The sequence below is a fragment of the Typha angustifolia genome, chromosome 13, assembly GCF_048772165.1.
Source record: "Typha angustifolia cultivar Huaian chromosome 13, ASM4877216v1, whole genome shotgun sequence".
NCBI classification, from domain to species: domain Eukaryota; kingdom Viridiplantae; phylum Streptophyta; class Magnoliopsida; order Poales; family Typhaceae; genus Typha; species Typha angustifolia.
Window position 1 is genome coordinate 8,723,568 of NC_133251.1, and position 72,089 is coordinate 8,795,656.

At 37.7% G+C, this 72,089-nt stretch overlaps 2 protein-coding genes and 1 long non-coding RNA gene across 5 annotated transcripts in view; 1 reads left to right on the forward strand and 2 right to left on the reverse strand.

The window, feature by feature from the left end:
- Positions 1-12,790: 12,790 nt before the first annotated feature.
- On the forward strand, positions 12,791-48,535 carry LOC140774230 (uncharacterized). 3 transcript variants are annotated; one of them, XM_073117135.1, is made up of 14 exons: positions 12,791-12,937; positions 13,018-13,093; positions 13,181-13,481; positions 15,716-15,905; positions 15,993-16,042; positions 23,591-23,683; positions 23,764-23,852; positions 24,010-24,088; positions 37,217-37,299; positions 44,287-44,365; positions 44,448-45,168; positions 46,302-46,394; positions 47,422-48,010; positions 48,166-48,535. In XM_073117135.1, the coding sequence occupies exons 2-14, from the start codon at positions 13,062-13,064 to the stop codon at positions 48,305-48,307; spliced, it is 2,541 nt and encodes an 846-aa protein (XP_072973236.1). In that variant the 5' UTR covers positions 12,791-12,937; positions 13,018-13,061; the 3' UTR covers positions 48,308-48,535. The 3 variants fall into 3 exon arrangements, with proteins under 3 accessions (XP_072973236.1, XP_072973237.1, XP_072973238.1); XM_073117136.1 differs by having other exon boundaries at positions 12,811-12,883; XM_073117137.1 differs by lacking the exons at positions 12,791-12,937; positions 13,018-13,093 and having other exon boundaries at positions 13,248-13,481; positions 15,682-15,905.
- Positions 48,536-58,229: 9,694 nt separating this feature from the next.
- LOC140773958 (uncharacterized) lies at positions 58,230-59,180 on the reverse strand. Its single transcript, XR_012106544.1, has 2 exons — positions 58,829-59,180; positions 58,230-58,531 (listed from the first exon to the last, which is right to left on the reverse strand). It is a non-coding gene; the product is annotated as an uncharacterized lncRNA (long non-coding RNA).
- Positions 59,181-70,290: 11,110 nt separating this feature from the next.
- LOC140772973 (cation/H(+) antiporter 28) overlaps positions 70,291-72,089 on the reverse strand; it is a 2,867-nt gene continuing 1,068 nt past the window's right edge. The window contains exons 2-4 of the mRNA XM_073115254.1: positions 71,833-72,089; positions 71,111-71,707; positions 70,291-70,917 (exon numbers count right to left, since the gene is read on the reverse strand). The exon at positions 71,833-72,089 is cut by the window's right edge and continues 766 nt beyond it. Coding sequence (XP_072971355.1) covers positions 70,291-70,917; positions 71,111-71,707; positions 71,833-72,089 — 1,481 coding nt within the window. The remainder of the gene's footprint in view (positions 70,918-71,110; positions 71,708-71,832) is intronic.

Genomic DNA, 72,089 nt, shown 5'->3' on the forward strand with positions numbered 1-72,089 from the left:
GGCTCGTCCAGTTCTATTTCAGACGTAACTTCATGGCTCGATGTTTGTCTTCCATGAGCCCGCATCTTCGAATGCCTCCTTTAAGGTTCTAGGCCTTAAAGCCCTCACGTCGGCTTGTATGTCTCCTCGTAGCCTGGAGATGAAGGTGCTGCGAAGTTGCTGATCCGTCCATGAGGGTTGGCATCAGCTACATATCTTCTTAAATTCTTCTTGGTATGCCCCAATCGTGGTCCTTTGCACCGTCTTTGAGATGAGAGCATCAAAGTCTTCATACCCCGACGCTCCAAATCACCGCGTGATATCGGCGCAAAAGTTAGCCCAAGTTTTAATAGCCTCATGGGCATTAGCTGCTCAAAACCAATGAAGCACCGCATGTTCAAGGTGGAAACTCGCAAGCGTCACCTTATATTCTTCCACTATACCCTAGTATGCGAAGAATTGCTCTGCCCTATACAACCAATCGATCGGATCACCACCTTTGAACTTGGGAAATTCGAGATGCACGATTTGCCCACGGATGTCGTTGTCTCGATCCGGATCATATCCAAGTCCTTGTCTAACTAGAGGAGGATGCACCATGAATGGTTGATGCTCCCTCCTTCGATTTTGATTAACTCGACACGGTTCTGGTTCGTATTGCCCCGCCCACGGGTCTAGATCTCCAAGACGATCTCCATAGTGGTTCGCTCGTCGAATGGGCTCACCTGCAACTAGGCCTGGTGGAACCATCCTTGCTTGTCTCTGCCTATAGGGTGGTGGCAGCAACAGCTCTTGTGGTTGCAAATTCTGAACCGGTGGCGGCGGGTTCATGGAGGTGGACTCGGGTCATGGGGTCGATGGTGCATTCCCGTTCCATGGCTTCCCTTGTCGTCCGTAATTCCTGCATCATCTCCATCATCATTTAGTTGTTGATGGCCATTTGTTCGGAAAGAGACCCCAACATGGCTTAACCGCTAAGCTCTTCCGTATTTCAATTTGACCGGGCAGTTCCACGGGTGGAAGTCCCCGTAACCGTTTTTCCCTCCTCTATTGGGAGAATCTCTTTTTTCTCATTTTGCCGCATAGCCATGGCTCTGGTTGTCGTCATAGGAAGCACGTGTCCGAGGAACGGTGGCTCTAATACCAACTTGATACGATCTCCCCTTTTGGCCGATGCTCAATCTATTCCGATTTTTAGATCTAGACAAGATCTGACATAAAACTTTGAAAATAGATCTCAAAAGATGCCACCATCGGATCGATGTAATATTTTGATATGTCGTCTCACCGGAAAAGAGCTTTCCAACAAATTAATTTTCAGGCGAATCAGATGTTGAGATCTTTAGATATCGTCCGATTAGTGGACGAACATCGGGGGGTCTGTCTTAGGATCTGTGGATGGAGGTACGAAATCCTTGATGATGGTGGAGCTTAGTGGACCAGCATTAATGAGGTGGCACCAGTGAATAAGTGGTGGTGGAAGGGTTATGAGTGATGGAAGGGTTAGGGCAAAGTGATGGATATATTGGAAGAAGGGGGAGGAGATTAGGGTGATTAGTCGATCGAGGGAGGCTAGAAGCGGCGACGCCGGGGCACGAGAGAACGGGAGAGAAGAAGACTAAAGAGGCAAGGCAAAACTCAATTCATTCCATAATCATTCCATAGTTTCCATCCACACCTTTAGAGGCTAACCAAACAATTCAAAAATAGTAATTATTAACCTTAAAATAGTAGATTTTCGTCGACCGCGTTTGAACGAACCCGATCGCGTTCAAACGCACATATTTCGCACTCTCTGGATGTGCGAACGTGATACAGGCGTTTGCAGGTGCATTCGAACACAGTGTTCGAATGCACATTTCGCACTCTCTGGATGTGCGAACCTGATGCAGGCGTTCACAAGCGTGTTTGAACGCTCTCCACCCGCATTCGAACGCGACATACAGAAAACTTATTATTTTAAGAATTAAACACTCAAATAAGAAACAAAGACACCTCCAAAGTGTACCCTTGCTCGAGATGACATCGGTGAAGTCTGAATCGTATCATTTTGTTGCGCCATCGTTTGACTAAAGGTTCTGATAATTTGGGCAATGATGGTGGAGAAGGTTTGTCCCAATGTTTCAATAGACCTTGATAGCATCTCTATGTTTAGGTCGACAATGGTAAATGTATGAGGAAATGTTGTATGCGCATGGTCCTCTTGCCCTTCATTGCCCAATGTAGGATTTGTGGAATTCTGCTCTCTTGTGCGTGGATGTCTCCCCTTCTTCTTCTCTTCTTTGTGCTGCTATAGATTTAGTTGTTGATGTCATTGCGGATGCGTGCCAAGAAAAGCTCGCTCTAATACCAACTTGCGAAGGTAACTAAGATTGAGCTAATTGTTGGATTGTTCTCATATTTGAATATGTTGTTCTTCTATGAGTTAGCCAACGCAACTAGAATCATGATGATTGGATTAGTAGATTGAAAGTTACATATAAAATAGTGATGAAAGGTTAGGATATAGTGGGATGGACATAGAATGTGTGGTTAGAGTTATAGAAGATGATTATGGTATCATAGATGGATTAGTGCTTAGAACTAGATGAGGGGAGAGAAGAGAGCTTCTAGGTATGGCTAGTTGCTAGAGAGAGAGGAAGGAGAAGCAATGGAGGATTAACCTCGGCCATAGACAAGAACTTGGGTTGGATACCAAGAGGAAGCAAAAATGAAGAAGGGAGAAAATGGCTCAAGCATAGATGAAAACCAATTTCAATAATCAATAATCAATAATCAATAGAGGCTGCTCTTCCACATATATAGAGGCTAGTGAAACATCCAAAATCCCTACACAAATCCTATTATAACCCTAAACAAGTCTTATTATAACTCAACTTTCTCGTTGTGCATTTGAATGCACCCCAATCGTGTTCGAACGGCCAAAACGCGTTCTCTGCATATGCAAAAGCAAGATCAAGCGTTAGAACAGCCAAAATACGTCCTCTGTATGTGTGAACGCGAATAAGGCGTCCGAATGACCGCATTTAAATGCCATCCATTTGCATTTTAAGCACCTACTAGAAACTATTTTATTTACCTAAAATATAAATAGAAATTGATACAAATTGAAGCAGTTTCACTATGCCCCTAAATCAAGAACTGCAACAGAGGATGAAATTGAGAGCTAGAGCTGGAGGCAATGTAATGAATCTCGATTCATTCATTCATTACTCAATTAGGGTTGCACTCTACATATGTATAAAGGCTAACCCTAAACTAAATAATAAACAAACTAACAAACTTAGCCAAACCACTCTTATCTTCCTCGAAATAGTTGTTTATTTTGATGCAGATATAGTCTGAATTTGAAGAAACTTTGAATGCGAAAGTTCTATATCATGATGACATTGATTGTAATAACATATCTTAAAAAAATATTTGGTGCATGGCACGACGTGGCCGGCCATGTTAGGCCGACCATAACGTGGCCGGCCTTGTGCCAAGCAGCTACGGGCGGGCTGAGGGTGCCATAGACCCCCAGCTGTCGGCCCGACCAACCTGGCCGAGCTAGCTAGCATGGTGGGCCTCGACGCCGCCACAGCCACCGTCATTCCCCCTCTTCCCCACCGCCTCTCTCTCTCTCTCTCTTTCGGTCTCTCTCACTTTCGGTCTCTCTCACTCTCCTCTAACCCTCAAACACTCCTCTCTCTCTCTCTCTCTCTCACTCACTCACTGCTACCACCGCCAACCCACCGTCACTGTCGCCGTGTTACCGTTGGTGATACTCCTCATTCCTCCTCTTCCTTCTCTCTCTCTCTCTCTCTATCTCTCTCTATCTCTCTCTATTTCTCTATTTCTCTCACTTGAACCAAGTCGTTGGCGAGAGGCCAGTCGCTGGCTGGCCAGCAGCAACCGAGCCCCTTCCCGCTGGCCCGGAGCCCCTCCTTCCGTTCTTATTCTTCTCTCTTCATCTTCTTCCTCTTCATCTTCTTCTTCTTCTTCTTCTTCTTCTTTTCCCTTAGCTTCTTCTCCTTCTTCTCATTCTCTTTCTATAGCAGTGTTGTTGTTTTTATTTTATTTATGTTATTTATTTAGATATTTCTTTTCTTAATTAGTGCAAATAGATTATTTAGATATTAATTATTTTAATAGTGATATATATTCTTCAATATCATTATCATTAATTATAATTAGTATAGTAAATGATTAATTAGGTTACAAACTATTACACATAGATATTGGTAATATTTATATTTATTTATTTAATTATTTATATTTCTATTAGATTAATAGATAGTTTTATAAATTATAATTATTAGATTTATGTATTAATATTCATAATATATACATTTTAAGTAGTTTTAACAATTTATTATATACTATTGTGTGCAGAATAAGATACTAGTCTAATTAATTAATTTATTTATTTATTTATTATTCTGTATAATTAAGTAAAGACTATATAATTTTTTGATTAATCAAGAAAGGGTAAGAATTATAAAATTTATTATAAAATAGATCTTGTCTATACTTATATGTTATTTATAATTATTTAGCTTTTATTTTATAATTATATATTTAGAATATTTTATATAAAAAGAAACAAATCTTTCTCCTTATATTATAACTAGCATTTTATAATAATAGTATAATTATAGTATTTTAATTATACGTATGATATGGATCTAGTTATGTACAAAATAAAAGAAGTGATTCTAAGCCTAATAAACATTTATATTCTATTTGAACTAATTCTAATTGGATAAACGACTAAATAATGTTACTTAAATATTTTCAGACCCCGAACCTCTTATTTGAGACCCTACAGACTTTGCTAGTGATGAGTTGACACTCTATTGATAGATGTGATGGATATGTGGTTTATGTCTACTGATCATATATGAGTAGTCTTATCCCTTAAACGCCTATCTCAAATTAGGATATATTATATAATGTTTATGTATATTTTGGCTTTCAGCATGTTTATATGATCTTATCTAAAACTAATTTCAGTCAAGCATATTTTATCATGTACTTGATTAGGCTGATCTTAGATATGAGTATGCTGGTGATATATAGAGATGATTGGAGATGACTATACCGTTATGACTTTATGTTAAGATGATCTTTAGCATGAGTATGCATATGATAGATTAGCATGAATATGCATGTAACAAATGTATGATTTGAGATTATATCGCATTATATCTCTTTGACTCCTCTTTCACCTAAATTTCTAATATGCATGATTTATTATAGTACTGGATAAAATGCATATAATCCGTCATTTAGAAGGAAAACATGAAATTTGATTAATAGGATAATTCATAGAAATTATGAGAATACCCGAGTGAGCGTGAGGGTTAGGGCGTGCTTGGAGATGATTGATCGCTCGACACAGTCGCGATCCTATTGGCCTTATGTTCAAGGTCAGTAGTTTGTGTGCGTAGTAGACATTCGAACACATGTCGTTCGCCAAGGCATATGTGGCAAGTTATTCTCATATAGTTTCTATGAGCTAGTTGGGTACTCGAGTCTAGATAATGATGATACCCTTAACGGTTAGCAGGGTATGATTATATGATTAAGATATCCTTAACAGTTGGCAGGATGCTCTGAGCCTTCGGGCTGGATTATGAGACCGAATACCAGGTGTTGACTATACACAGTAATCTAGTATGATGATGACATTCAGGGATTATATTGATAATTGATATAACGCACCCACCTAACACAGGCACATGCACTCCCACGCGCCCACACGGCATGCGCGACGCATGCGACAGGTCGGGCGAGAACCGTCACGCACAAATATACTCCTGTGTACATATAATCATATCATTAAATAAAACCTACTAATATATTCATGCTCACATAATCTATCACCAAATAAATTATACTATCAATTAGATAAACATGTAATATATCCATATCTATATCCACAACAACCATATAGATAGTTACATAATCTGACAAGGCCCACACAGGCCATGACAAACCATCAAAATACAATTTATAATCACTGACACACGAGTATAGTATAATTTGACATGTATTATACAAAACATCGTCTAATACAATAGAGTGCAAATATCAAATAATTGTACAACTCAATTTCTATATAAACTATCATCTATACCGACTTGCATCTATAGGTCACATCATCATCGCTCTCCTCAGGATACCATAATATCTAGGGGGTTAGAAAAAAAATAAAGAGAGTCATGAGCTAAAGACTCAGTGAATAGACCTTACCCCGAATCAGTAATGCCAAACAAAGAGTAAATCATGTACTTAATAATATGAATCAGAAAAAATCATGATGCCATGTATGAGCATGTATATATGTATCCTCAATGACATATATATAAATAAAATCAATTCTCATGAATGAGCATATTATATTCTCAACCAAAAATATATCTAATGATAAAATTACAATATAACATCACCCAATATAATACATATGGAGTATAACAATTATGATCCAGTGATACTAGTCACATCAATGATGAAGCATGATACATGTCAACCACTAGATAATTATATATGTCAAAGCTAGATATAATCCACATATCTCTTATTATCATAATCATCCGTCTCAACCCTGAATATCATCCATTATGCTGGACTACGGTACCTTGCCCCAAACTCGATACACATCATGCCACAAGCTCAGAGTATACATTGCCATACGCTAAGGGTATCTCAGAAGAAAATATATCCTGCCATATATTAAGGGTATATCAATGATAGTTGTACCCTGTCATACGCTAAGAGTATGTCGCAATACCCACCAGCCATCATCCATCATCATATTCTGCCATATGCTAAAGAGTATGTCGAGTATCAGTCCGGACCAAATACCATTCCATCCATCACATCACATACATAAGTATTTTTATGATTTCCTATACATGACAGATCATATACATATATATTCAATACTGTAATAGATCATACAACTCAAGAATTTAGGTGGTAAAGAAGCCAATGTACTCATATCTCAGATCAGCTTAATCAAATGAATGATAAAATATGCTCGACTGAAATCATCTCTAAATAAAGTCATCTAATCATGCTGGAGGCCAAAACATACATATACATAATTATATAATATATCCTAATTTGAGAAAGGCGTCTAAGGGATAAGACTACTCACTATCTAATCAGAAAATCCAATACACGTATCCCTCCCGTCCATCGATCAATCGTTAAAAATCACTAGCAAGGTTCACAAGGTCTCAAATATGGGGATTGAGAACTGAAAACGTTTAAGTAATATAAAGTTAGTTATTTATCCAATTGGAATCCGTCGTGTAACATATGATGATTTATTAGGTTTAGAATTTCTTCTTTTATTTTTATTAAATGATTTGATCTATATCATATATTTAATTATAATAACATTAATATGTTATTATTCTAATTGTAGATTTATTTATAAAACCATAATTTGCCAATTATATATTAAGTATATAATAGTCAATCTCTTTTGATTAAAGAAAACGTAAAAGTGCTACATGTACAATAATATAATTTAAAATACAAGCACCTATATTATAAATATTATATAATTATACTTTAATTATTATACTACTACCCTTACTAAACAAATTAAGAGTTGCATATAAAATAATCTTTACTTAATCATGTAATATAAATATTAAGTAAGCCTACTATTTTGTTACATGCATAATAATGTATAATAAGTTGTACATATATATATATACACTTAATTATAAAGACATGTATTAATCTAATAAAATATATAAAGTTAAAAATATATTTATGTACAGATATTTATAATTATAATTAACTAAAATTACACTAATTATCTAATAACCATGTTACTAAATATATCTATTCTTGAAAAATTAAACTAAAAATCTAATTTAGATTAACTAAATAAAACAAGTGATTTAGATAGGTTCCTTATTGTCAGAGAAGAAGTTAGATCGACGAGAGGAAGAAGTAGAGGAGAAGAAGAAGAAGAGAAAGGAAGGGAGCGAGGCTCACCTTGGCGGTGGTGGTGGCGGCGGCAGTGATGGCGATGGCGACGGCGGTAAGCCGGCGTCGGTAAGAGAAGGAGAGAAAGAGAGAGCTCGAGAGAGAGAGAGGTGATTGAGAGAGAGAGAGAGAGAGGAGGGTGAGAGAGTGTGAGAGAGAGCTATAGGGAGAGAGAGGCGGTGAGGAGGGTGCGACAGCGGCGGTAGCGATGGTGACGGCGACAGCAGCAGGCCGGTATCGGTAAAAGAAGGAGAGAAAGAAAGAGGTCAAGAGAGAAAGAGAGGTGATTCAAAAAGAGAGAGGATTGAGAGAGAGAGAGAGGAGGGTAAGAGAGAGAGTGAGAGAAAGTTAGAGAGTTAGAGAGAGTTGGAGAGAGAGGGAGAGAGAGAGGCGGTGAGGAGGGGTGCGACGGTGGTGGTAGCAACAGCGGCGGTAGGCCGGCGTCGAAGAGAGAGAGAGAGAAAATAAGTGAGAGAGACCGAAAGTGGGAGAGAGATTTAGAAGGAAAGAGAGAGAGGCGGTGAAGGAAGGGAAGGGCGGCAGCTGCGGTGATGGCGGGGCCCGCTCCAGCCAGCTGGCCCGGCTCGATTAGCCAGGCCAACGGTTGTGGGCGCACGTGGCACCCTCAATGTGCGCCCACAGTCTGCATGGCACGAGCTCGTGCCATGTAACACTAAATTTTTCTTTCTTTCTTTCTTTCTTTTTGTCTCTTTTTTAAAATTTAATTTATATATTATTATTATTTTATTTTATTTTATTTTTTTGTTATTACAATTGAGATGTTGAGAAATGCATATGATTTCATTATCATCTAATTCCTGATTATCGAATGGTCAATATGCATCATATGTGGTTGTATTTGATATCATAGCATGGTCATGGTTGACATGCATCATATGTATCATATTTGAAAGTGAGTTATGATGATGGTATGACATGGAGATCGTTTTTATATTGTCGAGAATTGTATACTTTAATCAGTTATGACATGATATCTATATTTTATTTATATATTATTGAGGATACATTTATATATTCATTCATGACATAATATACCTATGTGATTTATATTATCTAGTAAATGTTTACCTTTTGTTTGGCATCACTGCTTCGGGATAAAATCTATTCACTGAGCCTTTTGCTCATGACTCTTTCTTTATTTCTTTTCTAACCTCTTAAGATATGTGGTACGTGATAGCGACTTGAGATATTCTAAAAAGATATTTTAGAATGATGAGGTGAGCTATAGACATGAGATGGTATAGAAGATAGTTTACCTAAATATTGAGTTGTATCATTATTTAATATTTGTAATCCTTTGTATAGATGATGATTTGTATAATACAGATCAGATTATAGTATACTTGTGTGTTAGTGGTTATAAGTTGTGTCTTGATGTTTTGTCGTGGCCTGTGTGGGCCCTGCCAAATCATGTAGCTGTCTAGTATGATTGTTGTTGATATAGATATGGATTTGTTAACATGTTTAACTTGATGGTATCATAATTTATTTTATAGTTTAGTGTATATTATTGCGGACTTGAATATTCATATATTAATATGTTTATTTGGATTAATAGTATGATTTATTTTGTGATGAATTATGTATGCACAAACGTATTTGTGCGTGACGGGTCTCGCCCGTTTTGTCACATGCGCCGTGCGTGCCGTGTGGGCTTGTGGGCGTGCATGTGCCTTTGCCGGGCGGGGGCGTCTAATAAATATTTTTTGAATATATTTTTTCAAAGCTGAACAAAACTTAATTAAACTCGACTTGGCTAATTAAATAATTCTAGCATACAGGGATTCATCGAGCCAAATATTCCTATTGATATGATCACACCTCACATAGTTCACATCATGTCTTCTAGAAGAACTAGATGTCAAATCATCATCAGATGCATGTTATGTGAATCCATTTGAGATTCTTAATATAGTATGAGATTTATCGATGGAGTGAGTTCAGACGTTGTTCTCAAATTTATGTGTCATGTCTAGAGGCTTTTTGATATTTGAGTATCTCTACTAGTGTTTAGACATAAAGCCAAACTAGATGAAAAGATTGCATCTATTCCGAGTTCATGACCTATAAATATAGATAGAAGGGACTGTCTTTGGGATTGCTTTTTTAGATTGAAAATTTACAAATCAGGACTTTATATCAGAATTCTAGATCAACGCTTTTAGACTAGATCACCCTTGCATTGTTTGGAGATTGACAAAAGAAGAAAGAAGGAGATCGTCCAAGCATAGCTGCATTAACCTTCAAGTCCTTTCGACAAGGTGATCACGTGAAGATTATTTTATGATCATTATGATTGAGGCTTGTAATTTTGTCTCCGTTAGACAATATATTAAATATATTGTTAACCTTGATCAGTAACCAATAGCACTGCCAGTCTTGGTAAAATATCTTATTAACTGTGATCAAACACATTGGTTGTCTTTGGTAACATTTCTTACGTTTATGAGGTAGTGATTTAGTGCCATCGATATAATTTTTGAGATCCAAAGCATTAAATAGTATATTGATAGACTCTTATACCAATTTGATAGGCTCTTATACCAATTTGACAAGTTCTGGAACCAAAAAATCGGCTACGGAATAATTCTTTAAGATCTAAATTTATTATAGGAAGCAGTCCGCGCAACTATAGGAAAATATTCATTAGAATATCTATGGTAGTCAGAAAATTATAAAACCAAATGAGTTGGATCCGTAACTTTCTAATCTACAACTTTTGTATTTATGCTCTTCATAGATTTGAACTGTAACAAGGATGAAAATATGAAATAACATGGATAATGGTAGTGGTGACGGGTGGAGTGAATGTTAGGGTTATAGATGGGGTATGGAGATGAGGGTAGATTGTGGAAGTGATTAAGGGAAGTAGATGAAGGGAATGAAGTGGTCGAGATCCCAAAAAAGATGAGTAACTCTACAGACAAAGGAGATTGAAAGCAAGGAGAAACCTTGCCAACGATAGAGGTGAAAGGATGGTGAAGAGGAAGGAGAAAAAAGTCTAGAGAGAAGATAAGAGGCAAGAAATCAAGAATCCAATAGCATAATAAAGTTGATTGCCATCCACATATTTATAGAGGCTAGCCAACAAGTCCTAAAATATTATGAAATCCTAATTCTAGAGGATTTTCGTCGATCGCGTTCGAACGTGCTCGATTACGTTCGAATGCACTCAAAAAGCCCTTTTTTTGAATTTGCAAACACGACACAGGCGTTCGAACGCGGACGTTCACAAGGCATTCACAAACACGGGCGTTAACAAAGCGTTTACAAGGCATTCACAAGGGCGTTCGAACGCGACTCCACCTACGTTCAAACGCAACCTACATGAATTTTATTTTAATGAAAATAAATACCTAATGCAATAAGAAAAGATCATAACTAAGTGTATCATATATGTAGAGGGACTATTTGTAGTGGTTGGATCTAACAAATTTAATCTCAAGGTTAACTAGCCTAGAACTTATCATCGCCACCATTAAGCCACAAGGTGCATGGTGGCAATCGGCAAGTCTTACTACTGAGGGCATGCAGAAGAGTTTTTATAGGAATTTCAATAAGTTCAGAAGAGTTTTTATAGGAATTGAAAGTGCAGCTAAAGGATTATAAAGATATTTTTCTTAAGATCGGTTAATTTATCATGTTTGGATAGTTTAGGAAATTTTGGAGGAAAACAAATATATTCTAATTAGATATAATCTATGATGTAGTAGACTTTAATCTATTGCAATATTGCAAGAAGTCCAAATGTGTGCACAAGAGTCCATTGTACAATGGATGTGATTCGACAATGTTGGGGTACTATACTATTCAAACAAATATATTTTATAAGAATTCATTACATAAAGTCAAAATCTGCAATACATATTTTAGGGAAAAGTCCAAATTTATTACATAAAGAAAACACATCCGCAAATTAACCATTTTCTAATCAAAAGTAAGAACATAAAGCGAATGTGAACCTGATTTTTTTTTTCTTTTGGGAGTCGAATGAGGCTAATATCGAGATTAACAATACCTTACCAAGCCCTAATCTAAACAATATGAGAAATCGTGAGAGGATGATGAAGATGGAGTAAAGAGAAAAGAACAAAAAAATAACAAAAAAATTTCATCCAATTTCTTTGGATTAGAAGCACCGAAAACTTAGACCGTGAGAGAATGATAATGGCAATAAAAGAGGGGAAAAAAAATAAAAGAAGGAAAACTTTTCTTTACCCGTGACTTAAAATATAGGGGTATTTTTGATCATTTTAACTTTTTGTTAATATCGGAGTAATGATTGTAATTTGGTCATCACTTTATAGCGGTTTAGTTCTTAAATTGAAAAAAATGAGAATGTATTTTAAAATTGGATTAAACTTTGAGTAAATACTTATTATTATTTTAATGTCAGTTATAAATATATTTGTATCATTTTATTACGTAACATGAGAAATCACCTAATGTTATTCATATTTCAATGTTCTCCGGTAGTTATTTTAGAGGACAAGTATCTTAAATAATTTGGCCTTCACAGATTTTAGACAACACAAGATTTTATCCTTATTTTACTTATGACTCATTTTTGTTAAATACTTAGATTTCAATATAAGTTGAAATTCTAGACGGATCTAAGCAATTTTTAGAGTTTGGGGTCAGTATATTTTTAGAGGAGGATGTTTGCCGAATTTCACTTCAAAAACTTGTCTGTGTGAATGCCCCGGACGTGGATGAGCGTAGTGCAAACATAAGAATTGAGATTTGAGAGTGTGCGCGCGCCCATCCATGCCTGATTTGGGAAAAGGCCAAATCTGAATTATACCCGGATCGACTTCACAACTTCCAATCTCAACCCCAACCTCACGTGTAAAGCCGTTACGCCGTCTTTCCCTACCGCTCCCACCCCTTCGTTCGTGGTTCCCTCCCCTTTTCCAATAATCCCCCTCTTTATTCCGCCCTTATTGTAATTATTATTCCTAATTCCTATTCTTCGTATTATTTTTATCTAATTTCCTGTCTTAATTTTTTTCAAATCGATCACAGGACCAAATCCCCCGCTAAACCCCTTCTTTCCCCCTCCAGATCCGATGGCCTTTCACGTCGCTTGCCCCATCACTTGGTCTCTGCCTCTCTCTCTCTCTCTCTCTTCATCTCTCTCTAGAGTTTGTATGCTTATATGTCTCTAATCTCTCCTTTTGGTTGGTAGTCGGCGCGTATGCTACTGCGAGCTAGGGTTTCCCTCGGGTTTGCGAAACGGGAAGGCGAGGAAGGAGTTCTGGGAGGAGATCGAGGCGCTCGAGGAGTTCTTGAGCGATCCGTGGATTTTGAGGGATGGAGGCGCCGCCGTTGCCACTGTGCAGGTGGAGGTTCCGCGGGTGGCGCCACCACAGGCACCGCTGTTGACGGCGCCAGCGGACGATGGGGAGGAGGCTAGGCGTGCGGCGATGCAGCGGCAGGCCATGGCCGCCGAGGACTATGCCCGGAGGATGGAGACGGGGGCCTCTGCGGTAATTGCTCTGTTTCTCGCATTACTTGCCTTGATTTTTGATGGTTTGTGCTAGATGATTGTGGAAAAGAATTCTTTCATTCATGGATCGGTTTTCTTCTTTTTGATTTGGGTGATATATGGCGTTGATGTAATCGTTTTAGTGCAGAATTATTTTCTTGTCGTAGGACTCGTTCAATGAGATCTTTTGATCCTTTTAGGATGCTAATATTACTTGATACGTTAGATGACTGCTTACGTGAGTGAAGGACTCCTCTTGTTTATAAGGGCTTATATTTATTCAAGTAGGAGGTTTGTTGGACTAACAACTGCGAACTTGGGGTACTTTCTCATCCTTATCAGATTGATCATAATATGTCCCCTAAGTACCATCTAGTTGGATGCTAATTTTCTGGGATTATACATTAGGTAGGATTCATAAAAAGAACGTTAAAGTTGGTTCTTACCGGGTCTTTTGGATCAGTTATTTCTGGATTATTCATCACTATAACACATCTGAAGGACTGTTGATAAAGATGGTGCATGTTGGGCTGTTTGGATAGCTCATAAAAACTTGCATCTGTCTCAACAAAGCTGATATCCATGTTTTATAATATCTGGTTTTCTTGTCAATTGGATATGTCTGCTTGATGATTCTACGTAAAAGTATTTGCTGGTTGTCTATGATTTCTTTTAATGTTTCTATCTGAAAAAAATATATCAAGAGATACGCTATGTGCTTGCATGAGTATTTCAAATGTATATAGTTAACAGAGAAGTATGGTGTGCCGTGTTGTATGAAGTCACGACAAGAGAATCTTATCTAAACATCCATTTATGCAGTAAGAGGTAGCTTTGAGAATAAAAGACAGCATGATAAAGAATCTACACTCAATGACACTCTAAGCCTGTACATGAATACATATATATAGATATGTAATTGTTTATATGACAATATGTATATAATAGTGTAGATATAGACGTATCCTTACTTTTCCTAATCTCATTAGTCCCAATTTCAGTTAGCTTCCTGAGTTTTGGTTAGAACACATTAATTTCAACTAGATGCCATGATATAGCTTAGAAGATTTTAGTAAGCCATGTTTCTCTGTTGGTTGAAAATATGGTTTTTGCCATTATATTGATTAAACTTAAACAGATCTCATGTATGCGTTTGTGCTGAGGTTGTATGTTTGTAAAATCAGATGAACCCAATTTGTATTGGCCAATATGGATTGGTTTTGGCCAACCCCGATCCAAAAACAGGTGGAAACCAAAAAGAATAATATTGGAATGCTATAATTGGTTTCAACCGAAACCAACTCTTTTAGGATGTGTGCGTGTGTGTGTGTGTGTGTGTGTGTGTGTGTGTGTGTGTGTTGTGTGCACACGTGTGGCGCATGTGTGTGTGATTAGGACTGGCTGCCAGCGTCTCTAATTTTGCTTGTTGTTGGTGTTGGGATCAAAGCTTTGTTTGATAGTGGATCTTGTAGATGAAGAGATAAGAGGAGAAAGATCATTTGAATGTCTCTCTCCTCACTTCTTTTTTCTTCTCTAATGTGGGACATAAACAATAGCCTTTTATATTTGGTTTCCTTGTTTTCTTTTCTTCTCTTTTTCTTCATTATGGAGCTGTTTGATTGGATTGAATGACTGTGATCGGAGGCATATATGATAATGAGAATGAGGGGGGCGGCTAACTGGCTACTACATCTGGGATTTGTGTGCATTAAAGAATAATAAATATAGTTCCTTATCATTGTTCATCTTTCTAATTTTTGTGCCTGATCTGACATCCACTATTCTGATGAAAATCTAGGCTCTCCATGGAATACGTCCCTCAATGTTGGTAAAGCTCCACAATTTCTAGATCAGACTTTCATGGAAAATATTCTACCTATCATCAGATCAGTTGGAGTTGGACTAATTTAATATTTATGCAGTTTGAATGCCTGGAAATCAGTATAGTTATTTATCTACCCGAGAGATGCCATAAGAGCATTTAACTACAAAACTTCATGGACTGTGCTGGTTTGAAAAGAACTAGACACATGTTTAGATGTGACAGGAGAAATATTCAATTTCCTGACAGTTTGACTTCATGATTCAATTTGACCAAAATAGTTGAGGACATATTATAATTTGCATGTACTTACAGTTTGCGAGGGTTTTTTGGATGCTCTTATTATTATATTTATTTGATCAATTATTCAATGGTGTAGAACAGAAGTCAACAAAGATGCTTGCTTTTGCCAGGAGGTAATAAGAGAGGCAGCTGGCTGTCATGCTGGAGAAGATCAAGGATTTTCCGCTGTCAAGGTTATCTGCCGTATATGTTTTTCCGGAGAAGATGAAGGCAGTAGCAAAGCTATTAAAATGCTTTCATGCAAGACATGCAGCAAGAAGTACCATAAGAGCTGCTTGAAAAGTTGGGCTGAATATAGAGGTTTAAATATCTGTAAATTTTGCAATTCTTTTCTACTTTTCTTTTGTTTTTTCGCACATTTTTTTGCTGATGTTTCTTTCTTTGTAGATCTTTTTCATTGGAATTTATGGTCTTGTCCATCTTGCCGCATATGTGAGGTTAGTTCTCTTTACGCTCTATTCTCCATCATACAAATTTGTCCTGTTCTGAGGAAGAAGAAATATGGAAGATGCATATAAAATAAAATATATGAAATCCTCTTTTAGTGGGATAAACAACTTAGGATGAATCTCAAACTATTTGGTTGGAATATTGGTTCTCTTTAAAGTCTAAATACTTTAATGAAGTTGCTATTTCTTTTCTGAGGGCATGCCCTACTACTGATATGTAATACTATCAATAACTTATTCCTTTCCATATGTACATCGGTCATGAGTAGTATCTTCTGGGTTCCATGAGGGGGAAGATATCTGAGACATGTTGACAGTGGATATTGATAGATAAGTATTTGATACAGGATATTCAGAAGAAAATCATCTTAAATTTCAAATTACTAGTTCTAGGATCAATGAGTTTAGTTTGGAAGTAAATATCCAGAGATTGAAGGCCTATTTCCTCTGTCACTTAATGACCGACATGCTTGTGGAGCAGCGACTCTGAATATATGCCTCAAATTTTGGATTTAGTTGCCTTTATTTAGACTTAGATCATCTTTCTTTTCTCTTTTACTCTTTTTTTGCCATAGAAGGAAAAAGAACTCCTTACACTATTAAATATAAACATTTGCTCAATTTTCATTCTTGTTGCATGAGCTTAACCAACCAATGATAAGGTGGGCGTTCTTTTAGTCAATTGGCATTATATAAGTTTCTTGGAAAGCAATAGGAAAATTTATATTCTCTAGGAAGTTGGAAGGAAGAACTTATGAAATTTGGTGTTAGAGTGGTATTTAGTCATAGAAGGTTGCCAGTTCTTTGATGGTAGAGTGGTAGTGATGCAAAACGTAGTGGAGAAAAAATGGAGTAGGGAAATAAGAAGGAAAGGAATGGGGTTTCACACCTCCACCCTAAGAAAAGGTTTCACACCAAAATTCTCTAGAGAACAAATCACACAAACTTTTATTAAGTTCCAAAGGAAATACAACGGGTCTATATATAGACCTACAATGGAATTAAGCAAAAAACACCCTACATAGGAAATAAACAAAAGACACCCTAAATAAATAAAAATCAGAACCAGATCCCTATAGGAGGGATCATCAACTGTCGGCGCCTCCTGCGCTGGTACACACGCCATCGCGTCCTATCAGTGATGTCCGCATCATTCTCCCCGGGTGGGAGAGAAGTCGACTCCGTCGAGTGTGCTGCTCTGCTGCTCTCATACTGCTCTAAGGTATCAGGGTGATGTACCTCCAAATCGTGACGATCAAGCCACGTGTCATCAGATGTAGGTCGTCCTTTCCAACGTACTAGATACCGTTGGGATCCACCTTCTCTAGTTGAAATAATTTCATCATCTAAAATTTTATCAATTTCGTCTGCTGTGTTAGGTGGAATATTGGGAAGTGGAGGTAAAGAGGGTCTCTCATAAACAGGCTCATAGGTAGGCTCAGTATCTAGTGGGTTATCTGGAGTAAAATCTGGACCTTTATAAGCTACTAGATCCTCAATATTAAAAGTAGAACTGATGCCAAAATCACTAGGGAGATCTAGAACATAAGCATTATCATTAATTTTATTGAGAATTTTAAAAGGTCCGGCACTTCGTGCATGCAACTTTTTGACAGTTCCAGGTGGAAACCGTTCCGGACGTATCCGGACCATCACAAAGTCTCCAACATTAAATTCTTTGAATCTCCTTCTTAGATCAGCTCGCATTTTATAATTAGTATTATTTTGAGCAATTCTGTTACTGATTTCTTTATGCAAGTCATGAATATGTGATGCAAATGCAGATGCAGACTCAGACAACCTATGATAATGGGACATAGGAATGAGATCTATAGGTTGTCTAGGTTTATAACCATATACTACCTCAGTTGGACTCAGACCTATGGATCTATTAACAGAATTATTGTATGCAAATTCAGCAGTTGGCAGTTTTTGATCCCAGTCTCTTAGATTCTCGCCGACAAGAGTTCTCAGTAGGTTACCTAAGCTCCTATTGACTACTTCAGTTTGCCCGTCAGTTTGTGGGTGGAAAGCAGTTGAATACTGAAGCTTAGTTTCCATCTTATGCCATAGGGTTTTCCAAAAATAACTAGTGAATTTTACATCCCTGTTTGATACAATAGTTTTTGGTAGCCCGTGCAACTTAACGATTTCGTCAAAATAGATTTTAGCAACTCGAGAGGCGTCAAAAGTTCGGGAACAGGGTATAAAGTGGGCCATCTTAGAAAATCGATCCACCACCACAAGAACGGAATCATGCTTTCGGGTAGTCTTTGGAAGTCCAAGCACGAAGTCCATACTAACATCTTGCCAAGGGCAATTAGGAACCGGTAAAGGCGTGTACAATCCTGTATTTTGCTTTCGCTGCTTAGCAAGTTGACATGTATGACATCGACTAACAAGTCTCATAACATCTCTCTTTAAGCTTGGCCAGAAAAATCGATGTTCCGTAGCTTCGATAGTTTTTGCATGCCCAAAATGTCCTGCTAAACCCCCAGCATGCAATTCCCAAATTAAAAATTCCCTTAACGAGGTGCTAGGAATGCATAACCTTCGGGTCTTAAATAGATAGCCATCCTGCAAGATGAAACCATCTATTTCTCGAGTCTCTCTATTGTTTAATAAATTGTAAACTTCATGAAAATCCGGACATGATTCATATTCAGTTTTGATTTTATCAAATCCTATTACTTCTGCGTTCATCTTTGAAAGAAGAATCGTGCGACGACTCAGTGCATCGGCCGCTTTGTTGTCGGCTTCGGACTTGTGTCATAATTTCTTGGGATGTGGTTAGGTTTAGACTCCTCTAAGTCTTGAACTAAGCTGTAAGCCTTTTCCAAAGTATCAACATTACGAGCAAAAAGTTCACTTCTCAATTCTTCACGTAGGCCAGCCCTAAATCTGGACAAAATTTGCATAGGGGTTTCTGATTCGATCACGCTACACCGAACAAGCAATTCATCAAAGGCCGCAACGTAATCCTTAGCGGACTTACTCCCTTGGGTAAGTCGGTTCCATCTATCTAGAAGCTTAGGGTAATAGGAAGGCGGGAGGTATTTACGTTTTAGTTCATTTTTCATGTCAACCCAAATTTCAATTGGAAGCTCACCCCTAATCTCACGAAGAGTCTCAACGTTGGTCCAGTATTGATTTGCTTTCCCAGTCAATTTCATGGTAGCAAACCTGACTTTACGGATTTCCGACATATCATACCATTTAAAGTAACGGTCCATGTCTTTGATCCAGTCCAAGAAGTGTTGCGGATCTAGACGACCATCAAACATCGGAGCATCAATTTTAATGCTTCGAAGGTACCGTTCATCAGGATCTCGCTCATTCCCTTGAAAATGTTGACGAGGTAAAGGAGTGGGAGATTCACCACGTTCAAGGTCAGGGCGGTGATTATTTTGAGGAGCGGTTTGCTCACGGGGTCTTTCTACCCTATATAGTCGTTAATCGGTCACCCGTTGATACCCAAGCAAAGTATCTTGAGTATCCCTGACTTGTTGAGCTAAGGTACCTAGTTGTCCCATAATGTCGTCGAGCTTCTTACTAAGTTCGGGATCCATACTGCTACTACTGGACTCACTAGAATCACTAAGAAGGTAAGCCTTACCTCTACGAGTTGGCATACACTAATATGCAATGAATGAGTTATGTATTGCTTTATATATTTTATTTATATATATATATCCCCTTTTTTTTATTTTAATCTTTTTAAATTTATGCTTGCTAATTTAAATAATGTTCTAACCTAATGGAATGCAGACGTCTCCTATATTTAATCCAAATACAAATGTCTTAATCTAAATGATATGAGATGATATGCTATGCAATCAGGAAAATTTTAAAATGAATACTTAATTGAATTTAGATTTTCTGTTCAGGAGGTTCAAAGACTAATGTCAAGACTAAATGGTTTTTTAAACAAAAGTCACATTAATAAATGCCAAACCCTTTAAATTTCTTTCCAAAAATTTAAGATAATGCTAATATTCTATTTGGCACTGTTCATCTCTTAATATCAGGACTAAAGCAGATAAGGTTTCTATGTAGTCTCTCCCTCACTATATGTGGACAACAGGAATTGATAACAGTTTAGAGATGATACTAAAAAAGAATGACCCAAAAATATTTAATACATTGAAAAGATCACGTACCTGACCATCTGAAAACAAAAAGAATTGAAATTAACTAATTTGTCTTCACCCTTTTTTTTTTTTTCCTCTCACAACGTGTCCCTGTTCATGTCCGGGAGGGAGTGGTCAGCAACAGTATCGGCGACGTCGACGGCAAAGTCCGAGATAGTGGTGGTCGCCGTTGACTACGGCAGGGAACGAGGCACGGGAGATCACGGCGCGGGCGTCGGCGTCGTCAGTGATGGCTGCAGACGTCAAAGGAATGGCGTCGTCAGGTGGAGTGACGGCGTCAGGTGGCGTCGTCGGGGCGGGGCAGAGCCGGGGCGGCGTCGTCGGGTGGAGTGACGGCGTCGTCGGGGCGAGGCAGAGTCAGGGCAGCGTCGTCGGGTGGAGCGACGGCGTCGGGTGGCGTCGTCGGAGCTGCGCTAAATCAGGGTGGCGTTGGGGCAGCGCCGGGGCGGCGTCGTCGGATGGAGCGACGGCGTCGGGTGGCTTCGTCGGGGCGGGGCAGAACCGGGGCGGCGTCGTCGGGGCGAGGCAGAGCTGGGGCGGCGTCGTCAGGGCGAGGCAGAGCCGGGGGCGGCGTTGGGGCAGCAGCGACGGCGTCGGGTTAGGATTTTGGTGTGAGGTGAGGGGAAGGTTAGGGATGAAGTTGGGTAACGGGTTGGGAGGAAATGATTAAGGGGTTGTGGGTTTAGTCTAATAAAGTTTGGGTTTTGGGCTAATGGGTTTTGGGTTTGGGTTTGATGGGTTTAATGGGGTTGGGTTGGTTTTAAGTTAGGGAGGGAATTTGAAAATTGGAAATATTGGAGGGATGAAAATTAGGATAGATAGGATTTGTTGGGATGTTAGAGAAGAAATAGGAAATTTGGTAGGAGGTTTAGGGGAAGAAGGAATTTATTGGGATTTAATAAAATTAAAAGCAAAAATAAAATTTTTGAAAATTTGAAACACTGATTTTTTTTTTTTTCTAAAAACAAATAAAAATAACGATGGAAACTAGATAATGCAACAACAATCAAATTTTTTAAGGATTTGGAATCTTACACGGTAGCGATTCCTCTATGACAACAGATTTTTGTTGTTCCTCGTCGATGGTAATTTCTTTGCTCGTTGTACGCCGGATTTCTTGACGTTTCGGTGTTCGTGGAGCGATTGGTCGTGCGAAGAACAAATGTGGAGCGGCGTAGAACCTGGGAGGAGGGGCGTCCATAAACTAGGATCCTTCGCTCTGATACCAAAATGATGCAAAACGTAGTGGAGAAAAAATGAAGTAGGGAAATAAGAAGGAAAGGAATGGGGTTTCACACCTCCATCCTAAGAAAAGGTTTCACACCAAAATTCTCTAGAGAACAAATCACACAAACTTTTATTAAGTTCCAAAGGAAATACAACGGGTCTATATATAGACCTACAATGGAATTAAGCAAAAAACACCCTACATAGGAAATAAACAAAAGACACCCTAAATAAATAAAAATCAGAACCAGATCCCTATAGGAGGGATCATCAACTGTCGGCGCCTCCTGCGCTGGTACACACACCATCGCGTCCTATCAGTGATGTCCGCATCAGGTAGTCATAAAAGTTTGCCTGTTCTTTGATGGTAGAGTGGTAATTAGTCAAGACTTGTTTATTCTAATGATGTAATTAGGACTAGCACTAGGTCTGTTGGTGGTCATTTGGTACTTGTGTAACACAACCGGCAAAACATGACACAATGTTGTGCAAATGACTAGGAAGCGAGTCGTTCAAAAGGAGACAAAGGTACGGATGACTAAGGAGAGAGAGAGAGAGATGCGTAACCGTTGGTTTTGAATTAGATTTGAGTCTTACCTAACCCAACTTGGCACAACTAGGAGACCTACCTTATTTAAAATAATAGAATTGGCTCAGGCAAGAACTCTGATCTAGTTTGATTCCCCTAATCCTATTGGATTATGTTATGCAGCTTTCAATCTAAGATAGCTCATATTCATGTCGCTCCTCTCTCTCTCTCTCTCTCTCTCTCTCCTCTCTCCTCTCTCTCTCTCCCCCCTTTGTATCCTAATTTCCAACGGTGCTTTAGTTCTCTTTCTAACGAGTTGGCAGCTCACACATGCTGTCAGGCAACATATAAATCCTCAGAATCTAATTTCTGACAGGAGTCTCTATTAAAGGAGATTATGGTTATATTTTCTGTTTTAGGCTTGACTAAGGTGCTATGCAAGACATTTTATGCACTATATAAGGATGAAAAGAAATTTGTTGTCCTTCTTCCTCTTTTTTAGTTAATCTCACCATTTGCATGTGGTCCTTCAAAAGGAATTTACTGGTTGCTTCTTACTATTCCTTGATATGTACCTTACTATTCATGTGAATAGCATAGTGAATACTAGAACCTATCTCTGCTTTTTCTTCCTTGTGCACTATCCCCTTTCACTCTTCTACAGCAGTTCTTCATTATTACCCAATAGTTTGACTCTGTTCTTGAAAGTGATAAAGAATATATAAAAGGAGCTGGCCTGATATGACTGGTTTGAGAGCCTAGTACTGAAGTACAGGGCTCCTCTGTTCGTTTCCCTTCCTCATTGAAGTTTGGTTTCTTTTTTTTATGCGTGCTTTTATGTATGCGCCATTCATAGTCTTTATAATTTACCCTTCACTGACTCTTTATTGCTATGCAATTTACCTGTTCTTTTGTCCATTACTTTCTTGTTTCTTGCTGTTTCTTTGTTGAATCTATCTAACCAGCCCTGAATTTGCCTATAAACAATATTCCTGAATCTTAATTGCCATCCTTTTGTGCCTATTGTGCCTATGTGAGATCCTTTATTGTGGTGCCATTTAGTGCTAATTGTGGTTACATGGTACGGGGACTAAATTTTGCTGGAACATTGTCATTTACACTATCTTGTTTTTTATGCTATCTGGCATTGATATATGATGTGAAACTATAATTGATTCTTCTGATAATTATACGTTCAGATTTGATATATCTGATTATATTCTCAAATATAGTACAAAAATTGATTGTGGTTATCCCTAACAGGGATTGGCATATTGATTGCAACAGGATTGGATTACCATAAATGAAGTTATGAATCAATCTCATAATAGTTGAATTTTAACTTTGCTAATATTCTAAGATTCTCTGCTGACTTCCATAAGCATAGCAAAAATCACTCATGTTGGACTTTATAAGAAAGATAGTTCTGCTGTTATTGGTAGTATGCCAATCTTATTATTGATTTGGTTACTGTATTGCTCTATCTTGCTACTTGTAAGTTGTAACAATTAGTGTAAAACAAATGAGCACAAATTGCCAGAAGCTCTTCAATGTGCCTGTTTGCTGTATAACCATTGTCTTGTATTAGTTTGGTGGTTTCAAATTGTTTAGCTGCTTTCAATCATTTAGGTTTGCCGAAGAACTGGTGATCCCAATAAGTTAATGTTTTGCAAAAGGTGTGATGGCGCTTATCATTGTTATTGTCAACAGCCTCCTCACAAGGTATATTTCAATATGGTTTCTGTCAATGGGGTTTTCTACAAGTAACTTGTCAACTTTACTTTACCTTAATTACCTTGCAGAATGTTAGTCATGGGCCATACTTGTGTCCAAAACATACTAGATGCCACAGCTGTGGATCCAGTGTTCCTGGGAGTGGACTTAGCACAAGGTGCTACTTTTGGCCCTCAAGCGTATCTCTCTAATCAAGAATAATTGTAGGCAGAATTCCAAAGCTTTGGAGTTCGTGAGATGTTAACTTCATCTTGTTGAATCACGTAAATATGAGGCCAGTGCCATGAATATTGCTGACAAAACATGGTTTACAGGTGGTTTTTAGGATATACCTGTTGTGATGCTTGTGGAAGGCTGTTTGTCAAAGGAAATTATTGCCCAGTTTGTTTGAAGGTATATTCTTTTTCTTTAAGCCTTTTGTGATTTGTTGTGGATTAGTTGCTACTTTGTGGTGCCATAATGATGAGAATGATAGCTCATACAATTTCAGCCTAAAATGTACTTTGTTGCTCTTTCAGCTTATTATGTTTTGATATGCTTTTTGATCGACTTTTATGAATTTGGTTGAAATAATGTTGTGACGCCCTTGTCCGACATGGGCACGTGCACGCCCACGCACCCACATGGCATGCACGAAGCATGTGACAGGTTTGGTCGAGTGGGGCCTGTCACGTACAGATATACTCCTGTGCTCATATAATCATGACATCATCAAATAAAATCTGCTAACTACTATGCTCACATAATCCATTACCAAATACTCATAATTCATTACCAAATAAATTATACTATTAACTAAATAAACCTGTTAACATATGAATATTCAAGTACACAATAATATACATTAGACTACTATATGATCTGGCAGGGCCCATATAGGTCACGACAAACCATCAAGATACAACTAAAACTACTGACACACGAGTACAATATAATTTGATCTGTATTATACAAATTATTGTCTAATACAAAAGAGTACAAATATCAAATAATAGTATAACTTAATTTCTAGATAAACTATCTTGTATATCATCTCACGTTTATAACTCATCTTATCTTTGTTCTAAAATATTTTCTCAAGATATCTCAAGTCGTTATCATATACCATAATATCTGAGGGGGGGGGGGAGGGTTAGAAAAGAAATAAAGAGAGTAGTGAGCAAAAAGCTCAATGAATAGACCTTACCTCGAATCAGTGATGCCAAACAGAGAGTAAATCATGTATTGGATAATAAGAATTACATAAAAACATCATGCCATAAATGAGTAAATGAATGTATTCTTAATACTATATAAATGAAATGTAGATATCATATCATAACTGATCAAAGTATATAATTCTCGATAATATATAATAAATCTCCATATCATACCATTATCATAACTCTCTCTCAAATATGACACATATGATGCATGCCAACTATGATCATGCTATGATATCAAATGCAATCACATATGATGTATATTGACCACTCGATAATCAGGTACATCAGATGATAATAAAATTATATTTGTTTTTCAACATCTCAGTCATTAATGTCATATCTGAATATTATCATACTAGACCACTGTGTATAGTTAACATCCGGTACCCGATCTTATAATTCAGCTCGAAGGCTCAGAGTATACCTTGCCAACCGTTAAGGGTATCATCATCATCCAAACCCGGGTACCCAACTAACTGATAAAAGCCATATGAGGATAATTCGCTATATATGTCTAGGCAAACGGTATGTGTCCGAATGTCTGCTGCGCACGCAGACTATTGACCTCGGACGTAAAGCCACAGGATTGTAACTATGTCGAGCGATTAATAATCTCCACGCACGCCCTAACCCTCGCGCCCGCTCGGGTATCCTCATGCTTTCTACTAACTATTTTATCTATGAGATTTTATGCTTTCCTTTTAAATCTATATGTATTTTATCCAGTACTATAATAAGTCGTGCATATAAGGAATTTAGGTGGAAGAAGAGTCAAAAGAAATATATGATTCGATAAAATCTCCAATCATATATTTAATACATGCATACCCCTGCTAGTCTATTACATGCATACTCATGTTACAGATCATCTCGACATAAAGTCATAACAGTATAGCCATCTCTATTCATTTCTATATATTATCAACATACTCATATCTAAGATCAATTTACTCACATGAATGATAAAATATGCTCGACTAAAATTATCTTTAAATAAGATCATATAATCATGCTGGAGACTAAAACATACATATATATAATTGTATAATATATCATAATTTGAGAAAGTCGTCTAAAGAGTAAAACTACTCACTTTAGATCAGAAGACACGAATCACATATCTTTCACATCCGCCAACTAGGAGTCAATTCATTGCTAGCAAGGTCCATGGGGTCTCAAATAAGTGGTTCGGGGTCTGAAAATATTTAAGTAGCATGAAGTTAGTTGTTTATCCAATTAGAATCTGTTCGCGTAAAATATGATGGTTTATTAGACTTTATTAATTATGGGTTTATATTATAAATATATAGTTATGATAACCTTAACATGCTAACACTATAATTTATATGCATTTACTTGAGACTCTACTTTCTAATTATCTATTAGGCATACATTAATTATTCTCTTTTGATATAAAACATAAAAGGATCAAATATACAATAATATAATTAAAAATAAAATTATATATACTATATTTAATTACAATTCAATTAGTTTACAACTACTACTTTTATTTAACTAATTACTAATTATATATATAATAATCATTACCTATTAATATAAAAATAATTATTAGAGGTTAGCATTTTATTTTATAGAAAATAATATATATAATAATAAGGTGCTAGAAATGCATTATATATATATATGCATACATGAACATTAATGAAACTTATATAATTTGATTATTTTTAATAAAACTAAATATATTAATCTAATAATGATAATTAAGCTATAAACATCAAAATACTTATAATTACAATTAATTATATTTGTTCTACTTTTGCTTTATATTACTGAGTATATATATACACATCCTTAAACTAATTAATTGATCATTTAAATTTAATGTAAATGAAATAAATAATTTGAAAGAAAGAAAAAGAGAAGAGAGTCTCTCTCTATTACAATGCTGAGCCGAGCCCAGCACTGTCATTGCTACAGTGCTGGGCTCGCTAGTAGGAAAGAGAGAGAGAGGAGAACGAAGAGAGAAGGGAGGAAAGAAGAAGAAGAAAGAAGAAGAAGAAAGAAAGAAAGGAGAAGAAAATAAGAAGGGAGGTGAGTGCGAACCCAGGTTGGCGGGGAGGGTACTGGACGCTGTTGGCTGGCCTCTCGCCGGCAGCTCGGCTCCGGTGAGCCCGAGCCCAAGAGCGAGAGAGAGAGAGAGAGAGAGGGAGATGAGCTCATGGCGTTTAGTGGAGGTGGTGACGATGGGTTCGGGCAGCGACACATCTATGAGAGAGAGAGAGAAAGAAGAGTGAGAGAGAGACCGAAAGAGAGAGAGGGGAGAGAAGAAAGAGAGAGAGAGAGAGGCGGTGGGGGTGTTGGCGGCAGCTGCGGGGCTCGTCGCGCTAGCTGGCCCCGCTAGGTTGGTTGGGCCGGCGGCTAGCGGCGCGTGGCGCCCTCAGTGCACGCCAGCCCCTCCCAAGCTTAGCACGAGGTTGGCCACAGTGTGGCCGGCCACGTCATGCCAAGACTATTGACTTTTGTTTTTTTTTCTTTTTTTGGATAGGTTGTTACAAATGTGGCCCAAGTACTACACCTCTATGTGACCAAACAAACATTTCTTTTGGTTTACAAACAATGCATGCTCCAGCATAGTAGCAAAAATGAACCACAAATGCTTAAGATGCTCGCCCGAGGTCCTGTTATATATTAAAATGTCACAAAAAAAATACAACAACAAATTTATAGATGACTGACCTGAATATATGATTCAGTAAGGCCTGAAAAAGTTGCTGCACATTTGTTAGGCCAAACAACGTCGCCAAAAACTCATAATGGCCCTCGTAGTTCACCCAACAACTATATATCCTCTGAGTATGCTCCTCGGCATCCAAACTGACATTAGAATCACCCGGGCTGGATCTCGTGGGTTTGTGCATGGTTATTGGTAGCTCAATCTAAGGCGTCCCTATCATCATCATTAGAGATGCCCTGCATTGTGATTTATCGACTGTTGCATCAAGTCCACACTCTTCATTCGAAGGCCCGTTCCCACATCTATTTGCAACCGGTATTCTTCATCGCTGTCTCAAATTGCATCATCGAACTTTTGTAATAAAATATTTTTGGTTTGAAATTTAGCAGCTATTGCACTCTCTAGATGATATCGGAGCCTTGTAAACCTAAGAGATACATATCAATGAGGAAGCGTTAGCCTTGCAAGTGGATCTCCGCATTATGACATATTTTTATTCACTCCAACCAATTTCTACTAGCCACCAATGCAAGAAATGAGGCAGCATCCTCTACCTTATACTAAAGCTTTCGGATGATTGAATTGCTCACAAAGTTGTGAGTGCTTCTACAGTCAATCAGCATCGACACCGACCATTTTTTCATAGAATTTGCAATCCATAGAGTTTGTGGTGTCACACACCTAGATAATGCATGCAAGATAATCTCCAGTAGTTCTGCCATGCCTTCTAGAGATTCTTCGCCTTGCTTCTCATCTACCATGTCATTGAACTTCGATTTAGCTATGAGAACAAATTGTTGTTTCAATGTGCATTGGTGTCCGTGGATGATCTTCTTGTCACAGTTAAAAACTAGTCCTTTTCTCGTTGCTCCTACATTTTCTCATATGTCAAATGCCGAAAAACATTATTCAGTAGAACGACGTGCTTGTTCTCCCAATAATTAGACCCTTATTTGTTCCCTGGGTTTCTACTGATGGTGGCAAATGCCAAGTTCACCCTTGTTGTTGGTGTGGGTAGAAGCCTCGGCTGCCCTTGTGTCCGCCTTACTTTTGTTTGCCGATTATCGTGCATATATGCCAAATTCATAGCATACTATAGTCCGAGGCTTGAAAGGTTTCATTTCCGGTTGTATTTCTTTATGGAACCTTTCGGTGAAGCATCCCAACAATATTGATTCCAACCATCTGAGGACTTGTGAGATGATTTTCTTGAAGTCATTTTGATATTCATTGACTATTCCTATCTGTTGCAGTTTCTTCAAGGCTTTATGAAAATTATCATACTAGGACGACATGAACCTCGACATTAATTCTAGAGCGAACTCTTGCTAGTCTGCTAATGGGTTCGTTTATTTAAACCATCAAAACAATTGCAGGGCCTCTCTGCAGGTGGAATGTGGTAAGTTTCATATGTTTCTCTGGTTGGATCCCTTGATCATGAAAACCCTAAATTTCTATGGTAATGCAGAAGTATTTTGACCATTGGAGGTAAAGTGACATAGAAATACTAAAGGACATCCAATTCATAATCTTGAGGGTTGGCTACAACAGCACTTGATCTAATAGCAAATTCATTGACTTTGGAGCTTAAGAAACACTTGAGAAGGACATGCGATAAAGATAGACTCCATTCTTATGCTATAGGAAGGCCTTAGGGTATAAGCCGTGGCTGGTTATAGGTTCTCAAAAGGTTGATATAGCCAATTAGTACTTGAGTAAGATCCTAGGCATGATACTGTCATAATGAGATCAGATAGTTACCAATAGCAGATAAATAGTCAGCATACCTAAAAATCAGATATCTTCCTACATGAGGTTCCTACTAATGCAAGGGCTGACAAAGGTAAACATAACCTAACCCCCAATAGTAGAGAGGTTGTTTTGATAACAATGTTTTATAAACCAGTGCTGCTGGAAAGGCTCTGTATTCTTGTGATTGCAGATTGCTGCATAGTAATCGAGTAGATTGATGGGGAACTATCACTAACTATAGAGACCGATAGATTTGGAACCCTTATCAATATCAATGCAGAATCAATGGGCTGTCCATGTAATATGGTGGTCGATGATATATATAGATTGGTTTGAGCAGCTGCAAAGATTTCAAATGAATCTGCAGGATACTCTTATTATCAAGGAAAGCTCTACATATGTTGAAGGGAGCCTGATTTCAGCTTTCTGTGAAAGTTGGAACTTGTAGAGTAAATGTTGATTTCTGTGGGATGGAATTGATGCTGCAGGATTCTAAAGAATTGGGTCTACATGAGAAGATCTCAACTCTGGGCCCTAGAGAGAGGGTTCTAGAGTAGCTAAGGGCACATAGGCGGTAAATTGGGTTTTCAATGAGATTTGCCAAAAAGTGGCAGAATGCTCTCAAAACCGTTCCTTTTGTTGGTCTTGGTGCCTTCACCCTTGGAGCCATCTCCCATCTTCTCCACATGTTACGGATCAACTTGGGGTACTTGAGCTCTGATACCAAATTGTTGCGAATCGGCTTAGAGCTACTTGAACTCTGATATTAAATTGATATGACGGACTAAGAATTACGATTAAATCAGTCCGAGATAGCAAATAGAGCTATTATTGTATGATTGAAAGTGGTGCACATTGAATCTAGAATTTATATCTAGTAGATAGTAAATAAATTAGGGCTAAGGGTTAGTGTAGATGATGACGGAGCGTAGGTAATGACTTTGCTAGGATTGCGCATGGTGAGAAAGAGTACTGTCACAGTGATGTTGATACGATTTGGACTTCATCGATTTCGTTTTGAGTATGAATACACTTTAGGAGTGTCTTTTATTCTTGTTTTAGTGTTTTATTTTAGAGAAAAATAAGTTTTCTGTAGGTCGTGTTCGAACGCGGGTGAGTGCGTTTGAACGCGCTTGCGAACGTCTACATCAGGTTCACAAAACCAGAAAACGCAAAATGTGCGTTCGAATGCGACCAGACGCGTTCGAACGCTTGTATCAGATTTGCATCGATAGAGAACGCTTTTAGTACGTTCAAATGCGGTCGGCGAAAATCCACTGTTTCTAGGGTTAATAATTGCTATTTTTGAATTGTTTGGTTAGTCTCTAAAGGTGTGGATGGCAACCAAGGAGTCATTATTGAATGAATTGAGTTTTTCCCTAATCTTCTTCTCTCTCGTTCCCTTATTTCTCGGCTCTGCCGCTTCTAGCCTCCCTCGACCGGCCTCTCACTCTAGTCTCTTAGGGGTGGCCCATTCCTCCCGTTTATTCAAATCTATTTACCCTTGTCTTAACCTTTCCATCATCCATAGTCCCACCATCACCACTTACTCACCAGTGCCATCCCATTACCACCGGCCTATCATCACCATAACCCACTTAGGATCTCGTGCCTTCATTCATGGATCCATAAACAGACTCTTTGACATTCGTCTATTTATCTGACAATATCTCTAGATCCCACCGTCCGATTTCCTTGAAATTAGATCCGTTGGAAAGTTCTTTTCCAAGGCTACAACATATCAAAATTTCACATTGATCTGACAGCTACAACTTCCAGAATCCTTTTTCAAAGTTCCGTGCCCGATCCTGTCCAGATCTGAAAACGGGATAAATTAAACCTTGGCCTAATGGGAGATTGTATCAAGAGTGATATCAGAGCTACTATTTCTCGGACACGCGCTTCCGATGACGACAACCAAAGCCATGGCTGCACGGCGAAGCGAGGACGATATTTCTCCAATAGAGGAGGGGGAAAGGGCTGCGGGAATTTCCACCACGAAACCGCTTGACCGAACCTGAATACGAAAGAGCGTAGCGTTTAAGCCATGATTGAGTCTCTTTCCAAACATATGGCCATCAATAATCAAATGAAGATGGAAATGATGCGGGAAATACGGGTGACAAGAGAAGCTATGGCGATCGGAAATGCACCAACGACCCCCCAATGCGAGTCTACCACTATGAACCCGCCGCCACCGGTTTAGAATCTGCACCAGCAAGAACCTTTGCTGCCACAACCCTATGGGTAGAGACAAGCAAGGATGGTTCCACCAGGCCAAGTTACGGGTGAGCCCGTTCAACGAGTAAACCTAAATGGAGATCATCTTGGAGATCTAGACCCTTGGGCGGGCTAATACGAACTGGAACTACGTCGAGATAACAGAAACTGAAGGAGGGATCATCAATCATTCATAGTGCATCCTCAGGTTAGACAAGGGCTTGGATATGATCCAGACCGAGACAACGGTATCCGTGGGCAAACTGTGCGTCTTGAATTTCCTAAGTTCAAAAGTGATGATTCGATCGATTGGTTGTATAGGGCAGAATAATTCTTCGCGTACCAAGGTATAATAGAAGAATATAAGGTGACGCTTACGAGCTTCTATCTTAAAGATGCAGCATTTTATTAGTTTTGGGCAGCCAATGCCCATGATATGATTGAAAGTTGGGCCGATTTTTGCACCGATATTATGGTAATTTGGAGCATCGGGGTATGAAGACTTCGATGCTCTCTTCTCAAAGACTGTGCAAAGGACTACGGTTGGAGCATACTAAGAATAATTTGAGAGGATAAGTAGCCGTTGCCAACCTTCATGGACTGATCAATAACTTTGTAGTACCTTCATCTCTGAGCTACGAGGAGACATATAAGCTGATGTGAGGGCTTTAAGGCCTAAAACCTTAAAGGAGGCCTTCGTGGATGCAGTACTAATGGAAGACAAGCATTGAGCGATGAAGATACACCTCAAACAGAACTGGACGAGCCAAGATAGTCGCAATCCGGTTCGGTCTACCATCGCGGCACGAAATGCGGCTGGCATACCAAGGGCTGCAGCTGCAACAGTGCCTCCTCGAGCACCCCTGAGGCCCTCCCAAGATGTGAAGTACGCACCTAGAAGTTCGGGTCGAGCACTCACACCTGCTTAAGTGGAGGAGTGAAAAGCCAAATGCCTATGCTTTCGCTGTGATGAGAAGTTTGTGCTTGGACATCGTTGCGCTAAACTGATGGGGTTGGTGATATTAATAGATGGATTGGAGGAAGCTAAGGATGAAGTTGCAGCTGAAGATGAAGGTGTGGCTGAACAACAAGGAGTAGCGGAGGAGCAGCCCGTGGAGGACATTATGGCCGAAATCTTCTTCCACGTCTATTTCGGAACAACCGCACCGAAGACTTTGTGAGTGAATGGTGTAGTCAAGAAAACCATAGTGAGAATCTTGATCGACACTAGGTCTACTCACAATTTCATTAACAAAAGACTTTTTAGGAAGATTGGCTCGAGTCGGAACTCACGGACGGGTTTGATGTGACGATTGGAGATGGCACCATATTGCGGGCTGATTTTATTTGCGGAGGTGTGGAGTTGAAGGTGCAAGGCCAAACTTTCATATTGGATCTTTATTCGTTGGCCTTACGGGGTGCCGACATCATTTTGAGACTCTAGCTTCGAAGCTTGGGGCTCGTGACATTTGACTTCACAAACCTCATACTCATATTTTGGAGGAATGATAGGAGAGTGCTGCTAGATGGAAATCATCCGTGACAAGAACCAGTGTTGCAACCGCTGTCTGAACTCTTATGTGTAGGGGATGCAAGTGAGCTCGCTTCTTTCTCAGCACCCACTTTTCCCTTCTTCTTAGATTTGCGGAGAGCTATCGCGGAGGATAGTGATCTGGTCTGACTCATGGAGGAGCTAAGAGAGAACCCCTCAAGCCACCCTGAGCACGAGGAGCGCGACGGGTTGGTACTCGAGCGCGGACGGATCAAGGTACCTGCAGAGAGGGGCTACAAAGACAATTGATGGTACACTTCCATGGTACTCTCCTATAGCAGGCCATGAAGGGATCTTACACACCTACAAGTGGCTGGCCTAAAGCTGTACATGGTCAGCGATGAAGTTGGACATGAAAAATTATGTGCGTGAATGCTAAATCTGCCAACGAGTCAAATTGGAAACGCTCAAACCAAGCGGGCTGCTGCAATCACTACTTATACCGGTGTATATTTGGGAGGACATCTCTATGGACTTCATTGAGGGGCTATCGGAGGTTCGAGGCCAATCGGTGGTGTATGTTGTGGTAGATAGATTGAGCAAATACGCTCACTTCATAGCTTTGATGCACCTATTTTCAGCGAAAAAGGTTGCTGAAATTTTTGTTCGGGAAGTGGCGCGCTTGCATGGGATGCCTAGGACAATCGTGTCAGATCGGGATCGCAACTTCATCAGCGAGTTTTGGTCCGAGCTTTTTAGATTATAAGGAACTTGAGTCAACCTTAGTTTAACTTATCACCTCGAGACGAATGGCTAAATCAGCCCAAAACCCCATGAAGCAGACTCATGACAAGGGGCAGCGTGAGTGAGAGTTTGAGATGGATCAATTGGTGTTTGTTCGAGCTCAACCATGTCGGCAATCCACATTGAGGCTGATTTTGAACCAAAAATTGGGTCACAAGTATTACGGATCTTATCTAGTGCTACAACGAATCGGACCAGTAGCTTACCGGTTGGACCTACCTGAAGGAACCCGGATCCATTCGATTTTCCATGTGTCGGCATTGAAGGTCCAGATCGGGCCTAATCATGTGGTGGGATCGGCCTTACTCGAACAAATGGAGGAGGATAGCCCAGCTGAACCAGTCCGAGTTTTAGACCGTAGAAGAAGACGCCATGAATTCAGATTGAAGACAAAAGTGTTGATCGAGTGGCTAGGCAAGCCCACCGACGAGTCTACCTAGGAGCTCGAGTTGGATACCATAGATCGCTTTTCCAATTTCACACCTTGAGGACAAGATTGCAGAAGCGTGATGGATTGATACGATTCGGACTTCACTGATTTCGTCTCGAGCATGAATACATTTTGGGGGTGTTTTTTTATTCTTGTTTTAGTGTTTTATTTCAGAGAAAAATAAGTTTTCTATAGGTTGCGTTCGAACGTGGGTGGGTGCGTTTGAACGCGGGTGCGAACGCCTGTATCAGGTTCAGAAAAACAGAGAACGCAAAATGTGTGTTCGAACGTGATCGGACGCGTTCGAACGCTGCGTTTGAACGCCTGCATCAGGTTCGCATCGACAGAAAACGCTTTTAGTCTGTTCAAACGCGATCGACCTCGTTCAAACGCTTTAGCGAAAATCCACTGTTTCTAGGGTTAATAATTGCCATTTTTGAATTGTTTGGTTAGCCTCTAAAAGTGTGGATGGCAACTAAGGAGTCATTATTGAATGAATTGAGTTTTGCCCTAATCTTCTTATCTCTCGTTCCCTCATTCTCCGGCTCTGTCGCTTCTAGCCTCCCTCGACTGGCCACTCACCCTAGTCTCTTAGGGGCGGCCCACTTCTCCCCCATTTTCAAATTTATCTACCCTTGCCCTAACCCTTCCATTATCCATAATACCACCACCATAACTTACTCATCGGTGCCACCCCATTACCATCAGCCTATCATTACCATAACCCACCTAGGATCTTGTGCCTCCATCCACGGATCTATAGACGGACTCTTTGACGTTCGTCTATTTATTTGAAGTTATCTCCAGATCTCGCCGTCTGATTTTCCTGAAATTTGATTCGTTGGAAAGTTTTTTTTTCAGGGCTACAACATATTAAAATCTCATGTTGATCCAACGGCTACGACTTTCGGAATACTTTTCCAAAGTTCCGTGCCTGATCTAGTCTAGATCTCAAAACGAGATAGATTAAACCTTAGCCCAATGTGAGATCATATTAGATGTGGGCATCATTTTCAATTTGACGAAAATAAAATTGCTTGAGTCCAATTTTGGTCTAATTGAGCTAATTAGGCTCAATTTATTTTCACATTTAATTTGTTTAGTTGATTTTTAATTTAAATAATCAATTGAATTAGTCAATTGATAGGTATGATAAGCCTATATGCGAGGGATGTCCCCATTGAGTTATTATCTAAATTGGGTTAATCTATTTATGTAAGACCTAATTAATTAGGATCCTATTAGGAAATGAATTCCTATTAGAATCTCAATTGATAGTTATGGTAAGCTTATATGTAGGGGATGTGCACATTGATTTGTTACCTAAATTGGATTAGCTAATTTAAGTAAGACGATCAATTAGAGTCCTTTAAGAAATATGTTACTATTAGAATCAGCTAGAATCAAAATTGTTAACCTATTTAAGGGTTATTGCATAAGAAACAAGGAACGATTTGGAATTTGATTTATTTGAGATATCTCACTTTCTTCTTTGTGGTCTTTTTCTTCTCTCCCTTTCTCTCCTTTTCTCCTATTCCATCTTAAGATTCTTCTCTCATCTTTTTTACTTTCTCTCTAAACCTCTCTCTTTTTCCAATCTCTACTTTTCGTTGGTTACTGCTGCTGTCCAAAAGATTCCAGTAGGGAAAGAAAATATTTGGGTGGCCGGACATGAAGAGGAGGACTTGCTTTCAAAGTAAAAGCACTACTATTCCATTTATTGGTGAACCTAAATTCTAAAGTCTTTCCTTACATTATGTTTTAGGCCTTTCTATTATCGATATACCTATTTGAGAGTTGAGGAAGCTACTGCCTTATCTGAGTATTTTTCTCTCCTTTTAATCAATTAACTTATTATCAGTTATTATTTACTATATTTTATTTTAGTTATTTGTTTGGGCCGATTGTTTTCCAAAACATTGCATTCATACTAGATTTGTATCACACAAGGAAAGAGAAAGTTGCTAAGAGGAGAGGGTGGTAAGGAAAGAGGACTTACTAAATGATAAAAATAGTTAGAGAGAGGAGAGATAGAGAGATTGAGGAAGATAAATTCATTCAATAAGCATACCTAAGATATAAAGCCATGAAACCCTATTTATGGAGAATACAATAAAAGAGTCCTAAACCAAATATGAAACAAATAATTAAACCTATCTTAGTTGTTTTCCAACGTTTTCTCGAATTGTAATTTTGTTTCGTCCCAAATAGAATCCAAAAATAAAGAAAGTCTAAATACGAAAGTTGTAGATCATAATGTCACCGATCTAATCCATCTGGTTTCATATTATTTGGACGTTGCATGAATATCTTATGAATTGGAGCTGCGTAGACTGGAACTAGCATTTTTCAAACTTGGATCATATCACCATGAGCTCAACACTGGCAACCCCTACCTTGACTTGAACTAGCATTTTTCAAGGTCAAATAGTCGCTTTGGAAAGGTGTGTATGTGGCGGATCCTCCTACAAATGAAATACGTATCTGGAGACCACATTGATAAGACTATCGTATAAGGTCATTCATTTCCATACAAATCATGGATTCCTTGGAGGCTTGAAGTTCTCTTTCTTCATCTTCTCTCTTGCTTTGACATTCTACTTGTCAAGGTCTTCAAATTTCAACTTTCTGATTCTGTTGAACTTTGTACCAAAATTTCTCTGTTTTTTATTCTTGTGGCAGACTTGTATGTTAGACCTGAAGATAAAAGTAATCACAGTTCTAGTGGCAAGAATACATTTCACTGAAGTTGGCTTTTGATGTTCTTCTATAAAATTGCACAGCTAAAGTTGTATTGTTCTATATATATATGTCTCACTCATCCTTTGCCCTCATGTCCTCTGGTTTCAGTTTTTTATATGCAATTTTAATTATTGTATTTCTATATATTTGAAATGTTACTTCCTTCCTTTTGTAGGTTTATAGAGATTCTGAAATAAGACCAATGGTTTGCTGTGATGTCTGTGAAAGATGGGTGCATTGCGAGTGTGATGGCATCAGGTTTGTCAATTTATTCCTCCCCATTCTCGTTATGGAGGAATGTGTAACTATCCATCTATATTTCTACTGTGATTTTTTAGTTATTTCTTGATGCGCATATCCATATATTGGTCTATTTGTAAGTTTACTAATTCTCCTTTAATGTATATATTCGTATATTTTTATGTCCTGTGGAGCAAGATTCTAAGTATTGATATTTGGTCGTCATAGAAAATGATACACGTCGGCCTTTCAGCCGCTTTATTGACCGTTTTAGTCTCGAAATACAATTTAACTACGTAAATTCTAAAAATAATACAAAATTTAGAAAAATCTTAGAAGTTGAGGGAAACAAAGATAAGAAAATTTAGATTATTCACATAAGATAGTAATGACATAATACAAAGATTGAAAAATACTAAGAACAAATATTGAATTTCCGATGAATTTAGTAAATACATGTGCATAGTGCCATCATCAACTCTACAATAGAGGTGATAGGTAGTCTCTTATTGATGAGGCTAACCACTACCTTTGCAATAGAGGTGAGCATAGGGGTGTTAACATTTTACGTTGAGTTGTATTTAGGTTGGATGCAACTTTTGGTGCATTCCACGTATAGCTCGCATAGAAGAAAATTGAAAGGTTTGTATTTTCGACTGATACAATTGATATGTATCAACCAATATTGGACCGATATGGTCAATACTAGGTTGAAACCAAAGGAAAACTTTACTCCAACGGTAGTTTCGGATCGTTAAGGACTGATACCTATATGTATTGGCCGATATGGCCGAGAAATAATGGGATTGGTTGATAATTCAAACCATGCTTGTGAGGATGTGACATTTGTTTGTAAATGTCCGTCTACACATGTATATGCTACCAGCAGGTTTTATGGATACTTCGTTTGCCTATCTGTACCAATATTTGATACATATCGGATATCGATACGATATCAATATGGCTCCATAAATATTGGATACGACTGGAAGAGTATTTGAATTAAAAAAATAATTTTAATTTTCTGATGCGATGCTGATAAAGCTCCGAAATGGTGGATACGGCTCCGATACATTTCTTGATCATTTGTTAAAAGATGATATAAAACATATACTTTATATGTATATATGATTTTCCAATCCCTCATGATACTTTTAAGGTTTTGTTTATTTGATAATGAATCAAACATATAACTTGAAAGCCTTGTAAAGATCCAAATTATTTGTAAAATAATAGTTGAATAAGGTTTCAATGTTATACTAATATTTTGAGTTTCAAATTAAACTCTGTTACAATATCATTTTAATGCTTTAGTGATTGCTAGTAGATTTGCGAGCAAGAAGAGGGTGGAGAGAGTTGGTTGGCCTAAATGACTAAGGGGATCATCGGACGAAGGGGTGGAGGGGCTAGCCGACAGCCAAGGTGGCGGTAGCTAGAATTTGAGGGAATTCGGCTAGGGTTATAGAGGAGAGCAAGCAGGGGAGAGAGATAAGAGATGAAACTTAATTCAATTTTCGATAACTCGATTTGGTTGTGCACCACATTATTTAAAGGAGGCTAGCCCTACTTAACCTAACCAGTTAATTAAATAAGATCCAACCAATTAATTACACAACTTTAGTCATAAAAAAGCTGAATAGAAATTGACTCGACTAAAATAAAATTTCAACTGAACTAGGCTAATCGACTCGACCCGGTGAGTCCAATATTCCACGAGGTGATCTGATCTGACCCATATCACATCAATCTACTACGCTTCCGTTTACTTTGTCCTTAAAGTGATAGTTATGGTGGTTCAGTTAGTTCTAGCCCGGGTTTCGGTAGATCAAGTGAAATCGTCTCCACAGCATTGTTTATAGCTCAATCCTCCTTGTACTCGAGTTTGCCCATCTCTAGGCCTTCTAATTGGGCTTCCCTCAGTTCTGAGAAAGAAGGAAAAACCAGATCTAAAAGTTAGGCAAAGTCGGCCAAGTCGGTTGGCACGAGAACAACTCGGAGAGGAACCACTCTTCCACGAAGTTGTGGCCATCTCGAACCATGGCTTGCTTGATTATCTTGTTCACTTGCAATGCCTTTGGCATTGCTGTGCCCGAGTGCTTGAGCACCGAAGATTCAATTGCCATCTCTTTTTTCCTTCTCATTCTTTCGGACATTAGGGTAGCAGTTAGTGTTGGCCGATTCGGCCTTCAGGATGATACGGATCCAGTGGTCATGCCCGCAGGTGGGCGGCAACCCCCTCGGCTCCTCAAAGACATCAACAAACTCCTGCAATAGGCCTCTCATGTCAGCATATATACCTGCAAGTGGTGATGACTCCAGATCTATGGGTGCCATTTGCATCAAGAAGACTCGAACCGATCAAAGGCTGCAAGGCGGTGTTGGCTTGCGGATGCAGTTGGTCGCCCACCAACTGGACTTTTTTGCCATTCCTTTTAAAGGATAGTGAGAGACTTGTGAAGTAGTCGAAGGTCACGAGTCCCAAGCTCTTGAGCTATTGGATTCTTAAGACAATTTCAGCATCATGCAAGGCCTACAGATACATCGATGGTGAATATCTGCCCTTGAATCTTCAACTCGACGCAGCTGTATACGATATTGGCCCCTAATGTCCCCAATGGTCATTTCGAACACTTCCGTGAGTTCCAACTTGAGTTCAATCTTTCACAACAACCTTTCATCAATGAAATTGTGAGTCAAACTGGTATTGATTAGGTTTTGAGCCATGATTCACTTCACCATGCCAGTCATGCATAACGTCTTGGGCATTGTGGTCCAAGAGTATGCATGGAGCGAGATCTCAGCTATCATCTCTTGCATATTCTCCTCCTCAACCACTAGCGTCCTCGGCTTCTACAACCTCCTCAGCAACACTGGTTTCCTCTCCTTTGTCTAAACCATCGATAAGCATCATTGATACTGTTGGTTTTGCGCAACAATGACTCGGAGTGAATTTTTTGTCGCAACAAAAACACAACCTCTTCACAATTCGATTTTCTATTTGTGCTGGTGTCAAAAACTCAACCTCTTCGCAACCTCGGGTAGCAACAGGGTTGTAGCTCTCGGCTAGCCTGCGGTGCTCCCTACTGCCAAGCTCGGCCTAATTAGAGGTCACCTATCTTGATAGGTCCAGTTGGGTATGGACTAAATCTTCATGGCTCGGCGCTTCCCCTCCATCAGCACTGCATCTTTGAATGTATCCTCCAACGTAAGCGATCGGAGAGCGCGCACATCAGCTCAGCTTGCAATCCAAAGATGAAGGTACTCCAGAGTTGCTAGTCGGTCTATTTGAGATGGCACTGACTACTCACCCTCTCAAACTCTTCATAGAATGCCCATATGGTCGTCTTTTGAATAGTCTTCAAGAGAAGAGCGTCAAAGTCCTCATATGTCGACGTATTTGATGCGCCTCATGAGTTTGGTGCAGAAATCTTTCCACCGTTCGAGCTCGCCTTGGGCGTTGGTCGATTAAACCAATGCAAGGCCAACCCTTTCAAGTGGAAGCTTGCTAGTAGCACCTTTTGCTCTTCCGGTGTCCCTTGATAAAGGTAGAGCTGCATACTTGGTAGATCCAATCTATCAGATCCCCACTCTTGAACTATGGATAGTCCAAGTATAGAACCTTTGCTCGGACTCCATTGTCTTGATTTGGATCATGCCCATCGCCTAGTCGGAGAGGACGGGTGCACCATGACTGATCGAAAGTCTCCGGCGGTGGCCATCTTCTACTAGTGGTAGAGGATTGTCTTGGTTATGCGATGGGTCAAAGCCTGTGGGAGGCTCCCTATTAGGATAGCCTCTTTTCTGCGGTTCGACCACAGCCGATTTGTGTTTGCTTGGTCCTATTGGTTTTGGACTTGGTGACAGCATGATGAGGGGCTCCCTCTGTTGTGGTGGCATAAATGTCGTGGTTAGAGCAGTTGTGGACGGCGTCAAGCCTCGATATATGATCTGCGCGGAGAGCTCTGCCGTACAATCTCCGACCTTTCTCGATGCCTTGGTCTCCTTCAGCATATTCATGATCATTTGGTTGGTTATAGCGATCTGCTCGATAAGGTTGCCGAGCTGGGTGTGGATTGATAGGGGCTTGGTATTAGGGTTTTCTTTAAGGTTTGCCCTAAGCGTTGCAGGCTCCAAAGTCTTCGCCGCTGCTCGGTTGGTCTCCTTTGCTGCACTTGCCAATATAGCTCCGGTCGTCATCATGGAGGTGGAAGTGCACCGAAGACAGCCTGGCTTTGATACCAAAAATTGATATGATCACGGGGTATCTACCTTGACTAGGTCGAACCAATGGTTGAAAAGAGGCCGCTGGTGGCGAGCGGTCAACCCCACCACCTAGTGCTGAGGCAGAAGGCGGGCAACAAAGCAGTGGCATTTTTAATATAAATAATAATAATAATAATAATAATAATATATAATATACATTATACACTGATGTATAAGTTGTAACCAATATAGTATATACAAAAATTTAATAGTACACTAAATTAAAATACTAAATAACATAACCACAATTCACAACCATAACAATTAACAAGTTCATAACCATGATGTCCGTAAGAAATAAGATAAATACATAATCAAAGATTCAAAATTATCATAACCATAAGTTCGTAGCAAGTAGCAACAAGTTCATAACTATAAGTTCCCAACAACAAGTTCATAATCATAAGTTTGTAGCAACAAGTTCACAGTCATAATAAATAAAAGGATAAATAATATCAAAACCATGACAAATAACATATGATCAAAATTATCAAGTTCCTAACAAGTTAACAACTATAACATCCTTTTCTAATCTTCTTCACAATCTACAGCAGGAACTTTGTCTACTAATAGATTTTCATCAGAATTATCAAACTCTTGCTCAATGTCATCCTTATCGTTTCTTTCTTCATCTGACTTGATTAATTGCTCATCTAGAGAAGTGAAAAAAATATTATTAGTAGTAGCTTGAATAGATCTAGTGCTCATTAATCTTTAATATTCTTTGGCTCCTGATGCATCTCTCAAGCTAACCCTTCACCTAAAAAGATCTCTTGTTCTAGATGCTTATTATCTAATCATTTCTTTATATTATTTCTTTCTTTTGAAGCGATTGGATCTTTCTCTTCGCGATCTTTTGATCTTTCTTTCTTGCATTAAATTGCACATAAACAAGATCATCCAACCTCTTTACTTCCTATCTATTTCGCTTTGAATAAATCTGAAATTAAAGACCAAATCAATTTGATAAATATTCATCAATTTAGCTTAGTCCATAGTCTCGATATAATGATTAATGATATAGTACCTATTCAAAGGAGCTCCAATTTTTTTGACATCCTAAGGAGCTATTTGTTAGGTTAAGAATCTTAATTGCCATGAGATTTGAGAGAGAAAGGGTTAGGTTAGGGTTTATATATATATATATATATATATATATATATATATATATATATATATATATATACGGGTTGACGGGTTGATCCGACTCAACCCGACTTGACCCGTATACTTAAATGGGTCAAAACAGGTCAGTTATGTAAACCCAAACACAACTTGTTTATTAAATGTGCTAGGCGGGTTGATCCATTTACGACCCAAACCTGATTATATTAAACCCAAACTTGATTAAGAGCCGGGTTATCTTTTAAACTTTTTACTCTCCTCTCACACTCTCCTCTCACCCTTATACTGCTTATTCGGCGGTTTATTTGATGAGCCCTTTCAACTACTCGACACTTTGGGGAACTGTAGTGAGTTTTTTTTCTCATTTCTCTTTCTCACCAACTTTTTAACTCTTTTTTTATTGCTATAGAACAACATGAAGAAAGATCTCTCTTCATTGTTGTTTCATAATAGTAATTTGTTAATATAAAAATTTGTCAAATTCAAGTCAAAATTTATTATAGTTTTAAGTGAGTTTTTCCTTTAAGTTTTAGGTTTCATATGTGATTAATTTTTATTTTCTTATTTTTCTATTATGTTTTATAAATGTTTAGAAATATTTTTGCATTTCAAATAATATTTAAAATTTTACTTAATTAAAAATAGTCCAATCCAATATGAGCAGTTGACGCGATCGATACAATCGATATATACTGTTTTTTCTAATTGCCGATTTCAATATCGAGTTTCAAAACCTTAGTGTGTGGCACTTGTAGAGTCGTAACAATAGGAATTTAAAGCGAAAATCATGCACCATCAACCAACTAGTGTTCAAAACTGTTGTTCTTGCTGAGGAGGCGGTTTGCATTTTGGTTCGACAACCTTCGCTTTCCCGGATGGTGAGCCTTGTTTGTAGATGGAAGGCTCCGCCGCCGAGACAATCTTGATCAATAGCGGTGGTGCCATTGCTACTTCCAATGGTTTTGCTGGGGCTGGCTTTCTCTCTCAAGATTTTGATGGAATCTCTGTTCTAGTAGGAGCAACCACTTTGGTGGCTTTTGATCTGTTGCATATTAAAGTTGAAGCGGTCTGTTTTGCGCTTCTCAAAGCTAGGGACGGGCAACTTCACTTCTATTACGATTTAGTTCGACTCTCTGTCTTATCAAAATTTGAAATCAATTTCTTGGAGATGTCATCATTCATTTGTGGACATCTCCTATCTCCTTTCTTTTCTCAATTCTGTCTCCTCTCACTGCTATTAGGGAGGCTAACCAAGCTGCCCTAGGTGGACATCTCCCACCTGGTGCAGGAGCAAGATTTTGCTTCTACTTGGGTGGAGTCTATTCCATCGGAAAATTTAGAATTTGTATATAGGGATATGTTATTTATTTTATTTATTTATTTTTTTTGCGCCCCTCTTTTTGTGGTAATATATTTATTCTTTTCTACCAAGAAAAAGTCTTAACAGCCATTTTCCTTTTCTTCTTTTCAATATTGCTTTTTGGTGTTCCATATATATGTTTTTATCATCTTAATATTTTATTTTTCCTCTCTGTTAATGGAACATATATCTTTCATCACATAAATATATCTGAGTAGGCAATATTTTCAAGAATTTTGATTCCACATCTTATGCAGTGATGAGAAATATCAGCAGTTCCAAGCTGATCAAAACCTACAGTATAGATGTGCTGCATGTCGTGGCGATTGTTATCAGGTATTATTTTCTTTTCTAGTTGTGCCTTTGAGCTCTTTCTGCCATATTTTATGATCAATTAGAAATGTTTTATTATGATTAGGTTCATGACACAGAAGATGCAGTTCGGGAGCTTTGGAAGAGAAAAGATATAGCCGATTGTGATCTAATTGCAAGCTTAAGGGCTGCTGCTGGATTGCCATCCCAGGAAGAAGAAATTTCTGCTTCTCCCTCCTCAGATGATGAACAAATTGGCCCGATCATACTAAAGAATGATAATGGCAAGACCCTAAAATTTTCTGTTAAAGGTATTAATGATAAACAATCGAAGAATATCAAAGAATCTGGAAAGAACAGTTTAAAGAAGAAAGGGTATCAAACCAAATTTCTTGTTGAAAATGAAGAGATATATCTGGAAAAACGACATGAAGCAAGATCACTAGAGGACAGTTTCAGAGATCAAAAGATTTCTGACATGACTTCACCTAGAAATGATGGACCAGAGATGTTATCATCTCCAAGAACTAGAAGTCCTGGGGTGGATGTGAGATCTGGTGTTAATCAAATGGACACAAAGTATGTCACTGTTGCCAAGGAAAGTACTGCAAACAGTGTTCATGTGGTGCCCAAAGTCAAAATAAAAGGTGCCAAACTACCAAATTCGCATTTAAGAGAATATGCTGGAGAAAATTTGACAAAAAGTGAAACTATGAGAGGTACCAAATTGGTTATACATATTGGTTCAAGAAATAAGAATGTTTCTGGCTCTCCAAGGTCTGAAACATCAAGCTGTCAAAGAGATCAGGACCTAGCTTCCTGCCATGGTATTCACCTTTTCATCTCTTAGCTAATCCTGTCATCATGATTCCGTCAATATCATATGGATACATTATCATGTAGTTTACTGTATTTCAAGTTTGTGTGATTTTAAATGGTTTTTGTCCAGGTGTACGTTTATGCAAGTTTATTTTAGTCCACCGTCTGATATTTCATCAGCTTTACTTTTTCAGTACTCACCTCCTCCTCTACACTGATGGCTTTAAGAATTGATGCAGCTCAGGATCTCTGTAGATCTACTGAGATATTACTGAGAAATGGGGACACTGGGAATATTGTGGAACTATGCTTTTCACAGTTCAACTTTTAACTACTGGCTTGTTATATTATTTTTGCCCAACTTTTCTTTAGTGACAGAAAACCTCATGAGTTTTGTGACAACAATTGGATATCTTTTACCAGAAAATTCCTTTTGAATTTAATTTGAGCATAAGAAATTGTTATATGGTTAGGACCACCATGTATAGACTAAATTAATCAGTTCCGTAAGCTCTTACAGCATTATGGTACACTGAAGTGTCTTAACTCAAAGAGTAATTCTCTGGTTCCTGTTCGAAATATGGAAGTTCAGCACCCTCAACGTCCGCGGTTATCTTTTCTTTTTGTCCCCTTCTCCTTGATCTTATTTTTATACTTCATCATGTTGTGCTTCATGAGTTGGTCTATTGTGGTTTCAATGATATTTTACATCCTTGGTAGATGGACTTACTAAAAGTTTTTCCCTTTAACATCTTGGTCAAAGAAAGACTGTACTTGATGTGGTTGTCTAGAGCCCGATCTTCTGGTTTTCTGAATGTGGATTTATGTTTTGTATCACGATTGCTAGAAATTTTGATATAATATATATATACACACATATATACAAACATAATATCCTTGTAGGCAAATATTTTTAGACATATGTTTTTACACTTGCATACATTGTATCTGATACTTGCTGAGTCAATTTTGATTTTCTATTTTTGTTAGCTTTCTTGCTACTTCTCATTTTCTTTCAAGCTGTATCATCTGCTCTTTCCTTACAAGGTTAATAAGATTCATGGAGTAGAATGTAGCTTACATGTTTGATTTGTCACCACTCACCACCAATTAGCTTATCCATTCTGATGATTGAAAACAGGTAGTGAAGACACCAGCCAGAAGAAGACAAAAGATGGCGAGAACTTCATGCATGGAGATCATAGTGGAATCACCAAATCTGGTTATAGCAAAGGTACTTATTTGTACTGATTAATTCCATCTTTAAGCCTTCGATGTTCTTGAGTGCTGAAACATCGGGACTAATTTTACAAGGGGAAGATGGAATATGTTTTCATCTGTCGTCGGGAATGGGTCTTCTGTCCTCTGGTATTGAGCATCTGGAATAAGTATCGTGATTTGGCAATTTCTCCCTTGCCATTAACGAATCACTTCTTCCATGCCATTATTCTTATGCGGCCTGGTCTGTCCATTCATTCTTCTATATGGCTTCTTTGATTTAGTAGAAAGCTCCGTAGCTGTGGGAGAAGATGGCAATGCTTTGATCATTGTTTGGTTAATTACTTAATCTCTGGGTGTACTGGTGTTTTGATATGTTGATGATACTGTGGTTTTTCGCTTTAAACTTTGTTTGTTTTATGGGGAACGCTTTAGATATGGTGGTCAGCTGTGGTCAGGTGTATGTTGCTTTAGTTTGGATTTAAGGGGCATGTTGGTTGGTGTGGCTCTGTTGTGCTGTGTTTTAGACATTATGTGTTCTCAGGGTGTCATGCTTCTAATGAAACTGAGCAATCCTTAGCCTTTTCTTCTTCTTCAGAAAAAAAGAAGACTAAAGGCCTCAGTGTTTTCGATTGGGGAAGAAGTTCTTTTTTAGATATTATTTTTTGGAGCTTAGTTTTGGTTGTTGCTTGATGCTGCCCTTGTTTGCTGACTGAATGCTACTTATGGTATTTGATTAACATGAGTTGGATATGTTAAGAGCGTAACAATGTTTTCTTACTGTTGTTGGAGACATTCCTTGACTGTAAGTTTGGTGTACCTAATATTTTAACTTGGGGAAGAAGGTTCTTTTTTAGATATTTTTTTTTGGAGCTTAGTTTTGGTTTTTGCTTGATGCTGCCGTTGTTTGCTGACTGAATGCTACTTATGGTATTTGATTAACATGAGTTGGATATGTTAAGATCGTAACAGTGTTTTCTTACTGTTGTTGGAGACATTCCTTGACTGCAAGTTTGGTGTACCTAATATTTTCTTCATTTCAGGAGCTAAAGTTGACAGTAAAAGCTATATAAGATTTTCAAGGCATGGGAACAAAAATGATGACGTAAAGCCCGGTAAGGCATCTGACATGCAACAGAAGAGCAATGTTGGCTATGCTGAGGAAAGTGGACTCACAGAGGCATGCAGAAGTCCTATAGCTGGAAAAAGGAGCAACAAGTTTGACCCAACTGCAGAAACTGTGGGGAAAGGGACTGCAAGAAATGAGATTGTCCAAAATAAACAATTTGTGGATGCATATGCTGATGTACGAAATAATAGTGATGGCAAACCTTCATTACTTTCTGCCTCCAACCCGAAGCCATTGCTGAAGCTGAAATTTAAAAATCCATATTTTGAACAGCCAAGCTCCTGGGCTCCTTCAGGAGTAGAGAACTCTGTCAAAGGGCAAAGATCAAAGAGAAAGAGGCCGTCCACGGAGAAAATGGGTAGTTCTGAGGATGAAAATTTTACAAAGCATCATCAAGAAAATACAATCGATGAAGCAATGGATGCTAACTGGATACTGCAGAAGCTGGGTAGGGATGCAATTGGAAAAAGAGTTGAAGTCCGTTTATCATCTGACAGTTCTTGGTGAGTTTGTCTCCATGGCATTCTTGTGATACTTCTAGTTTGATCTACTTTTCACAACTTGCAAGAAATGATTCAAGAAGAATGGCTTAAACTGCAGATTTTTGCCTACCTAAATTATGTCAGACAAATTTGCTTACTGCTATATCCTCGCGCAGGCATCAAGGAATGGTTTCTGATATCATTCAAGGCACTTCATCTTTGTCAGTTCATTTAGATGATGGAAGATCTACGACCCTGGAGCTCGGGAAGCAAGGAATACGTTTTATCTCTCAAAGACATAATAGGGCAAGGACATGAAACCATTGTGCTACACTTTTTATCTTTGACATACACTTTAATTGGACCTCTGGAAGTTTGACGGTTACATGGATCTGCAGCTATTTGATTTAAGCTGATCAGAGTCCTGTTTGTTTAATTGGCCTCTTAATCCAAACAAGCTCTTTATCTCCGGGAGGCCACTGCTGTTACCACTATTAAATTGTATAATCTGTCATTATTTTTTCTGGGAATAATATCTTTTTGACCGATTTATTCCAGTCAGCATTGCCCGAGGCTTTTAATACTCTTGAATCTGTGCATCTCGATGGTCGGAATCCCATAAAATGTACTGGAATTTGCAGTCTTATCTGAATATATTCTCTAGGAAATCTGTTCAACAGAACAAAATTGAATCGAGGTCGACTCATAAATTCCTTTTATTCGAGATTTTTCATCCTTGGCTGGTTGAAGTAATCGTATGCTGGTCTGGTCGGAGTGTTCCTTATTGGCTTTTCTACTATCTTGTGTTGAGAATATCAGTGTCCTCTTACGCTCAGAGCAAGCAACAGCTATTGGCTTTAATTATTGCTGCATGGTTCAACTCTGATAATTAATTCCTTGATGGTCAAAAGTTACAGGATACGGCAGTGAAAATTAAATGGACAAGCAATAGATTTTATTTTTTATTACTAGAAAGAAGGGCAGAAATAGGTTCCCCAATTAATATAATTGTAATTTCGGATTTTTTTTTAACTGACTTAAAAAAGACCACTGTATGCTAAAATAATAGAATTAATATTTATCGAATTACTTTATTTACTAATTTAGGTCTAACAAATTAAAAAAGATGTGTCTTTTTCTGTTCATATACCTACTTTCGTCAATTATCTTCCTCCTAGTTTTGCACCATTTTACTTCCTTTTATTCTTCTACCATGTTCTTCCTCTCATTCCCTTTTCATTCTCTATTTTCATCAATAACAATTTAAATAGTTTTTTTTTAATCTAAGATGGTCTTATTTGGCAATCTTAGGAGATAGTTTCTTCTTTCAACATTTCTCATCTTGTTCACTGTTTGTCTTTCTCATCTTATTCTTTGGTGATTAAAATATTCTTAAAGACAATCTAGAGATTATTGCAATGTTAGCACATAGATTTCAAAGGTCTTTGATGTATGTTTATGAAATATGGTAGATGTTGCACATACATAATGTGTACTTATATTGTGTTTACCTGAGACTATTAAATTGCAGAAAAATACCCTTATTCTTAGTTTGGGGTCTAGAAACTTAATATGTTTTTATCTATATACACATCTTTTTTTAACAAAATACATATAAATCACATAATAGATGCGGAAAAGGGCCCCATTGTTGATTTAGAAAATTAGAGAGTTGTGCAAATGACTCATCTATTTTCTATAATGGCAGATGCACATGTAATGCATGAAAGTTACTTGGTTATCTATACGAGCATGCACTTGTTGTTATTCGATTTAGGTGACTTTTAGAATATAATTATTGTAATAAATGGTTCACCACAAATTTATTTAGAAGTATATTCTGATTACGTGCTAGCTACCACCTCAAAAGAATTTTGGCCTAGAGGTAATACTCTACGATCGTCCAGTTTTGCCCCTTGCAATATAGGTGAAGCTTAGATGTAGATAGAAAAAGAGGCGGCCATCACTTAATGAGGCTCATTCAGGTAACAACAAGAAAAAACAGAATTTTTTTTAATTTGTCATGGAATGGACATAATAAAAGATATTGCACCCAAACTACGCCTATTTAAGAATTGACATAATTCAATATTTTGCCAATAATTTATAAATAAAGAAATATTTGAAGTAATGATAGTATATATGTGTTGTCTTCGTGTATATCATTTTCTATAATTAAATTAATATTTTGATGACAATATAATTTTGCTCAAAAAATTGTGTATCATCCATGCAAATGTTGTCAATGTTTGTATTTTATTTTGTCATTGTTTTTCACTACTCTAATTTTGTAAAGATTTCTTTACTTAAAATTGGTGAAAAAGTTTTATACATCATATATATAAATTTTGTGCACTGCTTATACGAAATGTGTGCTTCTAAATTAGGTAAGGTATGCATTCACAATGGTGAAAAAGTTTATGCATAACCATTGTAAATTATATACACCGCCTATACAAGATGTGGGTTTTAAAATTAGACAAAGTACGCATCAAGAATTCATAGAAAATGTCACACACACCTATGTAATTTATACGCATCACCTATGCAAAATGTACGCTGTATCATTAAGATACATATCAAGATTTAATAAAAAAATGCCACACATCTCCGATATAATTTATATGCATCGGCTATACAAAATGTACGTTGTAAATTTTAATAAGATACGCATCGAGATTTAAAAAAAATGACACATATCACCTATGTAATTTATACATATCGACTATACAAAATGTACACTGCAATTTTTAATAAGGTACGAATCGAGATTTTGAAAAATATACTATGCATCACCTATGTAATTTATGCATATTGATTTTGTAAAATATATACTGTAATTTTTAACAAGGTACTCATCAAGATTTAAAAAAAATGTCACGAATCACTTATATAATTTATATGCATCGACTATGCAAAATGTACTCTACAGTTTTCCTATACAAAATATACGTTGCGATTTTTAACATACGTATTGAGATTTCATAATAACGTCATATATCATCTATGTAATTTATACACATCGACTATACAAAAAGTATGATATAATTTTAAGTAAGGTATGCATTGAGATTTTAAAATAAATGTCACGCATCACCTATGTAAATTATATGCATCGACTATACAAAATGTACGTTGAAATTTTTAACAAGATATGTATCGAGATTTCAAAAAAGATAATATTTATTTTAAATAAACTTTAAATATTAAATATAATTATTTATTATGAAAATAACTTATATGAACTTTAGTACTCATAAATAAATAAGGGGCATATGTAGCTGGATCCGCCACCACCTATTGTTCATAATTCCAAATTAATTACATATTTTTGGGTTTCTCTTCAACTTAGTATGAAAAGGTAGCTAGATAATACCAAATCATGAATCAGATTAATCTAAACCCTTTTAGAATTTAGTATATTAATTAAACTTATCTCTTTCCATAAAAACTTAATTCAAAAGCAATCCAATATCGATATTCCTAGTAAAACTGACATCTCTGAATAACTAAGATCAGAAGTTTTAAATCAATTAAGATATTATAACAAATTATCCAACTTTCGGCTATAATAAATAGATATAACAATCTATTAAAAGAGCCAAATACTACATATCTATTTTAAATCAGTTACGGTAATTGTTAGTACTAGTAGTTAAGCTACATATCTCACTGCCTAATAAGTATCCACCTGAAACACAGTATTTTTATTTTCTATTCTTCATAGGTGAAAACAAAGTTTTATTAAATTCAGATATGAAGCAAGATCTTAGTTTTTCTTTAATCTAATTACACATGATTAGAATGAAATATAAACTTATGTATTACTTTAACCTCAATGGACAACTCATTTTCTTTATGGATGATGCCTATTATTAGATGGCATTATAAAAATGTCACAATAATTACACGTAACACCTTTTAACATCTGCTTCAGACCAAATCTGTTTTCACAATTGATAAAGGTACTACAATATTAATCACGACAAACTTGCAGCTATTTAAGCATTCACTTCCACTATAGATTTGATCCAAAATAATATTATATAGAAATCAACGGTAAGAAGATATGCTTACTAGATTACAAAATAGTAAAACTGTTGTTATAGCATTTGCAGAGAAGGCCATAAGAGAGATTTCATAAAAAAAAAAAACTCATGACTAGAACGCCCTTCAATAACGTTATAACTGTATCAACAATACACTATAGTACCTGAAATGAAGAACATACATCTTTGACTCATGTTGGAAAAGGCCACAAGAAACAACTACTGACCTTCTTGACAAATCACGAAGTCTGGAAGCAACTTCAATAGCCACATGTTTATATGAAGAGGCGCATATATGATCCCACTTGTGCACAATCATTTGTACTGCCTCGACCTAATTCTAGAACTTTTGCAAGGACATGCTTCTGTGTTCGCATAAAGCTATCGAAAGAAAAATTCTAGCATACTCAGGTGGCAATGATTTATGCCATTGATACCATTGATAGAGACAAGGAACAAAGTCGTAATTGTACTTGAACAGTAAAGCTAATAAACATACTCACTTTAGGATCCCATGATGATGTCCTAGAGGATTTCAGACCTCTGTATTTAGCAAAATGTGTATTAGCCGGAATATCCAATGGTGTATCTACTTAGTAAAAAAAAGCTTAAAATTATAATTCAATAACGCGGAAGCTTATTTTTATCAATTGGAAAACTGAGGGGTTTTTTTGGTACAAATTGCCAGATGTTTAGAGAAGTTTTGCCGATGAATCATAAATATGCAAGTTTTCTCACAATAAATATATTAAAAATAGGTTTTGGATGCATATAGTCGGCTTCGTATCAAATCCTAACCAAGCAGTGAATTTCATCCTCATTCGGCCATACCAACAAGCACTATGGGTGCACCAACCAACTCTAGTTGAATTAGTAAATATCTTTTCCATGACTAAGGTCATGTGATTAACTCCAACTCAAAATAATATTATTATGGAAAAAATTGTTTAGTGGTTGGTGGTGGCTTGGCTCAATTGATAGCTTGGTGGTGCGGTTGGTTTGAAGAGTAACTCGGCAGTGCAATAGCTTGGAGTAATGTCTCAATAGCGTTTAATTCAGAGCACGCAGCTTGAAGTCTAAACAAGATGATTTAATATATTAGCTAAAAAGCTTGATGGGGCCTTAGTGTCTTTGTATCTAGGGAGGGTTGATTTTTTGTCCGACCCATATCTAGCATTCGGGTTCTTGAATGATTAAAAAAATAAAATAAGCACTATGGGTGCCCAACTACACAAAGCCATGCTAGTGGTCACACTGGAATTCATCTGATCGCCTTACTAAAATCTCGCGTTGAAATGCTATCGATATATTACGTGCAACAAATTGTGTTCTTGCAACCCTTTTGTAGGAAATTTTATTATAAATTATTTAAAAAAAGATTCTATAAATAGAGGGATAAAGATAGTGAATAAAATATCTTGAAAACCACTAGAAAAGAGAAAAACAATAGAGAGCAGGGAAAGAAAAGAGAAACAAAAAAAGATAAAAATATTAAATTTTATTATAAATTATTTAAAAAAAGATTCTATAAATAGAGGGATAAAGATAGTGAATAAAATATCTTGAAAACCACTAGAAAAGAGAAAAACAATAAAGAGCAGGGAAAGAAAAGAGAAACAAAAAAAGATAAAAATATTAAGAAAAAAGAAGAAGAAAGAAGCTGCTATGAATAGCTAATCATACTTTTGCGGCAAAGATATGCCTCTCCCGTACTTGAGTTAATTTTCTATTTTATTTTCAATCTTGTAATTCTAAAATTCTTACATAATTTTAATGATTGATTTATTCTATCTCGTGATCTAAATATCTTAATAATTATGTTCTTAATATGCTCAAAGAATTCGTCATGCTTTTTCTATCAATATATTTATACATAATTATGTGTGGATAAGTTAGTCTTTATTTAGTAGTTCGCTCCTACGCTGCATTTTCATCTCTAGGTACGTTGTTGGTCTCGGACTCTGGCTAAATTGAGCCAACTACATGCTTAGTAAATGACAAATCCTTCGATAAAATTATTTTAAATTTTATTTCATATTATAATTCTAAATCATCCGCTTTAGATCTTGGGATGTGAAACCCTCAAATTGAGTTATAAAGGTTGAATTTAAAATTATTAAATACACTTTACTTCTCATACTTATGCCCAAAATCACTTTATCCCTTATACTTTAAAAAGTCTCAAACTAGTCCTTATACTTACGACTAAAGCAAGACCATTAATATTTCCATCCAAATTAATGCCAAAAAATTTAAAAAATTAAATGAAGGGCTGAATTCCCTCTATTTAAATTTTTAATGGATCAAAATGCCCTTCTCCTCATATATAAGCATTTTTTTCTCCTAAAAAATACTCATGTATATATATATATATATATATATTCTTTTCTTACTTTCTAGATTGTGCTAAATATATAGTAAATTTAAACATAAGTTTTTATGAAGTTTAATAGTTAGTTCACATATAGGAATAAGACAAATATGGACCAAAAAAATTATATAAGAAATTCATCTATTTTGACTAATAAATACAAATGGGCATTTTGGTCATTTAGATGCGCTCCAATAACTTTGACAGAAAAACTGATGGTTTTATTTTAATCGTAAGTATAGGTACTGGTTTGAGACTTTTAAATATACAGGGAGGTAAAATAATTTTGGGAATAAGTTAGGGGGGATAAAATGTATTTAACTCAATTAAAAAAATAAAATCTAAATAGTTTGAAAGAACCCTGACGATTAGTCACTCTGTCTTCGCAATTTATCTTACTTAGTATTTTTTTTTTATAACAATAGTAATTTATTTAGTATTTCTTTGTATCCTTTTTAGCATATTCTTCGCCACTATTGCCTTATGAATTCGACAACTCTATTTTGTACTAGAAATAACTATTGTACTTATAGAGTATTTTTTAGTGCGAGTCAAGAGTCGCCTCAGAGTCTTCGTATCCCGAATGTCCAAATAGGTAGCAAATGGCATTCGAGAACTCATCCCATTCTTAGAATAATCGATCCCTTTGGGCTAATTGGAACCACTGTATAACGACATCCTCTAAGTGAAAAATAGCTAATAAGACCTTTGAATCTTCTAGTGTGACTTGCTAGGAGAAGAATTTCTTCGCTTGATAGATCCAATCAAGCAAATCACCATTATTGATTTTCATAAATTCCAACTGCGTGTACAACCTTGGATCGTTAGTTCACATGCATCCCTGTGTCCATCATCCTCTCAACCATGGTAGGGCTCCTTTGTTGTCCTCTAGTTTGACCCCATGGATCGGTATCCTCCACTCATGGATCTTGTGTAGAGTTGTGCAACTCCATAGTTGTAGGTCTATCTTCGTTCTTGTGGGTGCACTGGTTGCTTGTTGCTCTAGTGTTGACAACGGTTTCTAGGGGGTGGGAAAGGCTTATCATCCTGCTTGGATAGCAGTTAAGGTGGCGATATGGCGCTATGAGGCTGCGTGGTCATGGCAACCATCATCGATGATCTCATCATGTGCTTGGATCCACCATTGCTTCTCATCTCAAGGAGAATCCTTGAGTTCTCACCTTAATTGATCTTAGCTTGGTGAAAGCCACATACATCATCGCCATGAGAGAGAAGAGGTCCAGTGCTGACGGGGTTGAGGAGATCTCCTTTTGAAATTGCTTGTCTTTGACCTCCATCATGTGATGTGATCAAGTGGTGTCGGCATTGATAATCTTGGATCTGCCTATGCTCTTTATATGGACATGGATGTGTTTGGTGGGCATGCAGAGGAAGGGTGACTTAGATACCAATTTATGCAAACCCAGGCTAGGGTCCTTTAAAATAGACTAGAAGTTGGTCAAAGAAGGAAGAAGAGGGACTCAGACAAGGGCATCCAAGTTTGACTGGCACGATTGGATCTAGTCGATTATGATCTTTGAATGTCACAGGCCCTTCTGGTGTGAGCCTGGGGCTACCACTTAACTTAATTTCTAGTTATGATTTTTTCTCTTTTAGGCTTCTATCTCAAATTTTATTACCAAATCTTTGGTTTCCGATCCAAGCCAAGCCTTATATTTGGTTCCTTTTATTTATTTAATTCTCTTTTCATCTACTGAATTATCGTATTTTTTCACTATGACCCCTTAAACTATTTTTTGGTATATAATGATGACCCCTTAAACTTTTTTGATACATAATGACTCCCTAATCGAAGAGGTATTTTTGATAGTTCAGGAGATTATTATATACCAAAAAAGATTTATGAAAAATAGTGATAATTTGAGGGGGTTGAAAAGGGAATTATTCCTTTATTTTACTTTGCTTATGGTATTAATTATAGTTGGTATTGAACATTATGGGAGGTAAATAATACTAAACTAATTCATGTCTCAACTATTTCTTTTATCATAGTGATGTATATGCGCCTTATGAGTTAATTAGTCCAGCAACAGTAACCTCATTATTAGTATTGAATGAAGTTTATACTAATTAATCTAAGTAAATATGTTATTTTACTTTTAATCCTAAGCTTATTATAATTATAATAATTAGATGATAACCCACTCTACTTAGTTATTATATTCCTGCATAAATGCAGAATAATAATGAATTAACTTAACTACCTCTTTTCAACCACTCATATTATGTCATATAAATATAAATAGATTGTTTTATCTTACTGTCAACTTAATCAATTATATACATTAACTTAAATTATTATAACTATAGTATTAAAATTCAATATTTATAGTAATAACTCAATTCTTCCTCTTTTAAATCTTAAGACTAAACTAAATATTTCATACCTACCAATATTAGAACTACTCATATTATCATAAAGTTTAACTAATATTTAGCTACATCTTGAATTCATTTTACTCTTAATGTAATATTTTAATAATGATTTATGAAATTCTGTCTCTGTTCATTTCTATCTTTCTAAAGTTTTTCGAAAGAATTACCAAACTCTAGTCCCCCCTTATAGTATCGTTCCATTCTAGCAGTTGTGAGAATCTATCAAAACTTATATCAATTATGTTTTATTTTATTATTGCGATACTTACAAGTAGACATCGGAATATTTGTAATGCATTTACATCACTCCTTCTAGTGGAATACTTTTTTGAAAAATTTGCATATAACACCCTATCTTTTAACAAAATTTATGGTTTATTACCTTACATTTTTACTATTTATAAATCGAGCTCTATAATTTAGCGAGTATGTGCAAAAAATACCCTACTATTAGATTTTGTTAGTTTAATATAAAAAACTTCTAAGTTAAGTTAACTATACTAAACAATTTATGAAAAATACCCTTAACCAAGTCATACTAATGACATTTAGGCATTTTAGAAATAAGGGCATTTTAGTCTTTTAGAAATAAAATACATTTACTTAACAAAATATTTTCACGGTGTTAGTTCAAATAACCTAGGGTGTTTTCTATACATATTCGTTAAATTATAGAGCTTGGTTTGCAAATAGTAAAAATATATGGAGTAAATTATAATTTCGTTAAAAATAGGGTGTTATATGCTAATTTCCCCTTTTTTTTTTTCAAATTTGATGACTTCGATATTGGGTCGGGTCAGATCAATTTTACCTTGACACGAACATGACCCGATTAATAAACGAGTAACACGACTCGATCCGTCTAATCCGTTTAATAAACGGGTTGGGTTAACATGACACGTTAACACGACCCGTGACCCGTCTAACCCATATACTTAAACGAGTTATGTTAACCCGACACGTTAACACGACTCGTCTAACCCGTTTAATATAAATTTTATATTTACAGATTTATCATATAGAAGAATGAAATAATATTCCAACCTTTTATTCATCTCCCAAAATTTTGATTAAAGTTTATATTGAGCTTTTGATTAATATACATCAAAAAATTTGTACTATTATTGTAATTTACCGAGCGTGCTAAATTAATTTAAGCAAGTTGTAAATTGGTATGTAGAAATCTTTGCTGCAACTAATTAGGAAGTAACAACTTAATTGTAATTGCAATTAAAAAAAATATCTTCACAATTACATCTATGTTCACTGCGAGGAAAAAAAGGAAAGATACAGGGCATAAAAAGCCAACTATTTAATCGAATCATTAGAGTAATATTCACATCTTTCCCTTCTTGAAACAAATTGATATAGAGTATAATTGGTACTGCCCAAATTCTTCTCAACCAAATCTGAAAGCAATCGATGAAAGAAAGAAAGCATTTTTCATAATTGAAAAATAACAATTACAACTGGAGCTGCCAAAATTCAACTTTCTCCTTATGAATAAATACAAATCTATCAAAATAAACATCCTTATACTTTTTGCATTTGATCACGAGATCTGCTCAGGCTTTCCATGATTTTTTTTTAACAGTCAACAACAATAAGGCATCCCTCCTCTTACCTACTCTTCCTCGAGTTTTTCTCAAAGGATAAGAAACCAGTAAAAGAAACAAATTGACTTGGAGGATTTTTTAATACTGTCGAGATCCCTCTCAATGAGATCTGGAAAAACCGATGAAGAAAGAAATCAGCTTTTTCATAATTGAAAAAGTTATTACAACTGGAGCCATTAAAATTCAGCTTTCAAATCTATCAAAATATTGAAAAAAAAGGCAAACATAGCTATATTATTTGAAATTGACCGCAAGATCTGGCCATGGTATCCATGGATTTTCTCAAATGATCAACAATAAGGCATACTCCTTTCACCTCATCTTCCTCGAGACTTTCTCCAAGAAGAAGAAAATAGTAAAAGAAGCAAAAGCTATATAAGTTTACTATTCAAGAAAACCATATAACCTTCTTCATCATGAGTGACGGGGAGATTAGACAACGTGATCGCCTTGAGGAGTGATCGAGTGAGGAGATCCGACGGCGTAAGTGACGGAGAGATCCAACGGCGTGAGGAGATCCGGTAGCGTTACTCGGCGTGAGGAGATTCGACGGCATTACTTGGCATGAGGAGTGAGGAGTGAGGAGTGAGGAACGAGGAGTAAGGGGTAAGGGGCGATGACGTGAGGAGTGAGGGGTAAGGGACAACGGCGTGAGGAGTGAGCGGTAAGGGACAATGGCGTGAGGAGTGAGGGGTAAGGGGTTCTTGGAGATGGGGAGTGGCTGAGTGGGGACTTGTCATATGAGTTGGGTGTTAGGGTTAGGGTTAGAAAAACTTAGATATATATATATACAGTGAGTTGGTAGGTTGGCGGGTTGGCAGGTTGATCCGACCCGACCCGATCTATTTACTTAAATGGGTCAAGCGAGTCAGAGGTATAAATCCGAACACGACCCGATTAATAATCGGGTTAGGCGGGTTGACTCATTTATGACCCGAACCCGATTAGACTAAACCCAAACCCGATTAACAACCGGGTTATCATGTCGGGTTATCAGGTCGGGTCATTTTTTGCCACCCCTAAGCACGGACATTACTTTTGGTTGTATAGATATGTATTATGAGAACTTATTATGGTCTGTGGTATTGTATATTTTTAGATTTCTTTGTTTAGATTATTTTAGTAAATTTTGGCTCTTATTTTAAATACTGTGTGGAAATATTGTCAAAATAAGTCATGTGAAAACTATGTTCCACCCATGTGGGAGGCACGTATATCTAGTGGTTGGTATTTCAGTATTTAGAGAATCCATCAAAAGAAACTCTAAGTAATTAAATTACTTTCAGTATCTTATGTCGGCATCTTGACGTCTTTAGTCTTGTTGGTTCTAAAATAGTTTATTGAAATTACTTTTCTTCTCACATTTTCTTTATTTATTTGCACAATCTAATCTTCAAAAGCTACGTTACTAGACCATATATTTGAATTACTTTGTACAACTCTAATACATATAATTTTTTTAAAAACTACAAAATAATTACACTTACTGCTCCAAGAGAGCTCACGAAGCAAGGTGGAGTATTGATGATATCAAAGTGATGCAATGGTTGTCATGGAAACTTTTGGGTAACAAGCTATTGGGGAATGCAATAGTAGTAGATATTCATGTGACGGTAGAGATATGACAACATGCGAAGGTATTGGCTCTCATCAAAGAGTTGTCGGTGCTCATAAAGTCGGTGCAAGCTGAGAAAGTTAGATGGTATCTTCTCTAAGTTTCAAAGGTGAACAGAAGATAAAGCTTGCAGGTGATGAGGAGATGGTGAATTGGCGAATATGCTATCAAGGTGGAGATTGATAAGTTTGGAATATCAAGCTTACCATTCAAATCTTGTACTCATTTGAAACCTATGGAGTGAGTTGTATTGCTTTGGTTTCAATTGACTTACATGGTTTAGGTTAAGTGGAACATATATAAGGGAGCTTAGGTGTACCTAAATATAAAATTGAGTTGCTAGGCAAGAGAGGGGGTTTCTCTTTTGGTTTAGAGAAGAAAGAGACTTAGGGGTTTGCTCTTTAGGTCTCCCTCCAAAGTTTTCAAGGTTGGTTGGTGGCGGGAATGATGACTAAGACACTCCAGATGCAGAATTGCTTATAAGAGTGGAGAAAGAATGTTTTCCTCTTGGAAGTTTATGCCCATTATAGTAGAATAGCATGGGCGGAGACACGTATAATTGGTAAGGGAGGACCAAGGGCCCCCCAAAATTTGTTATTTTCTATATTTAGTATCAGATTTAAAAAAAAAAAAAATATATATATATATATATACTGATAGCACTAAATTAAAAATACTTCTATATACTCTATTTCCAAATAAGTAGATTTTATTATTAAAAATAATTATGTAATAGGAAATTAAAATTTGATTAATTGAAAAACTTTAGATATGTTTTCTCTTTTTTATACCTAAAATATTTTAATTATATTATTATAACAGATAATATTTGTATAAGTATTTATATATTATTATAGATATTGGCCCTCCCTAATTAAACTTTGTGGTCCACTCCTGTCGAGAAGTGAGATCCCTCAACTTGTATCTTGTATACTTGGTAGGAGAATCGTTCTTCTTTTGTGTCCATTGACGTAAGCCGATTATGGGTGAACTAAATATATCTTGCTCTTGCATGGGTTTTCATCTTTCTTTTATGAACTTGTATATCTTGACTGTGGGTGTTGCTAGAGTCAGTGTTGGATTGGAAATATTTACTCGTGGTGTACTGAAATGGGCCTTGCTCCTCTCCTATATCCTCTAAGGTAAGTAATATATGGAGCATCTGCTATGAAAAAGGTGAGAGTTGCTACTAGTATATTGATAATTTTATGTGAGAAATAACTTGAATGACCTCCAAACAATCTCCTCTCATTTCAATATGTGAAAAGTATTTTCTTCTATTCAAATCTTATCGTCACTTTCTTACTTGTTTCCTACTCTTCATATTTTGAAAATTTACTCTTTAATGGTCCCTTTGGTTTCCGGTAAAGAAAAATCTGGAGTTGCCAAGCTAATTTCTTACTCTTAATATTATACAGATCCATAAAAGGGGATATCATAACCTGAAACCAAACTTGGATTTGATGATTAAACTACCCACTTTTTGCCACCCATGCATGATGTTAGGTTTTTATTTGTTGGCAATTTTGTACAAAATATTCTAAGTATATTCTTTTCATGTATATGAGCTTTACACAAGTCTAGAATATCACTAGTGTGAAGAATTGCAAGATCATTAGAGAAAAGCCGTCGCGTTCTCACCGCGTTCACAAACGCGTTCGAACGTGAAATCTGCGTTCACACAGACAGAGAGTCGCGTTCACAAGCGCGTTCGAACACGGGCACTGCGTTCACACAGACAGAGAGCCGCGTTCACAAACGCGTTCGAACGCGGGCACTGCGTTCACACAGACAGAGAACCGCGTTCACAAGCGCATTCGAACGCGGGCACTGCGTTCACACAAACAGAGAGCCGCATTCACAAACGCGTTCGAACGCGGGTACTGCATTCACACAGACCGAGAGCAGCGTTTACAAACGCGTTCGAACACAACCTGAAGAATTCAAGCTGTCGTGTTCGAACGCACTTGGGCCCGTTCGAACGCACCTGAGATTAAGTTAGGCCGTTTGAACGCACTCGGGCCGCGTTCGAACACACTCGGGCCGCGTTCGAACGCACTTATGAAGTTTGCAATTTATTGGATTTTCGTGAGTACGATTATGACTTGGATTTGGCTCTATCTTGGAGATCATATATAAGGATAGTGTTGCCCTAACCTAGGGCAGTTGAAGAAGATTATTCAAGGAGACTTTTTGGAGGCTACATCGGTTCTTCAACAAACAAGGCCCTTCGCATCTACAAATCTTAATCTTTCGTCTTAAGGGCTATCTAGACGAAAGATCAATCTCGAGGGCTACTGAGATTGGACTTCAATCACAAGAAACAGTGAATCGTGGGTTCTAGTGATCAAGACTGAGAGGAACAAAGTCGTTTGGATCGACAGGTTGTTTTGTGAGTCAGTCTTGTAACTACTACTATCATAGTGATTGGTTTTGATCCGAGTTTGGATCCGTGGTTTTTTTCCCGTTTGGGTTTTCCACGTTAAAATCTTGGCGTTCATATCTACATTCGTGTGTGCGGTTCGTGTCAAATTGAAAAACAAATTCGTATCTCACACAAGAAGGTAAATACAGCTACCACTGACCGTGTGCTACAATTAGTTCACATGGACTTGATGGGTCCAACAAAAACCGAAAGTCTTGGAGGTAAACGCTATATATTCTTAATGGTCGATGATTACTCCAGATATACCTGGGTTGCCTTTCTACATGAGAAGTCTAAAACTTTTGAAGTTTTTAAATCACTATGCTTAAAATTGCAGAATGAAAAATCTACAACTCTAGTTAGGATTCGTTCTGATCATGGTAGAGAATTTGAAAATGAAAATTTTTCTATATTTTGCGATTCTCTTGGTATTCAACATGAATTTTCAGCTCCTATAACTCCACAACAGAATGGGATTGTTGAAAGAAAAAATCGAGTTGTGCAGGAAATGGCTAGGGTTATGCTTCATGCTAAAAATGTTACTCAAAGGTTTTGGGCAGAGGCGGTCAATACAGCGGTACATGTAATAAATCGTGTTTATCTAAGACCAGGTACAAATATGACTGCTTATGAAATCTGGAAAGGTAAGAAACCTAGTGTTAAATATTTTCAAGTTTTTGGTAGTAAATGTTATATCTTGCGTGATCGAGAATATTTGACTAAATTTGACACTAGAAGTAGCGAAGGCATCTTCTTGGGTACTCGAATAATAGTAGAGCCTACAGAGTATTTAACCTTGAAACTTCTACTGTTATGGAATCTGCTAATGTTATGATAGATGAATCCTTGACTGACTTAACTAAAGCTACTTCTATTTCTGTTTCTGCAGATACATATTACGAAGAAATAGGAAAGGAGCTTGATCTGGAAATTGAGAATCAGGACGAGGACAAAGTTGAAATGAACAAAAATGACTGTAACGTACCGGAACCATCTGCTAGAGTGAAATCAAATCATCCACTGTCACAAGTGATCGGAGACGTGAATGGACCAATTAAGACAAGATGACAAATCCAAAGTGAGGTATCATTTACTTGTTATACATCTTCTTTTGAACCTAAAAATTTGAAGGAAGCATTGTTAGACGATTCTTGGGTAAATGCTATGCATGAGGAATTAGAGCAATTTTCTAGGAATGATGTTTGGTATTTAGTTCCTAGACCTAAGAATGTGAACGTTATTGGAACAAAATGGATTTACAAAAATAAAAGTTTGAACATGGCAATATAGTTCGAAATAAAGCCAGACTAGTAGCATAGGGATACACTCAGGTTGAGGGTATAGATTTTGATGAGACATTTGCTCCTGTTGCTAGATTAGAGTATATTCGTATACTGCTTGCTATTGTTTGTCATTTAAATTTTAAATTGTTTCAAATGGATGTTAAAAGTGCTTTCTTGAATGGTATTCTGAATGAAGATGTTTATGTGGAACAATCTAAGGGTTTCGAAGATCAAAAATTTCCTTCTCATGTTTTTAAATTGAAAAAGGCTCTTAACGGGCTAATACAAGCTCCAAGAGCTTGGTATGAGAAGTTGACCACCTTTTTAGTGGATGCGGGGTTCACTCGAGGGGGAGTGGACAAGACATTATTCATTAGACGTGAAAACAAGAGTTTAGTTGTGGCACAAATATATGTGGATGACATTGTCTTCGGGGCAACGAGTCAATTATTAGCTAAGGAGTTTGCAGATCTCATGCATAGTCATTTTGAGATGAGTATGATGGGTGAGTTGAAGTTCTTTTTAGGGCTTCAAATTACTCAATTGGAGAGAGAGGGATTTTTATCGCTCAAACCAAGTATGCTAAGGATCTTGTGACTAAATTTGGTTTAGAAAATGCAAAACATGTTAGAACTCCTATGAGTACAACTACTAAACTAGGTAAGGACATGTCAGGAAAAAGTGTTGATCAGACAGTGTATAGGAGCATGATCGGTAGCCTTTTGTACTTAACGGCTAGTATACCTGACATTGCATTTAGTGTCGGTGTGTGTGTGCTAGGTTTCAGTCTGAACCCAAGGAGTCACATTTGTTTGCTGTGAAACGTATCATAAAATATGTTAGTGGGACAGTTGATTTAGGTATCTGGTTTACTTATGACTCGGGTGCTATCATATCGGCATACACGGATTCTGATTGGGCAGGTTCATGTGATGATAGAAAAAGTACTTCAGGTGGATGTTTTTATATTGGAAACAATCTGGTTGCTTGGCACAGTAAGAAACAAAACTCAATATCTTTATCTACTGCGGAGGCCGAGAACATTGCAGTAGGAAGTTGTTGTTCTCAGTTACTATGGATGAAACAGATGGTCAAGGATTATGGCATTGAACAAGATACTATGGTGCTTTATTATGACAACATGAGTGCTATTAATATATCAAAAAATCCTATTCAACACTTGCGTACAAAACATATTGATATCCGACATCATTTTATACGCGAGTTAGTTGAAGACAAAACAATAGCACTAGAACATGTTGAGACGGAGAAACAGTTGGGTGACTTGTTTACAAAACCTTTGGATTTACAGAGATTTGAGTATCTTCGTACTTATTTAGAGATTTGTGTTTTGGACTGATTTTATTGGGGTTTGTGTTCTTTTTAGTTTGCGAGTTTATTTTGTTTCGTTTTTTTTAGGTTTTCATTTACTCTGAAATTTTCTTTGGTTTTAGTTTCAGATTTATCGAGAGTTTTTGTCATAAAAAAAAATTGATGCACTCCTAGATTCAATAATATACTCTTGACATAAAAATATGATTTTTCTCTTGATTATGAGTTATTATAGTCAATTTTGTCATCTTGTAGTATATTGTTTCAATTTTGATTTTGTCACTCCCTCGACTTCTATAATAATAAATTTTTATTGCTTTATAATGTATGTGTATTCTTGAGTGAGCATGATATCATGAATATTTTTTTAAATAGCTCTCTATTAACTTTGATTTGCACAGTTTGACCTCATGCTTAGTTATCAAATATATTTTTATAAAAGATCAATGAAAAGGGCTACAATGAGTTAGTGTGAAAGCCGTCTTGTTTCGAGTCCAGTTTGACTCAGTACATTATTTACAAATTTAAAAAAAAAATGATATATGTGAATTTCTTCTTGCACATCGTTTGATTTGTACTACAAGAAAAGGGCTACCTACTCATATGTGAAAGCCATCATTGCACATATATGTTTCAATAAAAAAAAACAGAAAAAATTCCTGCTGTGTTATGGAGAATAAGTCGAAAAGTGCAAAATTTTCTATACTAAGTCGGTTTGACTACTGTGTTGCATCATTGTTTATATAGTAAAGTTTGTTTAAGAAGATTGGTTCATGTTATCTATGCTCATCTTGCATATGCATATTGTTATAATCAATCAAGATTAATGTAATTTTGAGTGATGCATTCGAATTGATTATAATATGCTTTTGATGATTTGATTGATCTTGTATGACTTATTTCATTTGATTGTCATATTCTATGTCTTGAATATATTTTGGAATTCTAGAAGTGCATCTCCAAAAAGATTTTTACCTTGTTTTTAGTTAAAAAAAAAGGACGTTCGAACGAGGATTCTTGAGTTTGAACGCGCGGACTGGTGCGTTCGAACGCACGCGTGGGTTCTTTAAATATTGCGTCCGAACCCAAGGGTTTCATCTTCCATTCTCCAAACCCTAAAAACCATTCATTTTCCCCTTCTCAAATCTTCAAGATCTTGGTGTTTTTCATCGAATTTTTCACTTCAAATCCTTTTTGAGGGTAGATCTCCTCCGGATCTAGTGTCTTTCAACCAAAATTTTGAGTTTCTCCCCACATTTGCAAGGTATGATCATCCATTATTTTCTTAGTTTTTTTTTTTAATAAACATGCTTGATCTTAAGTGATTTGTGCGTTCTCAACTTTTGATCACGTTTGCAAAACCCCTAGACACACGTATGTATCTAACCTTTAGGCAATGATATTTCTCGTTCGCTTAAGTAAAAGTCGAAAGAAATATTAAAAATGAAAGTAGAGATGAACGCCAAGATTTTAACGTGGAAAATCCAAACGGGAAAAAAACCACGGATCCAAACTCGGATCAAAACCAATCACTATGATAGTAGCAGTTACAAGACTAACTCACAAAACAACCCGTCGATCCAAACGACTTTGTTCCTCTCAGTCTTGATCGCTAGAACCCACGATTCACTACTTCTTGTGATTGAAGTCCAATCTCAGTAGCCCTCGAGATTGATCTTTCGTCTAGATAGCCCTTAAGACGAAAGATTAAGATTTGTAGATACGAAGGACCTTGTTTTTTGAAGAACCGATGTAGCCTCCAAAAAGTCTCCTTGAATAATCTTTTTCAACCCCCCTAGGTTAGGGCAACACTATCCTTATATATGATCTCCAAGATAGAGCCAAATCCAAGTCATATTCGTACTCACAAAAATCCAATAAATTGCAAACTTCATAGGTGCGTTCGAACGCGGCCCGAGTGCGTTCGAACGGCCTAACTTAATCTCAGGTGCGTTCGAACGGGCCCAAGTGCGTTCGAACGCGACAGCTTGAATTCTTCAGGTTGCGTTCGAACGCGTTTGTGAACGCTGCTCTCGGTCTGTGTGAACGTAGTACCCACGTTCGAACGCGTTTGTAAACGCGGCTCTCTATCTGTGTGAATGCAGTGCCCACGTTCGAACGCGTTTGTGAACGCGGCTCTCTGTCTGTGTGAACGTAGTGCCCGCGTTCGAACGCACTTGTGAACGCGGCTCTCTATTTGTGTGAACGCAGATTTCGCGTTCGAACGCGTTTGTGAACGCGGTGAGAACGCGAGGCTTTTCTCCAATGATCTTGCAATTCTTCACACCAGTGATATTCTAGACTTGTGTAAAGCTCAAATACATGAAAGAATACACTTAGAATATTTTGTACAAAATTGCCAATAAATAAAAAACCTAACAACGTTAATGTTAAACTCTTGATGGTTCTTGTGAGATTGAACGTGATATCTTAGCGTTTTTCAAGTGCAAGATGTTTTTCTTTTTGGGGCTTCATGGTTTCTACCATTTTTTTTGGATTTCTTGCTTTTTTTTGGTTGCTTTAGGCATGTATTGAATATTGAAACGTGTTTTCTTTTCAAGAATGCCTAAGAAAACGACGGTGACCAAGAAACCAAGGCCGCCTTCCTCGCCATCCTCGGCTCCCAAGTTTTCTTCAACAACGGCTGCGGGTCGTTACAAGCATAATTTTGGCACCCGTCCTGTTATCTATGAAAGACCCGTGGTTATATCTGATTTTTCTGAGTTGAGGATTGAACAGATCTTTACTGAACGAGGATGGTTATCAGTGTGTCGGATGAGCGAGACTGCTTATGTGGAAGTTGTTCGAGAATTCTTTAGTAATGCCACGATTTTCGATCACTGTATACGTTCTACTGTTCGTGGTGTATCTATATACCTGGATTCCGATGTTATTCGTGCTGAACTGAGTCTGCCTGATGGTGAGTTTCAGTATCCGACGTCTGCTCCACTCCCTGATATAAATGACTATGCCGGTACAGTTCTGATGAAAGGGGAACGTTGTAAAGGTAACATGATGCCGCATGCAAGGCTGACATCTGTGGCTCGAATGCTTCACCTCTTTTGTCTATACAATGTCACCCCCAAGACTCGACATTCCAGCATTAGTCTGGATCGTGTGTTCCTTCTTCATGCCATGTTATCGGGAGTCTCTATTGACTTAGCTGCAGTGATCTATGATTCGATTCTCTTAGCTGCACAGAAAGAAGCACCTCGTGAGGGATTATCTTTTGACATTTTTCTTACCAATTTGTGCACTCAGAGTGGGGTGCGAGTAGATGCTTCGGAACCTTCTCTTACTTCGCAGAAACCATTGGATCGGATTACTCTGAAGCGGAGTCAAGCTCACGACCAGACGTCTCCTCTCAAACCATCCTCTTCCGCCGCTGGTCGGTTATCGCATCTCGACAGTTCTGATGATAGCTCTGCCGATGACTCATCTCCCACTGAGGGGGAGTTACCACAGTACTCGGACCGGTTCGATCAACTTAATACTCAAGTGCAGGATCTCCATTCCGCGGTGACTGATCTACGTACTGAGCAAGTCCGTCAGGGAACTGTACTTGATTCCGTGTTGACGATTCTTCATCGTCAGTTTCCTCCGAGTTCCTAGTCTTTGGCATTTGTGCCAAAAAGGGGAAGAGTGTCTCAGTGTTTAGGTGTCTAGGTGTGTAGGGGGAGTATGGGCATAGGGGGAGTTTAGTGGAGTTTACTTGATGGTTGAACTTTGCTTTGTCTTAGTGTCGTTGGCATTTGAACTTAACTTGAAGTAATTGTGATAACATGTGTTTAATCTTTGTCTGTTTAAATTTTTGCTCTTGTGATAACTTGTGTTTTGATTTTTTTTATTTCAAGTTATTTTCACTTGATCTTGGATTGGTATATGTTTCCTTGCAGGGATTGATGTGCAAAATATTCTAGACTTGTTGATTGCTCAGTTTGAAATCATTGTAATATCTTATAACCTAGGTGTTTTGTCACAAATTGCCAAAGGGGGAGATTGATAGGTTTTTTATTTGTTGACAATTTTGTACAAAATATTCTAAGTGTATTTTTTTCATGTATATGAGCTTTATACAAGTCTAGAATATCACTGGTGTGAAAAATTGCAAGATCATTGGAGAAAAGCCGTAGCGTTCTCACCGCGTTCACAAACGCGTTCGAACGCGAAATCTGCGTTCATACAGACAGAGAGCCGCGTTTACAAGCGCGTTCGAACGCGGGCACTGCGTTCACACAGACAGAGATCCGCGTTCACAAGCGCGTTCCAACGCGGGCACTGCGTTCACACAGACAGAGAGCCGCGTTCACAAATGCGTTTGAACGCGGGTACTGCGTTCACACAGACCGAGAGCAGCATTCACAAACGCGTTCGAACGCAACCTGAAGAATTCAAGCTGTCACGTTCGCACGTACTTGGGCCCGTTCGAATGCACCTGAGATTAAGTTAGGCCGTTCGAACGCACTCGGGCCGCGTTCGAACGCACCTATGAAGTTTGGAATTTATTGGATTTTCGTGAGTACGATTATGATTTGGATTTGGCTCTATCTTGGAGATCATATATAAGGATAGTGTTGCCCTAACCTAGGGCAGTTGAAGAAGATTATTCAAGGAGATTTTTTGGAGGCTACATCGGTTTTTCAACAAACAAGGCCCTTCGCATCTACAAATCTTAATCTTTCGTCTTAAGGGCTATCTAGACGAAAGATCAATTTCGAGGGCTACTGAGATTAGACTTCAATCACAAGAAGCAATGAATCGTGGGTTCTAGCGATCCAGACTGAGAGGAACAAAGTCGTTTGGATCGACGGGTTGTTTTGTGAGTCAGTCTTGTAACTGCTACTATCATAGTGATTGGTTTTGATCCGAGTTTGGATCCGTGGTTTTTTTCTCGTTTGAGTTTTCCACGTTAAAATCTTGGCGTTTATATCTAGTTTCGTTTTTAATATTTCTTCCGACTTTTACTTAAGCGAACGAGAAATATTATTGCCTAGAGGTTAGATACATACGTGTGTCTAGGGGTTTTTCACATGAGAATGGTTCACGTTGTGGGGTGTTATTTACTTTATTAAGTGTATTGCAAACAAAGGATCTCAAGAATCCAGACTCCAAAATGTTAAACATCCACACGCATCAAGAAATATTTGATAAAAAAAACAAAACATAATTTACTTACTCTATTCCTCTACATTTAAAAGGGCATTCCTCTACATTTAAAAGGGCATGAATTCCTCGTCAATAACCTTAAATTGCTTCCTTGTATCATGTTGCTGGACGATAAGGACCGACGCTGTGACTGAGAAGTCTGACGAAGCGAGGATGTCACCCACTGGACCAAGTTCCGGCAACTCTGCCCAATCTGCAAGCCCATCTGTGAGCACTGAATTGCGCTCCTTTCCACGACCAACCACTATCAATTGATACTGTCCTTCCAGTGATTGCAACGTCACCACCAACTCCGCACCACCACCCACGTGCTTTTCCATGTACCCTACCTCCTCATTAAGCACGTGCCGCTGGTAGAACTTCGTAAAGTACTCGTCATCCGCTTGCATCTGCATCTCCTCTTGTGAGGCAGCCACCAAAATGCGATGGCCTACTTTCATACGAGCACATGCACGTGCGTGTGCTGTGGTGTCAGGGAGGAACCGGATAACCGTGAGGCGGATGCCAGGATGTCGAGACATGCGCACTGCCAATGTAAGCGCCTCACGGTCATCAGGGCCACCGATGAAGAGGACCGCCAAGTTTTGTATTGCATTCGATGTGGAAATTCTGCTCAGTTGTCCTAGACCGCGGTCAACCAAGATGCCAACAGAGCAGGTAGCATGTTGGAAAACCTGCGTGCATGATTTATATATAGATATACACACACACTAGACATGTTTAGAATCTTACAATGAATTAATGTTGATCCAATTATCAACATCTCTCAGCAAGAGGACCTTAGTTCGAAATTTTCAAATCCCACTAAAACATCTATATATGTGCATGCAATTGATTAGAACTAACAAATAACACAGCTTTAATTACCTTTTGATTGACTTGCCTAAATCCTGCATGCCCTGCATCCATTGAACCATCCGTTCTTTGGCTCTTGTGGAAGGGAAGAATGATGAGCGCCGCCATGACGTCCTCGGCGCATCTGCAGATATCCCGGTGCATGTCAGGGAAGGAGGAGATGGCAAGAAGACGCCGCACCTTCACGCCTTCACCACTCTGTAGCTGGTAGACGTCGAGCGCCTCTTCTATCTGCCTTCGCATTTCAACGATTGACTCATCAGACACTGCCACCACGTCCATCCCCTCCCCTTTCACCAGAGATGCAGCTGCTCTTTCTGTCAGTTCAACCATGTCAGTCGCATACACTATTAGCTCTCCTGGCCCAGTCCCCCACCTTAATGCCTCTATTACGTTGATCATTCTAGGCATGTTGTGTCCACCATGAAGCCCCACTATTATACGCAACTCAGTCTCCTGGTTGTGAAACTGCAACCCCACTAACCGTCGTTGCACCCTCCGTCTAGCCCATGTCGCTATGGTGAATCCCACTAATGGCGTTATCACAGCAGTGCCCAAAATCATAAATAGCAGCACCAAGAATGATTTGTCACTGATAAACTTCATATCCTACAAGAGTAAAATCATTAGGTTGTTGATTGGCCCAAAAGTTTAAGCTATTTGGTAATATATCTTAAATTACACGAAGATATAGAAATCAGATTAACATGAACATTCTCAAGGAATAAGCATACCATGGCCTGGTATGCACAAAAGAGGTGGTAGTGTCCCTTCACATTGAGCAACAGCCCTATGGCCAATGCCTCCAGCCAATTGAGACCCAATAAGAGCCCGGCGATTAGAGGCCCCATGACCTTCCCAAGGACTGCAATGGTGCTTATAGTGAAAAGACACTGCAATGACAGCGAAGTATCCATTACATAATCTCTATTCAAGCCATCTGAGTAGGCATCCTCTATTTCATCATATCTTAATGAAAGGCAGATGTAGC

What these genes read in the sequence shown, in the direction of transcription:
- LOC140774230 (XM_073117135.1), top strand. Translation starts at nt 13,062, where the DNA reads ATGGCCTTTCACGTCGCTTGCCCCATCACTTG. An exon ending in GTCAACAGCCTCCTCACAAG is followed by an intron (nt 23,684 to 23,763) that starts GTATATTTCAAT and finishes ATTACCTTGCAG; the next exon opens with AATGTTAGTCATGGGCCATA. An exon ending in TTATCATCTGACAGTTCTTG is followed by an intron (nt 48,011 to 48,165) that starts GTGAGTTTGTCT and finishes ATCCTCGCGCAG; the next exon opens with GCATCAAGGAATGGTTTCTG.